Source organism: Peromyscus californicus, unplaced genomic scaffold, assembly GCF_007827085.1.
Source record: "Peromyscus californicus insignis strain IS unplaced genomic scaffold, ASM782708v3 Scaffold_21__1_contigs__length_65335640, whole genome shotgun sequence".
Lineage (NCBI taxonomy): Eukaryota > Metazoa > Chordata > Mammalia > Rodentia > Cricetidae > Peromyscus > Peromyscus californicus.
In genome coordinates this window covers 62,922,550-62,994,045 of record NW_026294514.1, presented here as the reverse complement: position 1 = coordinate 62,994,045, position 71,496 = coordinate 62,922,550, and the positions used below count along the sequence as shown (strand labels likewise).

The 71,496-nt window shown below is 48.8% G+C and overlaps 2 protein-coding genes across 3 annotated transcripts; one reads left to right on the top strand and one right to left on the bottom strand.

The window, feature by feature from the left end:
* Positions 1-25,011: 25,011 nt before the first annotated feature.
* Nmur1 (neuromedin U receptor 1) lies at positions 25,012-66,553 on the bottom strand. 2 transcript variants are annotated; one of them, XM_052750528.1, is made up of 3 exons: positions 66,441-66,553; positions 27,294-28,188; positions 25,012-26,922 (listed from the first exon to the last, which is right to left on the bottom strand). In XM_052750528.1, the coding sequence occupies exons 2-3, from the start codon at positions 28,120-28,122 to the stop codon at positions 26,537-26,539; spliced, it is 1,215 nt and encodes a 404-aa protein (XP_052606488.1). In that variant the 5' UTR covers positions 28,123-28,188; positions 66,441-66,553; the 3' UTR covers positions 25,012-26,536. The 2 variants fall into 2 exon arrangements, with proteins under 2 accessions (XP_052606488.1, XP_052606487.1); XM_052750527.1 differs by lacking the exon at positions 66,441-66,553 and adding an exon at positions 29,402-29,557.
* On the top strand, positions 65,904-68,143 carry Tex44 (testis expressed 44). The gene is made up of 3 exons (XM_052750526.1): positions 65,904-66,831; positions 66,874-66,934; positions 67,115-68,143. The coding sequence occupies exons 1-3, from the start codon at positions 66,335-66,337 to the stop codon at positions 68,141-68,143; spliced, it is 1,587 nt and encodes a 528-aa protein (XP_052606486.1). The 5' UTR covers positions 65,904-66,334.
* Positions 68,144-71,496: the final 3,353 nt, after the last annotated feature.

Below are 71,496 nucleotides of genomic sequence, written 5' to 3'. Positions count from 1 at the left end.
CGTTGGACTTCGCTACGGCCTAAAGTGGTCGCCACGCGTTCCCGCCGAGGAGCTGGAGAGCGCCGGAAGTTGAGGGCCCCGAGCCCACTTGGGCCGCTCCCGGCCCTCGCCCTGCCCTCTGTGCAGCGGAGAACCTTCCCTTGGCTATAGTGGTGTGTCTAGGGCCACCGTTCTCCTGAGAGCTCCTAATAAAGGCAGTTGCACGTGTGTGTGTGTGCGTGTGCGCGTGTGTGCAGTGCACAAACAGCTCACTTAATGTCTCACCTCGCGCGGTAGGTGTAACTCCTAATTGGGACAGGCTCGGAGAGGTGGTTTCCCGGTGTGTGGTGGGGAGGGCTAAGTGCATTGCCCCGTGTGTGGGACTCGGGTTCCGAGCGTAGCATTCCGGAGCGCTCCTAGGGTATTTTCTGGACATCTAAAACCCTTCCACAGATTCAGGGTTCCGTCAACTGACAGTGTTGGTTGAAAACCACCTGTGGAGATTTTGCTGGGGTTGTTAAGACAGGGTCTCACTATTTGCCCCTTATGTCCTGGCGCTCACTATGTAGACCAGGCTAGCCTCGACCTGCCTCACGTGTGTGTTGGGATTAAAGGCATGGGCCACCACGCCTGGGCCAACCTCGGGAGATTTCAATGCAAGCGGGGTGTGTTGGGTCCCAAGTTTTCTATCTGAACACGGGCCTTTGGAGATCAGTAGAAAATTACTACGTGATGCTTACTTACTAAGGCCTTCCCAACACTCAGGGCTCCACACAAGTGCTCAGTGGTCAGGGCATGAGGTGGGGACCAGTGCTGTAGTGTGGGGGTTTTGTCTTTATAGAGAGACCGGTGACAAGGGTCACTGTAAGCATTGCAGCTCGGATGGAAAGGAATCCTGGCAGTCAGGAGCCAAGGAATACCTCAAAGTCACTTTAAGCATAGCAGTTCACAGTTCCACTGCATGTAAAGGTTTCCCCAATGTAACAACTATGCTCTGGCAGGGGAGGCTTTCCCCAGCAAACGTGTTACAGTTCTGCTCTGATACCCCCTGCTCTGACTTCCGAAAAAAGATCTCACCCAAACCTCATTCAAGAGATTTATTAGGAAGTGAGAACCCAGGAGGCTGGCTGCCTGTTCCACGCTGGAAAAAGGCAGCTCCGAACTGGACAAGTGACAGCGCTTATGTAGGGCTTCTTAGGGATGGAGTTTTTTCAGGGTGGGAATTGGTCAGATTTCAAGCTCAGGGATTGGTTGGTTTTTCAGGCTGAGGGGTTCCAGGGCAGAGTGTTTCTTTTACTGGCCTTTTTAGCCTTTTGGCTCTGGTTTCAGGGTCAGGGTGTGTTTCTTTGGCTGGCCCTTTTACCCCACAGTCCCACCTTGAGCTATATGGTATGAAGCTAAGAGAGACTCCTGGGTAGAGGGACAGGAAGAATGGAGTGAGCCAAGACCCTGCGTTTCCAAGCAGAGCAGGCTAAAGGCACTTGGGAGGAGACAGATGAGCTCTGGGTGTGCAATGACGTGAAGGAATCCCAGCAACATTGGCGTGACTTCTCGTTTTCAAGCCCATCTATCTGTGTGGGCCTTCCTCAGCCTTCTGGTGTAAAGTGCCACTAGGAGACTCACTCTTGCACCCTAAGTTACACTCTTAGGTGTTATCGCTTGCCTAGTATTTTTCTTGGCCATTTATTGTGAACTTGTCCCTTCCCCAGACAGGATAACACAAACTGTTGTCTGCTGTATTCCTGGTGCCTCAAGCATTGCCTGGTACATAACAGTGTTGAAAATTACTTGTTAACTGCAGTTAGGGACATAGCACTGGTACACACACCACCACAAAAGGAAATGTGAACTTAACACAAGTTTTTAAGTGAAGTGGCAGCCGCAGGGACACTGATGTCAAACGGTGTTCCTGTGTCACCAACACCTAATACATGTGATGCTTTCCAGGTAGCAGACTCTATTCCAGCTCTTTAGAAATTTTAAATTCATAAATTTATCCAAAATAGGCTGAAAGCACCTCTGTTCACAGACAGGAGGACAAAGAGTTAATTTGTCCAGTCACAGAACTAGTAAGGAGACAGGACTGGAGGGGGCAGATATGCCTGAGTGCTATCACTTACTACCTGATTTTTTTTTGTGCTAGGGTCACAGATGTGTGCTGTCAGCCCGTGCTGTTTTACAGAGATATTGGGGATCTGAACTTGAGTTCAGTTTTTTGTAGCAAGCACTTTATTGTAATCAAAAGTTTTCTCCAGTCCCGCCCAGCCCTGCGGTCCTGCAGCTGCTTATAAAATAATCACTCAGGGGCTTAATATAAAAAACGAACTGTATGGCCTATGGCGGGCCTCTTGTTAGCCAGCTCTTATATCTTAAATTAACCCATTTCTATTAATCTATGTTTTGCCAGTGTTCTGCTTTACCAGTCTGCTGGCATGTTGCTCCTTGGGCGACAGGCTGGCATCTCTCTCTCCTCTTCCCATATCTCTGGTTGGATTTCCCACCTGACTCTAAGCTGCCTTGCCATAGGCCAAAGTAGCTTTATTTATCAACCAACCTAACATCAGCTTCACAAACGGGGAATACATACCATATGACACTATAGCTTCTTTGAATGTCCTCAAATCTAACATTTGCGCAGAAGTCCAGTCAGCTCATACACAGCCTTGAGCACTTGGCAGTTCCTGTAAGGTTACTGGATAGATTAAAGTTGGCAGTTTGAAAGTCTTAGGCTGTTTCTTTGTAACCTTATAATGCAATGCTGAGATTGGTTCACCTTTAAATTCTTCTGTCTGGGTCTGAATATCTCTATACTCTTTTTTTGTTTGTTTGTTTGTTTGGTGTTTTTGGGTTCTTTTTGTTTTGTTTTGCGAGACAGGGTTTCTCTGTGTAGTTTGGGTGCCTGTCCTGGATCTCACTCTGTAGACTAGGCTGGCCTCGAACTCACAGAGATCCACCTGGCTCTGCCTCTTGAGTGTTGGGATTAAAGGCGTGTGCCACTGCTGCCCAGCTATAGTGTTTTAACAAGTTTTCCCAAAAATTTTATCTTGGCACTCATATTAACCAACTTTTTTGATGATAAAACAAATGATCAAACAAATAATATTTATAATTGACATTACATACATCTACATTAATTATCCTTTCATTTAATTGTTCCATTTTTAGAATGTCAATCGTATTAACAAACAGAAACCAAACACTCTCCATTGTAAAAATGTTTCCCATTTTTTAATGTGGGAAAAAACTTCCTTTTAAATAAGTCTTCTGCTGTGGGATGTTCTGTATGGCAAATGTGTTGCTGATTGGTCAATAAATAAAACACTTATTGGTCATTGGCTAGGCAGGAAGTATAGGCGGGACAAGGAGGAGAATAAAGCTGGGAAGTGGAAGGCTGAGTCAGAGAGACACTGCCAGCTGCCACGATGACAAACAGCATGTGAAGATGCCGGTAAGCCACGAGCCATGTGGCAAGGTATAGACTTATAGAAATGGATTAATTTAAGATATAAGAACAGTTAGCAAGAAGCCTGCCACGGCCATACAGTTTATCAGCAATATAAGTCTCTGTGTTTACTTGGTCGGGTCTGAGCGGCTGTAGAACTGGCAGGTGAGAGAGATTTGTCCTGACTGTGGGCCAGGCAGGAAAACTCTAGCTACATTCCTCCCTTTAAGAAATCTTAATTGACTGACCAAATCTGCTGATAATGATGATTCAGATGACAGTGTGGCAGCAGCCTGAGGAGGGGGCCCAAGGAAAACCAGAATCCCCCAGGAGAGGAAAGAAGCCAAAAACCAGCTTTCTGCACCAGGGAACGTGTGAAAGCAGCTAATTCTGGGGTGTTTGGAGCTTGACCCTGGAGAATTTGCTGCAGAGAGGCTGCAACAGAAACTTTGCCAGTAGGGTAAAGACTCCTGGCCCAGGTTGGGTGAAGATTCCAGCAGCGTGTATCTCCGGCCTGAGCCTCAGGCAAGCGACTTTTTCATGAATTCATGCCCCCCAAGTTGAATGCCAGGTGTTGTTTGAATCTTAGATGGTCTTATAATAAAAATCCAAAGCCAGATATTGGGGTAAAGCTGAAAGATCAGAGAAGCAGAGCAAACCACAGCCAACCTCACCTTGCCAACTCCTCAATCGATCCTGTTTCCTCAGACTGAAAGCCTCTGAGTCCTTACCTGAAAGGATCTCAGCCTTAGTTCCTGTTTCCTCATGCTTTATATACCTTTCTCCACCCAGCCTTGTCTTGGGATTAAAGGTGTGTGCCACCACTGTCTGGCCTCTATGTCTAATCTAGTGGCTGGCTCTGTCTTCTGATCCCCCAGCAAGTTTATTAGGGTACACAATATAATCACCACACTGAGTCATCTTATTATCCCAAGGAGAGAGGACTTAAGACCAAAAGAATAAGGTCAGTTTCCCCACATTAAAGGTCCTGCCATTTTTTACTGTGCTTCTCTCTTTTAGTTCCAGCGTCTGACAGCACATATCAGCTTTTTTTCTTTTTGAGATGGCCTTTTAGGTAGCCCAGGTTGACCTCTGCCTTCTGACAATTGACATTACAGGTGTGTTCCTCCATACCTGGATCTCAGCAAATACTAACTGAAAAATTAGTTATATATATACCACATAAGGTACAAGAGAGCTAGGCACAGTAACTTATGCCTGTAATCACAGCATTTGAAAGGCTCAAGCAGGAGAATTGCCATGAATTTGAGGCCTGAATTTACAACCTGAGTAACTAAGTTCCAGGCCAGGCTGGGCTACAAAACAACCAAGTATGGTGGTGTACATCTGTAATTCCAGTGTTTGTGAAGGATTGCCAATACAGAGCCAACCTGGGCTAAACCACCACAAAAAACAAAAAACAAACAAAAAAACACAACCTACCCCATCCTTCCGGTTTCTTTGTCTAAATAGTGGGATAGTAGTACCACCACTGGTGTGCAGTGGGTATTACAGGAGACACCATATTCTTTTTTGTTTTGAGGACACGTGAGCCCTGGAGGAAATGACTATGAGAGCCTGTTGTAAAGGAGCCAGTAGATGGCCAGAGAAGAAGTGAGGGGCAAGTGTGTGTGAGAAAAGTTCTTTTGCTCTCAATGTCCCTTTCACACAGTGTCTTACTTTGTAGGCTAGGCTGGTCTAGAACTAACTGTGTAGCCCAGTGTGGCCTTGAACTTGGGCTGATCCTCCTGCCACAGCCTCCCTAGTGCAGTGATTACATGGATGAGCCACCAGGCCTGACTTAAATAAGGAAGAAATCTTGGATGGAGGACCACTTCCTGGGCAAGAGCAGCTAGGAAACAAAGATATGGATGGATTTCTTATAGCAGTGGAAATGGAGACCCACATGTAAGTGTAGAGGGCAACACTTTTGTTGGCTGGTTCATTGCCTGATTAGTGAGTGGAACACAACCTTAATCCCAGCATTTTTTTTTTTAAAGATTTATTTATTTATTATGTATATAGTGTTCTGTCTGCATATACACCTGCAGGCCAGAAGAGGGCACCAGATCTCATTACAGATGGTTGTGAGCCACCATGTGGTTCCTGGGAATTGAACTCAGGACCTCTAGGAAGAACAACCCAACCAGTGCTCTTAACCGCTGAGCCATCTCTCCAGCCCCTAATCCCAGCTTTTTATTAGACCAATCAAGTGCCCTTAGGCAGACAAGGCAAAACGGCAACACATCTTTACATAGTTAAATAAATGCAGCATAAACAAATGCAATACATCTTTACATAGTTAAACAATTATTCTATTCCACAACACAGAATTTATAGACAACTTTAGAGCTCTCAGCTCTGGCTCCTGGGAAGCCCAGTATCAAGGTATCCGCAAATGCAGCATCTGAGAATGCTGACTTCCAGAGATGTGAGGGGTTTGTTTTGTTTTTTAATGTATAGGAGTGCTCTATCTGCATGTATGAGTTTACGCCGGACGAGAGTATCAGATCCCACTAAAGATGGCTGTGAGCCACCATGTGGTTGCTGGGAATTGAACTCAGGCCCTCTAGAAGAGCAGCCAGTGCTCTTACCTGCTGAGCCATCTCCCCAGTCCCTGGCTTCCAGAGATGTGCTGTTTTACTGCACTGGGCTGTATTCTTATTAGTAGCTACAGGGTGGTCCTCACAGGGAGGGTCGCTTACTCAACCAATTGCTGTTAGACATTGAAGGGGGAGCTGTGTTTTCCTTTTGCAAATGAAAACCATGATTAAGAATTTTACATGTTAGCCAGGCAGTGGTGGCGCACACCTTTAATCCCAGCACTCCGGAGGCTGAGGCAGGCAGATCTCTGTGAGTTTGAGGCCAGCCTGGTCTACAGAGCTGGTTACAGGACAGCCAAGGCTATATAGTGAAACCTTGTCTTATGGGGGAAAAAAAGAATTTTACATGTGCTGGGATCTGAAGAGATGGCTCAGTGGTTAAGAGCACTTGTTTTTGCAGAGGACCCGGGTTCAGTTCCCAGTACCCACATGGCAGCTCATAACTTAAGTCTTTAGCTCCAGTTCCAGGGAATCTGATGCCTCTTCTGGCCTCCACAGGCTTTTGATTGTGTGTGGTACATACAGACACACACACACACACAGAGACACACACACACACACACACAGACACATGCACACACACTCACGTGGTGATATATTGTGTACCCCAATAAAGCTTACCTGAGGATCAAAAGACAGATCCAGCCAATATATTAGACATAGAGATCAGGCAGTGGTGGCACACACCTTTAATCCTATCACTCGGGAGACAGAGAGATCCATCTGGATCTCTGTGAGTTCAAGGCCACACTGGATTACATGAGAGAAACAGAATCAGGCAGTGGTGACACACACCTTTAATCCCAGGAGTAATACTGCAGGACACAGAAAGGTCTATAAGGCATGAGGAAACAGGAACTCGCTCTCTTTAGACTGAGGATTTCAGACAGGTAAGAACTTGTGGCTGGCTTGCTTTTCTTCTCTGATCTTTCAGCTTTCACCCCAATATCTGACTCCAGGTTTTCTATTAATAAGACTGTTTAGCAATTTATGTTACACACAAAAAATTAAATAAATTAATTTTTTAAATTTAATTTTATATAGATTGGTGCCTGCTTGTATGTCTGAGTGAGGATTTTGGGTCCCCTGGAACTGGAGTTACAGACAGTTGTGAGCCACCACGTGGGTGCTGGGAATTGAACCCAGGTCCTCTGATAGAGCAGCCAGTGCTCTTAACTACTGAGCTATCTCTCTAGCCCCTTAAAAAATGTTTTACATGTACAAATTGCCTCAACATCAACTGCTTAAATAGCATCTAAACACTCAATTGTTGTTAACAGTCTGGGGAACTTAAATATTGCTTCAGAGGTAACTTATTTGTATTTTCAAAATTTTATCACTATATATAAGCCTAAAATATATTGACTTGTTTTAAGATAGGGTTGCCCAGGTTATCCAAAAATTCAAATCCCCTTGCCTCCTGAGTAGCTAGAATTACAGGTGTGTGCCAGTGCACCAGGCTAGACCTAAAGATTTAGACAGAGGGATCACTGTGAGTTCAAGGCTAGTTCGGTCTCTTTAGGGAGTTCCAGGCCACCTAGGGCTGCATAGTTCTAGAGTCTCAGATGGAGAAATTAGGCAGGCATACTTTGGATATGCTGTTTCTGAGCCATTGTCCACGTCTTAGTGTACTTCAGTCATTTTGGTGCCGTAAAACACTGTACTTAATTATAATTTATTAGTAGTATATAATATGTGTGTATATGTGCGTGAGTGTGTGCACATGTGTATGCTTTTGTGTGGGGGGAGTGCATGAGTGCATTCCAAGTCATCAGATAACAAGACATCGACAGGAATCCACTCACCTCCTTCAAGACAGGGTCTCATTGGTCTCGAGCTCACCAATAGAGCTAGGCTGAGAGGCCAGCGAGCACCAGGCTCCCATCTTGGCTTCCCACTTTTTGTATTTATAAGCCTGTCCCGCCACGCTCAGCATTGTTAGGTGTGTTTGGGGACTGAATCAGATCCTTATGCTTATAAAACAAGACCTTTGCTGTCTGAGCCACTCCCTACCTGCAGAATCATAACTTTAGTCATTTGTTATTGTGTGTGTATGCATGATATACATGCATGATGTGCGTATACATGTGCATGTGTAACAGTGAGGAGGTGACAATCTTGTGGAGTTGCTTCTCTCCTTCCACTTTTACAGAGGTTCTGGGGCTTGAACTCGGGTCCCCAGGCTTGGTGGCAAGCACCTTTACCCACTAAGCCATCTCACCTGTTCCATTTTTTACTTCTTTGAAACAGGGTTTCACTATGAAGCCCTGGCTAGCCTGGAACTCACTATGTAGACCAGGCTGGCCTCAAAGTCACAGAGACCCTCCTACCTCGGGCCTCTCAAGTGCTGGGGTTAAAAGTGTGTACCACCACACCTGGTCATGTGACTATACTTTTTTTTTCTTTTCTCCATCTTTGTGACCATATTTTTGATATTCCCATTACTGACATTGATCACTAACGGTGGCTATGGCCTCAGTTTCTCCTCTGTCATGCTCTTCTTCTCTGTAAAATTTACTTCTCTGTGGGGCAGTTGAGACTATACTACTTGCTGTGATCCTCATCAAATTTTCAAATTTTTCATGAGTCATTTGGCAACTTAACCCATCGTCCACTCTTACCGCCAGCCCGTGCAGTAGCTCCAGAGGGCCAGCAGGTGTCAGCACCAAGGCGCATGCCCCGCGTCTTTGTTTCAGGATTCTCGGTGGCAGACCTCACCCTTTCAAGGTTTCCTGTCCCCGGCACTGCCAAGCCACGAGGCCATCTCTCCTTTGTGCTCCGGGTTCCATCTTCCCGGGGGCTCCTGGACCACACTGTCTCTAGCAGCTCTGTGGGGAAGGGACTCCCACACGAGAAGGACAAAACCCTACGTAATGTGGGGGAGCAGTCCACACAAGAAGGAGGAGGATTCCACACGGAAGGGAAGGGAGCACCATCTATGGGGAAGACAAGATCTGACTTAGCAGGAGGGGCTGAGACCTGGGTGGGAACGGCACTGGGCCGTGATGGGAAGACGGGCAGCTGGCTGAACTCCAGGCGGAAGTTCTCTGTGGAAAACGGGCAGATGTGGAGGCCAAGTGGTCAGGAACTGAGGGCTGGTTGCCCACACTGGGCCTCCTGTGCTTCCTCAAAGTGGTCATTTTCTAGGGCTGGGTGGGGACTATTTCCACTTTTCACAGAAAGACGGGCGTATAGAAGCTCCAGGGGCCACTGAGATGGCTCATTGTGTAAAGGGGCTTGCCACCTAGCATGACGACGTTGATCCCTGGCACCAACATGGGAGAGAACTGACTCCCACAAGTTGTCTCTGCTGTGGCAGACATGTGCTCACCAACCCCCAAATAAATGCCAGAGGAGGGGGAGAGTCTCCTGCCTCCAGGTTCCTGCTTTGGTTTCACACCTGGGCTTCCCTCATGATGGACTGTCGCGTGTAAGCCAAATAGACTCTTTCCTTCCCACGTTGCTTCTGGCCAGTGTTTTATCACAGTAATAAAAGCACACTATGACCGTTTCCCAGCTGTGTGATGGGTGGTTTGAATGAGAAATGTCCCCCATAGTCTCAGGCATTTGAACACTTGGTCCCCAGTTGGTGCCAGTTTGGGGAGGTCTAGGAGGTATGGCCTTACTGCAGGGGCAGGGTAGGCTTTACAAGTAAAAAGTCTTGGGGGCTGGAGAGATGGCTCAGAGGTTAAGAGCACTGGCTGCTCTTCCAGAAGGCCTGAGTTCAATTCCCAGCATCCACATGGCGGCTCAAAACCATCTATAATGATATCTAGAGCTGGGAGGCAGAGGCAGGTGGATTTCAGTGAATACGAGGCCAGTCTGGGTCTACAAAGTGAGTTCTAGGACAGCCATGGCTGTTAAACAGAGAAACCCTGTCTCCAAAAGCCAAAGAGATCTGGTGCCCTCTTCTGGCATGCAGGCAGAACACTGTATATATAATAAATAAATCTTAAAAAAAAAAAAAAAGTAAAAATTTTTGCCTACTTGTTTACTCTCTCTGCTCTGTGCTTAGGTTAAGATGTGAGCTTTCAGTCTTCTCTTGGTGCCATGCCTACCGCTGGCTGCCACGCCTTCCCACCATGGGGGACTCATTTCTATTAGCCCAAATGAAGTCTTGTATAAGTTGCCTGGTCGTGGTATTTTTATCACAGCAACAGAGAAGTAATTAATGGACCAAGAATGGAGCCATGTGAGGAGAATCCAGAGTGCTTGTAAGAAAACAAGACAAAAGTCTTGTGACCTCAGTTTCTTCAAATCTCGTAATTGTTCTTGGGACATGCGTTCATGCTCCTCCCAGGAATAGCAGATACGCCTGCGGTTCCTTCAGATCGTTCGTTACAACTGCCTATTGTCTCTACGGAAAAACATGGTTTTGCCAGTGTAGCTTGCCCACAACATGCAGCTTGTCCTTGTGATTGGACACTTTACTCCTGGGACTCTTCTTAACCCGCAGAGTGTAAACTGTCTGATGCTCTGAATAAGGATGGCTACTGCATGAGACGTTAGTCCACCTCATGATGGGCTCCATTCTCCCAGGTCCCACCACTTCTAGAGAGGTAAACAATAACTAGTACAGTGACCTTGGAAAGTTGCTAAACTTCTCTGAAACTCAACCTTCCTTTGTCTACAAAATGCAAAGAATAGGATCTACCTTGTAGAATTCCTGTAGAAATTAATGACATACAAAGCCACACACACAAAATATCTTCCAAATGCAATCCTTGGGAGGCTGAAGCAGGATGATTCCGGTGTTAATGAAGAGAGACCCTATCTCAATAAAACAGCAGGGCATGGCGCACGCCTTTAATCCCAGTACTCAGGAGGCAGAAGCAGGCAGATCCCTTGTGAGGTCCAGGCTAGCTTGGTCTACAAATTAAGTTACAGGCCAGCCAAAGCTACATAGAGACCTTGTTTCAAAAACAAACGGAAAATTAAATGTTAAGAAAAAAATTATTGGTTTCTTCCCAATATATCTCTTATCTGTTGTTTTTAATTATATCATTTGTGTGTGTATGTGTGTGTGTGTGTTTTCACACACATATACTCACATATGCTATGGCTTGCTGTAGAATATTATTTTAAGCTGTGTTACATTTGTTTATGCTGTGGAACATTTGTTTAATGATGCAAAGATGGGTTGCATTCTTTTATGTTGCATTTGTTTAACTCTGTGAAGCTGTGTTACTTTGCCTGTCTAAAACATCTGATTGGTCTAATAGAGAGCTGAACAGCCAATAGCAAGGCAGGAGAAAGGATAGGCAGGGCTGGCAGGCAGAGAGAATAAATAGAAGAATCTGGGAGAAAGGAGATAAAGAAGAAACAAAAGAAGAAAGAGGAGGACATCAGGGTCCAGCCACCCAGCTACAGAATCAACAATGAAAAGAGAGAGAGAGAAAGAGAGAGAGAGAGGTTGTACCACGAATTGCTAAACGATCTTATTAGTAAAAAACCCAGGGGGCTGGAGAGATGGCTCAGAGGTTAAGAGCACTGACTGCTCTTCCAGAGGTCCTGAGTTCAATTCCCAGCAACCACATGGTGGCTCGCAACCATCTGTAATAAGATCCGGTGCCCTCTTCTGGCCTGCAGTCATACATGCTGTATACATAATAAATAAATAAATCTTTAAAAAAAAAAAAAAAACCCAGAGCCAGATATTGGGGTGAGAGCTGAAAGATCAGATAAACAGAACAAGCCAGCCATGTTCTTACTTTTATAAAATCTTCAGCCTCATGAGCATGAGTTCCTGTTTCCTCTCGTTTTATATACCTTTCTCTGCCCTGACATCATTTCCTAGGATTAAAGGCCTGTGTGCTTCCCAAGCAAAGACATGAGATCTCAAGTGTTGGGATTAAAGGTGTGTGCCACCACTGCCTGGCTCTGTTTCCAGTGTGGCCTTGAACTCACAGAATCCAGAATTATCTGCCTCCCAGTGATAGGATTAAAGGTATGTGCCACCACTGTCTGGCCTCTATGTCTAATCTAGTGGCTGGCTCTGTCCTCTGATCCCCAGATAAGTTTATTAGGGTACACAATATATTGGGTTACACAATATATCGCCACAAGAGGTATATAAAATAAAGATAAAAGCCCAGAGGCAAAAAATAAATGGAGTAATTTAAGAAAAGCTCACTAGTAACAAGCCAAGCCTAGGCCAGCATTTATAAGTAATAATGAGCCTCCCTCTGTGATTTATTTGGGAGCTGTGTGGTGGGTTGTAGTGGTATTTGCTCCGATCATGACCTTGGGCTATAGGGCCAAAGGAGGTGATGCTTCCTGCCATTGCTCATGACCTCTTAAAAGGAGAGAGAGAAAAGGGTCAAATGCCTCTTTTCCCTGCTCTTGCCTGTGAGGTGGATTCACTCCCGGTCACATCAGAAGACGACTTCAGCTGTCTATTCCATTCTGTATTCATGAGTGTATTTTGTCAATTTTACCTTAATAAATTTCCCTAAACTTCTTAAACAGACTCCCATGGATTTATCTCTTTAGCGGGTCATAAAGAGCCAAAAGAGTAAAGAATAAAATCAACCAACAAGAATGGCTGTCATGTGGAGGTCAGATGACAACTTTTGGTCACTGTATTAGTTATTTTTCTGTTGCTGTGATAAAAACACTATGACCAACACAGAAGACTTTATTTGGGCTAACGGGAATAAGAGTCCCCCATGGCAGCGAGCGGCAGGCATGGCACCAGGAGAAGGCTGAAAGCTCACATCTTAACCCAAACACAAAGCGGGGAGAGTAAGCTGCAAACAGGCAAGTCAGTCCTCTCCTTCTACCATGTAAACACCAGACTGAACTCGAGTCACCGGGCTTGGTGGAAGGGCCTTTCCCTGCTGAGCTATCCCACTGGCTCCTTGTCCTCCAATTTCTGGAGTCTACAGGAAGCTGCTCATTGGTTCTCTTCTGTGTTTCTTTGTTTCATGTTGCTATGGAGCCCAGGTTGTCCTGGGATTCACATTCTGACTGCTGAGATTACAGGAGAGTGGGCATTTGCCACCATGCGGAACCTTACAACACGTTTTTATTACTTTAATAATTAAGCTGGTTTTGTAAAGATTTATGTTTATATGCGTGCGTGCGTGCGTGCGTGCGTGCGTGCGTGCGTGCGTGCATGTGTGAGTATATATACATGTGTGCACAGGTTTCCTCAGACCCCTGGGAGTGGAGTTCTGGGCAGGTGTGAGACACCCAGTGAGGGTGCTGGAAACTGCACTCATCCTCTGCAAGCGCCTAACTGCTAAGCCATCTCCCCAGCCCCACAGTTCTGTTTGGTGGTTTTACATTTGTTATTGTTTTGTGTGAGATGGTCTTACTCTGCAGCCCTCGATTGTCCCAGGACCAACAGTGATCCTCCTGCCTCAACCTCCTTGAAAAGTTTCTCTACCCTGATATTAAGCCCTCTGCTGACACAGTAATCCAAATCAGACTGAATCAAACCAAATTAAGAAAAAGTCCAGGTTTAATGAGTAAGATGCTTCCGGATGATTTTCCAGCCCCCACAGGAGATGGGGGAACAGAGACCAAAATATCACCTGTCCTTTCTCTGCGGGGCAGTTTAAATACCCTGTGGGAGTGGTCTTGAGCATCTCTGAGGAGGAGCTGCCTTTTGGCAGGCTTTCTGAGATGAGGCAGGTTTGGAGAGAGAAAGAGATGAGGGAGGAGGGCTGCGGTGGAGCTTCCACCAGAACACTCCTAAGTGCTGGAATTATAGGTGTCTTAGTCCCTGTTCTATTGCTGTGAAGAGACACCATGACCTTGGCAACTCTTATCGGGGGGAGGCTTGCTGTGGTGATTTGAACAGGCATGGCCCCCTGAAGACTGATGTTTTTGAATGCTTGATGAAGGAGGAATTCCCACAAGCTATAGCCAGTTTGACACTGGAGTGTTAAACCTGGCCTTGATCTGCCTTTTGTGATTTTTACCTCCTGTCTCGGTACCTTCTGTTTGAAGTCTTATCTGAGAGTTTTCCTAGGGGACCAAAGCCTATGCAAACTTGGTACAACAGGCCCTGGAGAGATGGCTCAGAGGTTAAGAGCACTGGCTGCTCTTCCAGGGGTCCTGAGTTCAATTCCCAGCAACCACATGGTGGTTCACAACCATCAGTAATGAGATCTGGTTCCCTCTTCTGGCATGCAGGTGTACATGTAGATAAAACTCTAAAAAATATTTATTAAAAAAAAAAAAAGTAGTACAACAACAACCTAGAAAACTGTGGTATTGTTACTGGCGTTACCCCTTTAGGGGGCTTAGAGCAAAGACTCCGGTATATGGAATTAACTTGCTAAAGGTGTGTGACTTTTTAAATTTATTTATTATGTGTACAGTGTTCTGCCTGCATGTATGCCTGCAGGCCAGAAGAGGGGCACCAGATCTCATTACAGATGGTTGTGAGCCACCATGTGGTTGCTGGGAATTGAACTCAGGACCTCTGGAAAGAGCAGCCAGTGCTCTTAACCTCTGAGCCATCTCTCCAGCCTCCTAAAGGTGTGATTTGTAAAACAATAAAAGGTTCCTTTGCTCATAGAGGGCTGTTCAGTCCATAGAGGCTAATCCACCCTGCAGCTGAAAAAGGCTAAAAGTTCATCCTCGAGGTGCCTCTGTACTTCTTTCCACGGATCCATGTGAACCTACACCCACATCTGGATTACAACAGCTTTGCCCATACGGAGTGGCACTATTAGGAGGTATGGCCATGTTGGAGGAAGTGAGTCACTGGGGGTAGGCTTTGAGGTCTCAGAAGCTCAAGACTAGCCAGTGAGTATAAGTCTTCCTTCTGCTGCTTGCAGAACAAGATGTAGAATTCTCAGCTCCTTCTCCAGCACCATGCCTGTCTGCATGTTGCCATGCTTCCCGCAGTGATGAAAATGGACTAAACCTCTGAACTGTAAGCCAGCCCCAGTTAATGCTTTCCTTTATAAGAGTTGCTGTGGTCATGGTGGTCTCTCTACAACAATAGAAACCCTAATGAAGATACTTGCTTACAGTTTCAGGGCCTAGTCCATCATCTCATGCTGGGGAGCAGGTGACAGGCATGGTGCTGGAGAAGGAGCTGAGAGCTACATCTGTAGGCATGGGTCCCGGCTGAGACTGACTGGGCCTAGCTTGTGCTTTTGAAAGCTCAAAGCCCACCCCCTACTCTGACAAGACCTCCTAATCCTTCCAAAAAGTTCCATTTCCTAATGACTAAGCATTCAAACACATGAGCCTTTGGGGGCCATTCTTATTCAAAACCACAATTAGGGGGGCCCTTTTGGGTTACAGATAGAGCTCTCCCAGACCATGCTGGCAGCTGTGGGCTATTTCCCTGGAAGGATTCTCATCTACTCTCACACACACTGATACTGATTCCCTGCTGTGTCTTCCCTAAGGCTGCCTGAGATGCCAAAGCTGTTCCCACTGTGGCTGGTCAGTAGGCCAGCCACACCCAGCTTTAAGCCAGCAACGTTTCAAAAGACATGTGTAAATCCAAAATGGAATCACCAAAATAGACACCCAGAGGGCAGTGACACTGTACAGTACCAACCCTGTCCAGAGAGGATTAATTACGCAGCTGTGACAGGTCTGTCAACTTTAGAGCCAAGGCCTTACTAGATGACTAAATACTCAATTCCTCCAGACTCCTCTGTTCATAGTCCAGGCTCAAAGTTCCTTTTGAGGCTCAAGAGAGTGGTTGTACAGTAACTACTCTTCCCAAGGATCTGGGTTCAAGTCTTGGCACTGACATGGCAGTTCACAACCATAAGTAACTTCAGTCCCAAGGCCTCTGAGGCTGCCAAGTACACCCACAGTACACAGGCATACATGCAGACTAAATATCCATATTCGTTTTTTAAAAAAAAAAAATTTTTTTTCAGGTGCCTTTTAGGAAAACATGACTTTTTTTAGGGCCAAGGTTTTAGTGTCTAAGTTTGAACAACTCAGGGCCAGAAATTACAAAGTAGTTGGAAGTATAAGCAAGACCTCACTATATATGATATGAGGTGTGAAAATCATATGAATAGTGGAAGAGATTGTATTCCTCATCCATGCTGAAAAAAATACAACCTGAAAACCAAATTAGCTGTTCAGGCCCATTTACTTTCCCTCAGATTTGAAATCTGAGATCTGACATCCCTTTTGTACACCTGCAGGGGTCAAGTAATGTCAGTATTTCCCCCGAATCCTTGAATCAGGAGCAATCTTTAGTCTTACTACAGTCCATGACGGATTGTTTGTGAAGCTCTGTATGGATTAGGCCGTATTATACCTGTTTTGCTCACAGCAAAAATATTAACAGATACTTGTTTTTTTCTGTAATAACTTTACTGGCTTTAAAATGTATTCTGGCTTATCTACATAAGACTATAAAACAGTACAATAGAAAAAAGCTATATTCACCTGTGTGGCTGCCTAATCTTCAACGTAATTGAAACAGCTTAAACAAAAGGGGGAAATGTAGTAGGAAATCGACTAGAGTCGATGTATCTAGGGTAAACTTCAGAATGAATAGTTGTTTTCTGGAATTACTTAGACCTTGAAGAAATCGTTGTGGAAAACCGTGATTATTTTCTGTGATTTATAGGGTTGTTTTTCTGCAGCCTTTGTATGACACTAGTCACAAGACAGTCCTGCCCACCAGGCTATCCTGCACTGGGTACTGCCCACCAGGCTATCCTGCACTGGGTACTGCCCACCAGGCTATCCTGCACTGGGTACTGCCCACCAGGCTATCCTGCACTGGGTACTGCCCACCAGGCTATCCTGCACTGGGTACTGCCGACTAGGCTATCCTACACTGGGTACTGCCCACCAGGCTATCCTACACTGGGTACTGCCCACCAGGCTATCCTGCACTGGGTACTGCCCACCAGGCTATCCTGCACTGGGTACTGCCCACCAGGCTATCCTGCACTGGGTACTGCCCACAGTGTACAAGGACTGAAGCTGCAGAGGTCTGACGCTTTCCTTCACAAAACGCAAAGGGTAGACCAGGGACTTTGGGGAACATGTTCTCCCCCAAAACAACTTCTGTGTAACAGTCAATAGATGTGCTTCTGCACGGCTGTTCGAGGTTCAGCCCGTTGAGGCTCCACCTCCATGCTTTGCCTGTAAGGCCTAATTTCATCCTGGAGTGACTCTCCTTTTTGACTGTCCCACATAACTCAAACCCTGACACAAAGTGACAGCGCACACACGTGAGTGCTTCCAAACGTGGGCAAGATGGTTTATATTGGGGGTGACCATTCCCAAACTGCCTGTGGACCCAAGAGACTCCAGGGCCAGCATTTTGGCTCTCTGTGCAGCGCTGCCCTGAAGGCCCACCGCTTACCATCGCAGCTCCCCGCCGACATGATTCATATTCACGGAGAAGGATGAACTGAACAATCACAGCTCATTTTCATAAAGCCTGAAATCAGAGACCCTTTCCTGGAATCCCGTCGTCAGCTCTTTCATTCTGGGAATGTAGTTCAAGCCACAGCTTTCATTTTCAGAAACTAATTTCAGCATGGAGAAATGGGCCAGACAGGGTCCTTGTCAAAGACAAGACAGAGACAGTTTTGCCAGGAATGAGCGAAGTGAATCATGCATTTGTATAACTATAATATATAATATATAATAATGCACTTGTATAACTATAATGGCCGTCCTTGCTAAGAACTATCAGCATATTTAAATGGCTTGTGATATCAGTCAAGAAGGCCAAGTCTTTGGCCTTGTCTCTGCTTCCAAGCTCAGGCATGGAATTCCCTGCAGAACAAGTCAGCTCCTCCCAATGGTTCAAAGTCTGCTTCAGTACTCTATCGCAACTCTGCTGCCATATTGCCCAGCTAACTCCCTGAACAAAGCTCTGAACTCCTATGGTACCAGGCAAGGGGAGGGGTGTCCAGGTTATGGTGTGGGGCTGGCTAGGGCTATTGGCTGTGTAGTTAGGGATGACCTTGAACTCCTGACGCTCCAACCTCCACCTTGTTGACATGATCCAGGTAGGTTTCCAGCACAATGATTCCTGGCCAGTAACCCCGTGCACAGACTTAAGCTGTTGACAAAGCCCCACTTCAGATTCTAGGATTGGAATAAACTGCTTAAGTTTCTTAGTCCTGGCTGTCCTGGAACTCACTCTGAAGACCAGGCTGGCCTCGAACTCATAGAGATCCACCTGCCTCTGCCTCCCGAGTGCTGGGATTAAAGGCGTGCACCGCTGCTGCTGCTGCCGCCGCCGCCGCCGCCGCCGCCGCCGCCGCCGCCGCCGCCGCCACCACCACCAGGCCACATTCAACTTTTTAAGACTTTCTCAACCTAAAAGAATAAAACCTCTCCTGATGTCTTGCTTGCCATGGGTACAATATCAAAAAGTTCTCCCGGAACATCAAAACTTTCATCAGCAAGGGGCCAGGGAGACTGCTCAGTGAGTAAAGACATTTGCCACCAAGCCCGATGACCTGAGTTTGATCCCCCCAAAACTCTTTTTTTTTTGTTTGTTTGTTTTTTTTTGAGATAGGGTTTCTCTGCTTTAGTGCCTGTCCTGGAACTCACTCTGCAGACCAGGCTGGCCTTGAACTCATAGAGATCCACCTGCCTCTGCCTCCCGGATGCTGGAATTAAAGGCGTGCGTTGCCGCCGCCGCCGCCGCCGCTGCCACCACCACCCGACTTCACCACCACCCGCCACCACCACCCGGCTTCACCACCACCCACCACCACCACCCGGCTTCACCACCACCCACCACCACCACCCGGCTTCACCACCACCCTTCTTTGAAGCCTCCCTCCCCTTCCTACCAGGCACCTGCTGGCTGACTTCCACTGCTGACACTGCCGGCTTTCTCGGTCTCTAACTTAAAAGGCACCACTTCTTTTCTTGTTGAATTACATTTGGATGCCGGAGAGATGGCTCGGCTGTTAGGAACGCACACTACCCACTGCAGGTGGCTCACAACCACCTGTGACTCCAGCTCTAGAAGGATCCAGTGCCTCTGGCTTCCATCGACACCCACACACAGATCCACACACATAACATGGATGTGCTTCCCTCAGCACACACGTGGAGATCAGAGGAAAACATTCAGGAGTGGGCTCTCACGTTGAGCCATGTGGGACCAGACTGTGGCACAAGCTTCTTACCTGCTGGCCAGTCTCTTCAGCCTGGACTTACGCGTTCCTCTCACCCTCTCCCGCTTCCCGGCAGCTGCTATGATTTACATCTTGCTGCCCTGTTGTTTTTCTTTTAAATTCCAATAAAATGGGCCTCGGTTTTAAAATGATTTTATTAACTAAGAACCAACAAAAAGGAACCCCGAATTCCAGGGTAACACCACCACACTGAGCCTACTTTTTATTTGGAATGCTTTGCTCACACTAGAAAATACTTAAAAACTGGCCTAAAAACAATACAATTTTGGTGCAGAGTGAGGTTCAGTATAGCACCTCCAGGTTTTTGCAACAACCTGGAAATGGAAATTCCTCAACCTAAAATGAACAAACAACTAGGAATGCTCATGTTTTAGAATAACGTTCCAAAATACCTAACATTACTAACAACTATTCAAATGGAATAAAGGCCTCACGCCGGCACAAAAACAGCACCCACAACTCAAATGCCTCAGCTCTCCAGCAGCAGTAACACCGGAGCAACATTCATTGCTACACACAGAGCAACTCAGAACACTGGCCACTCAATCCACAACCCCTGTGATCATAATAAGACACACACACACACACACACACACACACACACACACACACACACACACACACTCAAGCCACAACCCCTGCAATCATAACACTAACACACACACACTCTCAAGCCACAACCCCTGCAATCATAACACTAACACACACACACACACCACAACCCTTGCAATAATAAGACACACACACACACACACACACACACACACACTCCGGTGCCGCTAGGGTGCGCCAGCCCAGTGCTGCAGGCCAGCTCCTTCACACCTTCCCAGATGTCACTCAATACCCTCCTACGCGCAGGGTCCACGCTTCAGTTCCGGCTCGCGCCGGACACCTTGGCGCGGTCCAGGTGATTTTTGGCTCCGGCAAGATTCGGGGACCTGGGAGCTGATGGAGCCGGAGGAAAGTAAATGGCCATAAACGCCGCTGTTCTTTGAGGAGTGGGGAGCCAGGCTCGCTCCAAGCACCTAGATCTATCTGTAAGGCGTGAGTTCCAGCGAAGAGGAAGGATGATGATGGCTTCTCCGCAGGGTCCTACCAGCCCCGCGAGGTGGGAGGAGCCTAAGTCCCGGCCCCGCCCCTCTTTACAGACCTGTTGCTGAAGATGCTGGAAGCTGATTGTCCTGGTCGAGACCTATCTGTTGAAGCTGCACATTGTACTGGCTGGTTTTTCAACATTTTATCGTCTCTTTCTCAAAACAAGCTTAAGACTTAAATGTTAACAGGTTTGTTGTTTTTTGTTTGTTTGGTTTCGAGATAGGGTCTCACTGTGTAGCTCTGGCTGTCCTGGAACTTACTCTGTAGACCAGGTTGGCCTCAAACTCACAGAGATCCACCTGCCTCTGCCTCCCTAGTGCTGGGCTTAAAGGCGTGCCACCCGGCTACACCTGGCTTACTGGCTTAGAGGTTAACAGTTTTTTTGTTTTGTTTTGTTTTTGTTTTTTTCGAGACAGGGTTTCTCTGTGTAGCTTCAGTGCCTGTCCTGGACCTTGCTCTGAGGACCAGGCTGGGCCTCGAACTCACAGAGATCCGCTTGCCTCTGCCTCCCGAGTGCTGACATTATAAAGGCGTGCACCACCACCGCCTTACCCTTGGTAAGCTTTAACAACAACCCAGAAATGTGGGTGAAAATCCTAGGAATCAGCCAAGTGTGGTGGCCCTGAAGCGGTAGAGACAAGATCCAGAGTCTGCCATCATCCTTGGCTTTGCTGAGAGTTTGAGGCCAGCCTGATACAAGAGGTCTTATCTCAAAAGCAAAAACACACCTAGACATAGCCTCACATTTCAACTTCGGGAGTGTGTGTGTGTGTTAGGGGGGTGAGGAAAACTGTACCAAGGTAAGGAGCCCTTTTTCCGAGTGTTTGTAATGTACTTGTATGTATGCATCTGTTTACAAGTGTGGTGTATGTGTGTGCATATAGAGGCCCAAGCTGGAGCTTTCCTGGATCCATCTTCTATTGATTCTTCTTCCATTCTTCTTCTTTATTGAGGCAGGGTCTCAATCAAACCCAGAGCTCAAAGATAGGACTAATGTTGCCAGCCAGCCTGCTCTAGGGTACCCTGTCTGTACCTTCTGAGGCTGGAATTCCAGCCTGGCCACCACACACACCTGGCATTTCCGTGGATTTCCGTGGATCTCCGTGGATCTGAACTCCGAACAGAAGCACTTTGACTGCAGCACCACCTCCTCAGCCCTGTCTACATTTTAGATTTGGTACCTCACTAAACACTTTGCTAACATAAACAATTAACAGGGTGGCCACAGGCCAGAAGACCATGTGGAGGAGAGCACTCCGGAGCAGCAGAAGTACTTGGAGGCTTTGCCGTCATTTATGGTAATGCAGGAGTGGCGTGCAGGAGTTGGCATGCAAATTCTATGAGAAAGAGATGTGGTGACAGCATACCTACCAAATAAGCCACATGCTTTCGGAAAGGTTGGCTCCTAGCCAGAGTGGCCCTGGGGCCCGCAGAGCTCAAAGCCCCACCTTGACAGTGCACAGGAGCAGCAAAGCCTTCTGGAGGGAACGCGGAGCTGAGGCCTCTGACTGTCCCCTGTGAGGGCCCTAGGTAGGGACTGCTGCTTTCTTCTCCATCCTAGTCCTTTTTCTCAAGGACTGAGCTTTCCAGGGCCGCCGGCGGCCTGTGACATACAGAACCTGGCCACTGACAGCCTGTGGACACTCAATAGACATGGCAAGTTCGCGGCAGGGAGCCGTTATTCCTCATCTTTTTATATGCTCTGTGCTTCTCTTCGTGGAACAGCCCTTCACACACACAGGCTTGCGCGCGCGCGCACACACACACACACACACACACACACACACACACACACACACACTGACTCCCCTCATCAGGAACACTGAACAGAGACCTCTGGGAGTCCCGAGCTGGTCTCTGGGAACAGTTTTAACATCTACCCACAGGCTACCCTGTGCTGTGCAGAGATGGTCCTTTGGCACTCAGCTCTAAACAGCATCTTTTCCCAGGCTCCTTTGTTCACGGAATCCCCCTTGTCCCCTCCAGTCACTGACCTGGCTTACTCCCACCACTCTCCAAGTCTGCTTAGGAGCTCAGGTTGTGTGCATCCTGTCTCCACACATCCAGGATTCCCCTGAGGAAACTCCCTTCCTACAGCCAGCTTTTCCCTCAGTTCCCTGGTCCATTTGTAGTCTCCTTGAGGTTCCCTGCTTCTCCCACCACCTTCAGAGTACTTCCGCCCCAGCCTCTGCTGTCTGCCCCTGGCCCCTGAGCCCCCCATCCCACCCCCGTCTTTGGCTAGCCGGAATCTGGGCAATGGTGGCTCCTGGAGGGAGCGTGGCTTTTCTTTCCTGGGTTTGGTCTGCTCTTCCAAGCACAGAGTACAAGAGGGAGGGGGGCCTTCTTGGGCCAGTGTCTGGGGACTCCTCTACAGGGTAGCTTATGAGACTCGGGGCTTATTTAGGCTGGCCAAGGCCCGCCACAGTGGAGCCCATGGGTCAAATGAGTTGCAGCCTCGACTTTGTTTAGTCCTTCATCTTCTATGGAAAAAGCGGGACAGACTTGTTTATAGATGGTGAGAACAGCCAGATAAAACACTTTGAGAAGGAAATATGCCAAAATATATACAGTAGAGCAAAGTGATGGAAAAAATTGTGATAAAATATACACAATAAGTTTACCATCTTAACCATTTAAATGGTTTAAATGGTTCAGTATTGTGATGGTTCATTTTTATTGTCAATTTGACTGGATTTGGAATCACCTAGGAGACACACTTCTGGGCATCTCTGTCCAGGGGTGTTCTAGAGTTTAACTGGAGAGGGATGATCCACTCTGAATGTGGGCATCACCATCCTATGGACAGGGATCCTGGACTGAATGAAAAAAGAAAAGGGAGAAAGAAAGCCGCTGAGCCTAAGCGTTTCCGTGGCTGCGCACTCCACCACCACGAACTCTGCATCCCCACCGCAGTGGACTCGACCCCTTAAACCATCTCCTTACATCGCTTCTAACAGCTATTTGGTCACAGTGCTAGGGAAAAGTAACTAGTAACTACTACTAGTATTATTAAGGATAATAATTGCACAGCCAACCTCTAGAGCTTTTCATCTCAAAAAACAGAAATTCTTTACTCGTTAAGCAAGTTCCTATTCCTCCTTCCCTACAGCCCCTGGTGAAAGTGCTCTCAAATATGTATGCATGTGGGGTTGGGGATTTAGCTCAGTGGTAGAGCGCTTGCCTAGCAAGTGCAAGGCCCTGGGTTCGGTCCTCAGCTCTGAAAAAAAAAGAAAAAAAAAATGTATGCATGTGCTGGGTGTGGTGGCACACGGCTTTAATCCCAGCACTCGGGAGGCAGAGGCAGGCGGATGTCTGTGAGTTCAAGGCCAGCCTGGGCTACAGAGTGAGTTCCAGGACAGCGAGAGCTACACAGAGAAACCCTGTCTCGAAGAACAAAACAAACAAACAAACAAAAGATATGAGTGTGTGTGTGTGTGTGTGTGTGTGTGCACGTGGGTGAATGCATATGTGTGTATGTCTGTGTGTGGGATGGATACTTGCACGTGTGTGTGTGTGTGTGTGTGTGTGTGTGTGTGTGTGCAGGTGAATGCATATGTATGTATGTCTGTGTGTGGGATGGATACTTGCATGTGTGTGTGTGTGCAGGTGAATGCATATGTGTGTATGTCTGTGTGTGGGATGGATACTTGCGTGTGTGTGTGTGTGTGTGTGTGTGTGTGTGCGCGCGCGCGCGAGCGCGTGTATGCACATGTATGATCTCTGTACTTGTGCATGTGTGTTTTTAAAAGCTGGAGGACAGCCTCAAATGGCACCTATCACAGGTGACTGACACCAGGTATCGTCCTGTAGGCTCTGAGGGTTGAATCAGACCCTCATGCTCACAAGGCGAGAGCCTCACGGACTGAGCCATGCGTCTAGCCCTGCCCCCACTTCATTCCTCCACATTCGCTTGTTTGCATTTCCACATTTTCTACAGTGAGTGTTTATTATTTATAAACTACAAGTGCGATGGTCTGGATATTGCAGCCCCAGAAAGGCTCACATGTTGAGGGCTTGGCTCCCAGTGCAGCTATGTTTGGAAATGGAGTTTTGAGGAAGTGATTGGATCATACGTGCTATTGATGGATTTATAATTTCATGGTATTTACTGGAGGGTGATGGAAACTTCTAGAGGTTAAGCTAAGTTACAGGAAGTAGGTCACTGGGAGTATGCCCTGGGAGAAAAAAGGTAATGTATTTTTTTTTCTGCAGCATTTTACTGCTTTCTGGCTACATGAGGTAAGAAACTCAGCCTCATCATGCCATTCTCTCTCACTACAGGCAGAAATCATGGAGCCAGCTGATCATAGACTGAAACCCTGAGCCAAAAGAAATCGTATTTGTTTATTTGGTTTTTCAGTGGCGGGAGGGTCTCATCATGTAGCCCAGCTAGCTTCAAACTCATGATTTTCCTATCATCACTTTCAAGGCTCTGAGATTAAAGCCGTGTGTCACCATGTCCAGCTTCCTGTCAGGTATTGTCACAGCGATGTAAAACTGACTCACGGACAACCCTGTACCATCTCCTTCACTGGGCAGGCTGGGAACCTAGGACACCAGGTGGCAGCTTGTCTACAGGCCACTGTGCAGACCCTGGCTGTGGACACCAGGACTCTCAGGGCAAGACCCAGCAACTCGCAGCGGGACACGTTTCATCCACTAATGGGGTCCTGAGCACCAGGTTGTCTCTGGAATCAGAATGGCATGAAATTTCAAGTATTGTCCCTGGCCACCCAGGCCCCTTAGCAGAACTGTATGTCCTCATCTGAATTTTGATGCTGTGATAAAACACTGACCAAAGCCAGCTTGGGGAGGAAAGGGTTTATTTCAGCTTACTGTCCATCACCAAGGGAAACCAAGGCAGGAACAAGGTAGGAACCTGGAGGCAGGAACTGGAGCAGAAGCCATGGGGGAACTGGGCTCACTGGCTTGCTCCCCCAAAGCTCACTCAGCTTGTTTTTTTAGACAACCTAGGACCACCTGCCTAGGAGCGGCACCACCCACAGTGGACTGGGCCCTGCCACACCGATGATCATTAGTCATGGATATGTCCCACAGACATGTCCACAGACCAGTCTGATGGATATAAATCCTCAACGGATGTTCCCTCTCCCCAGGTGACTCTAGTTTGTGTCAAGTTGACAAGGACACACTGCCGCTGCATGGCCTCTTCCGGTCCTTGGTGAGCCCGCGTTTCTTCCTCCAGAGATCCCCTGGCTGACAGCATCCGGCACTTTGCTCATCTGGGGCTGCCAGGTCGGTCTGTCTGCAGGTGAGAAAGGCCACTCCTCACAGGTTGGCCCTGTCGGCCCCAAGACAAGCAAAGGCCCTGCCCTGGATGGCTTGGAGCAGCGGCATGTGAGGGTCAGAGGGAAAGCAGGGTCCGGGAGTGATATGGATAATGTGAAGCCGCTGGTGCTTGGTTTTTGTGCACACAGATGAGGCCACAGCTAGCACCGAAGGGCAACACTGGCGTCTCAGCACACTGCTCACTTTGCAAACAAGGAACCAAAGCCCAGCAAGGCGGGACGATTCGCTTGATGCCACAAAGCCACAAGTTGGTGACAAAGGTGGAGATCAGATCCAGGTCCCCGGGGTCCCCGGGAACCTCTGCCACCTGGCCGCTCCTATCAGGCTCAGATTTCAGTGCAGCATGAGAAGCCAGGAAGGGTCCTGGTGAGAAGACGGTCCCAAGTGTGTGTAGCACAAGAGCTGGAGGGAAGGGTAGGTGAGAGCCTGTGGCAGTTCAGAAGTCACCGGAACCACAGCTAGGCCCCAGTGGAGACATGTGTGAACTAGAGAGGAAGGAGGGATCCCCAGAGAGACAATTGCTGAGGTCTAGGTAACTGTGATTGTTCTGTGGGAGAGAATTTAGCTGGGGGTCTGGGGTCTGGATACACAGCAGGTGCCTGGCTCATTGTGTGTGTGTGTGTGTGTGTGTGTTTTTTTTTTTAATGTGTACTATGTACATGTGGGGCCTTCAGAAGCCAAAAGAGAGTGTCAGATGACCTAGAGCTGCAGTTACAGGTAGTTGTGAGCTGCCATGTGGGTACTGGGACCTGAATTCAGGTCCTCTGGAAACAGCAAGCATTAACTGCTGAGTCAGCTTGCCTGGGCCTCAATGGGAGTCTTTGACAATCAGGGTTCAATCCTCTTTTTCTTGCTGTTTCCCTCAACACTCAAATATGTGGGCAGGGTGGGAGTCACTGGGGTGCTGATCCGACTTTCCAAGCTCACCCCAATAGCTCCCAGACTGTCTGGGGCCCTCTGGCCTAGGGGGTTAGCTTCCTTTGGGATTTTACTCAGGAGAGATCTGTTTCTTGCTGAAATCCTGGATCCCCATTCTCAGTCAGGGGTCCAGCCCTGCTGTTCCGGGAACCCAAGTCATACAGGGTGCTGCCTGTGGTCAATCTGCTGAGGTTATGGGAGCCATGACAGCGTCGTTGGCGGCGACGGCATTGGGTTCCCAGGCCTAGGGCTTGCCGGAAGGTCTCCCGGAAGCGACTGGACATGAGGCTGTAGAGCACTGGGTTGGCTGCCGAGCCGAGGTAGAAGAAGACACCAGATACAACGTGCACAAATTGGAAGGCCAGGAGCAGGCCCTCGGTCCAGTGGGACACCAAGCTCCACATGAGGCGGTCTACATGGAATGGAGCCCAGCAGATGCCAAACACCACGACCAGTGCAACTGCAAGAACAGAGAAGAGAGGCCTGCCTTGATCTGCATCGTGCTTAGCAGTTGACCTCTCCAGCTCCCTGTCCTCCCATCCTTGAAAAATGGACAGGAGAGCCCGGCGGTGGTAGTGCACACGCCTTTAGCCCCCGCACTCAGGAGGCAGAGGCAGGTGAATCTCTGAACTCAAGGCCAGCCTGGTCACATAGCAAGTTCCAGGACGGCCAGGATTACACAGAGAAATCCTGTCTCGAAAAACCAGAAATAAAAAGAAGAGTTCTGGGAAGAAGCGCAGAGGACCCAAGACCAGCTTCCAAAAAGCCAGAAGCTCAACACCTTCCCCAGACCCACGGAGGCTCAGCTCCTTCCTCAACAATGACACTTACACAGCATCTTGGTCACCTGTCTCCGTCCCCTGTCTCGAAGTTGAGGCCTTCTGCTGCAGGTCTTCCGGGCCGTTGCCCTTTTCCTGCCTTTGACCTCCTCTTGGAGCAGCATCCTTTCCCGATGCAGGCGCAGCCCAATGAGCAGGTACAGCACACTGATGACAACCATGGGCAGGCAGAAGAAGAGCAGTGTGGTGGTCTGTATCACCAAGTTGTAGAAGACTCGGGGACGCACCAAAGTACACACAGCTGAGTCAGGCACCAGACCCCGACAGGGCACGTACAGCTGCTTGAGGCCGTGTAGGCTGGTGTTCGGCAGAGAGAAAAGCACAGCAAGGACCCAGATGGCCCCCAGCATGCGGCGCACGTGGGCCCGTGTCATCACAGACTTGGCTTGGAGTGGATGCACCACGGCCACGTAGCGCTCCACACTCAGGGCTGTGACATTGAGCACTGATGCTAGACAGACGGTCTCGAAGAGCAGTATTCGGAAGTAGCAGCCACTGGCCCCCAGCTGGAACGGGTAATTGTGCCGCATCTCGTACAGCTCCAGGGGCAGGCCCACCAGAAGCACCAGCAAATCAGACACAGCAAGGCTGAGGAGGTAGAAGTTGGTGGGTGTTTTCATGGCCTTGTGGTGTAGGATGACGGTGCAGGTCAGCCCGTTGCCCACAGTGCCCACCACGAAGATCAACAGGTACATGGCACAGATGGGCACAAACAACTCTAACTGCTGTGGGCCCAAGTACTTGAACCTCAGGGCCTCGTCAGTCAGGTTCAAGTCCTCAGGATCAAAGCTTCCATTGACCTCACTGCCACTGCAGAACATGGGGCTCCCTGAACCATTTGGGGACAGCTCTCCAGGAAAGAAGGAACAATTGAGGCAGGGAGGAGTCTGTGGAACAGAGGGGAAAGATGCCCAGAAGTCATTTAAGTAATCCCAGCTCTATCCTAAATCATCACACTGAAGGGCAGGCTGATAGTCACGTGACTCTGAGAAGGCAAAACACCTGCCACCTGCTGTAAAGTGTATTACAACCGCAGAGTACAAAAAGTTCGAACCTTAAAAATTATAAAATAGGGCCGGGCGGTGGTGGCGCACGCCTTTAGTCCCAGCACTCGGGAGGCAGAGGCAGGTGGATCTCTGTGAGTTCGAGGCCAGGCTGGTCTCCAGAGCAAGATCCAGGACAGGCACCAAAACTACACAGAGAAACCCTGTCTCGAAACCAAAACAAAAAATAATTAAGTAAATTAATAAAACGGGGGCCAGTGAGATGGCTTAGCAGATAAACCAGCTTGCCTCCAAGCCTGATGACCTGTGTCTATCCCTGGGAACTACATGGGAGAAAGAAAGACCAACTCCAACAAGCTATCCACTAACTCTGCGCGCGCGCACGCACACACACACACACACACACACACACACACACACACACACACACACACAAATAAATGCAATCATTTTTAAATGATGATTGGCCCTTTACTTGGAAAGCCATGATCTTCTGAAACCTTTGAATAAATGGCAGGTTCTTCCAAGAACAGGCCTGGCCATCTCTTTGGGTCGCTCCCTTTCAAGAAGGACTTCAGGAGAGCCACTCAAGGTGGACATCAGAAGAGTGGGCACAACTGCAATTCTGCTTGAAGAGCCAGGGCTCTGAAGCAGCTGCCAGGGCAGACCTGACATACAGAAAGCTGTGGTGACCTTGGTGTACCGAGAAAGCTACCGCAGGGGTCAAGTGAAGGAATAAAAAGGCTAAAACTGAACTTCGACCCAACATGGGCTCTGTTTTCTGTCGTCTGAGTCGTTCCCAGTGTAAACACCTGACTTCTTGGCACCTACTATACCTGGGGTTCTCAATACCGAGAGAGGATCTGGGAACGGGGCAGGTGACAGGCCAGGTTCAAGAAAGATGCCTCGTGACTAGAGAGAGGGTCACCGGTGGCGGCAGCCAACAGTGCTGACAGGAATCAGAAAAATGACGGAAATAACCCGTTGGCTGAGTGGTCCCCCACAACTCCCAAGTGCCCCACAGAGTGTTCCCACCCTGGGAGCCGCGCCTGTCAGACCACAGCACCCGGAACAGGGCCCGCATCCCCTCACCTACCATGCCTTCTGCCCCAGAGGTCCTGGCTGCGCCCTGGCTCCCACCGACAGACAGACAGATGGACAGACAGCCGCTGAGCTGCAGGCGACTTGACAGCGGCCGCCCTCCTTGCAAACCCGGTGGCTCTGCCTGTTGTTTGCAAGATCGCCACTAGGGGGCAATGCTGACCCCGCAGCTCCGAGTAACGCGGACCCTACCTGCATCCAAACTATAACAGCTGTTCCACTCCACCCGAAGCCAAGAACGTCTTCTTTTCCGGGAGCCTTCACGACAATCCCATTTCACAGGTGAGAAACATAAGCCTGAGAAAGGAAGTCCTTGGGACCTGGGTCTGACATGCTGTCCCCACCAACTTGCAGTGTGCTAGCTTTAACACAACTCTGTTTAGTGACCCCCAATTCTCCCCCCCCCATTTTCAGACACACCTCCATACACACTTCTTCAGCCCCTGAAAGTAATCCAAATAATCTCGTACCTGTGGCACTCGTACACTCACTGGATATCAATCTCCGAAATTCACAGTCTCATTAGGGGCCTCCAGTCCCGGTGCCCAGGCACTGGTCTCCTCCAAGGAAATCTCCCTCTCTTCTCTCAACACCTCCTCCTACACCAGTCCTTTTCCTGAGCCTCGCCGGAACCCACTTCTTCACCCAAAAGAACACAGAAGACCCTAGTCTGGTCAGACCCCTCACTCACCATCTGCATTTCTGTCTCCAACGCTCCCTTTACCCCGCCCCTCAATGCCTGGCTTCTTAAGAACTCCATTTGTAAACAGTCCTGGCATAGAGAGATTGTGGGAAACTCTGGGGCACTTGTTCCTCAGAGTCCTAGGAGAAAGGATTTTGAAAGCTGTCTCCTCAGCTGCAGATGGACCAGTCGGGACTAAGGACTTCAAGAGAAAGGCCTGCAACTGTGACAGATGAGTGACACCGCTCAGCAACAGGTTGCCCTGGCCCACAGGGTGTGGGGGGCACTTCTGACTCTGCTCCTCTCTCTAGAACACAAACACACATAGAGCACACACACCCCACACAGCACATTGCACACACACTCGCCCCCTGCAGACCTTTTGAAAATGTCCAGAACCCAGAAAGGACGGGGAACGCCATGGTCCCTGCCTTGCAGAACACAGAGGCTCGTGGCAATCAACTGCTGACTGTGTCATGCACTCACACCCGCAGCCATCCTGCTACAGGGCAGCCCTGGAACGGAGGGCCGTTAGTGTCCCTGTTAACGTGATTGGAGCCCCACTCATGCTCTGTCCAGAGAGCCTTGGTCTGGGTCTGAACTTGAGAACATATAGCAAGGTGGTCCATCAGAACCAGTGGCACCTGCTCCTTCCTGCTCTGTCCAGAGACAGCCTCCCCGGATTTTGTGGCTGTGTATATCCATTTCCTGAGCTTGGTGGTTGATGGACATCGGGCTAGACCAGGCCCAGGACAGCACTCATACCAAGTCCTGATGCATGGGCAGGGCTCCTGGAGCTAAAGTGAGTGCATAGGTCATACCCCTCCACTCCCCCCTGAGACCCACAGGGCCGGCTTCCTCAGCTCAGGTCCAAGTAGAACCTACCTCCTCAGCTTCAGGCTGACCAGCAAGCTGATACTCCTGCCCTGCCACTAACTGCTTATGCTTATGAGGATAAAGGAAGGAAAGTGAGCTTGGGGAAACTGAGGCACAGAACGGGAGGGAATATCTGCTCAGAAGCTTCAACTGTCTGGTGTCGAAGAGCAAACGCAGGACTGGGGGCTGCAGGGACAGGGCAGCAGCCATGACACCTCCCTAGTCGTCTCTCTCGGTCTGGCTCCACCCAGCTAGGCCTGCACCAGTCCAGAGCCGAGAGAGACCAGGAGGGGCTGAGCCAAGTCAGGATTGGGGACCCCTCAGGGAGATGCATGCCTAGCCCATAGGTAGCCATAGTTCTTGAGCCCCCAGGTCTGGCTGCACTCACAGAAACCCACCCATTCCCTGGAAGAGGGCGGCAAAGGAGGGCTGCACATGGTGATGCAGACTTGGAAGTGCGGGGACCCAGAGGAAGCCCTCGTCCCACACCACCCTGGCTGTGTGGTCTCAGGTAAATCCCTTCCCACTCCAGGCCCAACTTTCCAGTTGATCAAACAGCAAAACCCGCATGTCTCTTAGGAACACGGTGAGACCTGAGCAGGACCACAGGTTAGAGCACTTGTGGGGACGCTGGAGAGATGGCTCAGTGGTTAGAGCACTTGTTGCTCTTGCAGAGGACCTGAGTTCAGTTCCCAGCGCCCACATGGTGGCTCACAACCACCTGTAATTCCAGTTCTAAGGTATCAGATGCCCTCTTCTGTGCTCCTCAAGCACCAGGCACACACGTGGTGCACACACATACATGAAGGCAAAACACTCATAGACATAAAACATATGTCTGGGTGAGGATGTTGGGTCCCCTGGAACAGGAGTTACAGACAGCTGTGAGCCATGGGTGCCGGGAATTGAACCCGGGTCCTCTGGTGGAGCAGTCAGTGCTCTTAACTGCTGAGCCATCTCTCCAGCCCCTAAATCTTAAAGTTTTTTAGAATTAAGGTTGAATACTTGAGAAACAGTGAACTTCACAGAATTCCCAGAAGGTTCTAGAAGACTTCAGGGATTCAGGGCTTCTTGGGAGCTGCATGGAGTAGGATCTAGAAGGGCAAAGTCCCCAGATGGGGGCAGAAAGGAAAACCCCAAAGTGAAGACTCTGTAGCTACATGGTAGGTCCCTCCAGCTGAGGACACTTCCGGGAGACCTCTGCCTGTCCTGGAAATGGAGACATTGGGACTACTTAGCCCTGGCCACACGAGGACCATGAGGCTTATATCTAAACTGTACCTGTGCCCCCCACCGCCCCTTTAATCCCAGCACTCAGGAGGCAGAGGCAGGTAGGTCTCTGAGTTCCAGGCCATCATGGTCTACAAACAGAGTTCCAGAACAGCCATGGTTACATAGAGAAACTCTGTCTCAGAAAAACTCAATAAATAAATAAATAAAACTGCCACAAAAACAAACACTGTACCCCTCCAGAGCTGGAGGGATGGGGAGCAAGCCCCTTTCCTCTCTTGAGGCTCAGTATGTACACTAGGCCCAACCCCACTGAAGTGGGAGGATATTTGAGATCTCACACTGGGGCAAGCAGAAAATGCCAGGATTTCTGTAGTCCGGGGATTGTATGGGCATAGGCCAGCTCTGACTGGGTCCCCACAGGCTCTCCTGGCACCTACTCATCCAGGGCAATATGGGCCACCCTCAAGTCCACCAAGACTTTCCAGGCAGCAGACCTCATGCATGTGCATCCTGGAAGCCCCTTTTGGGATCTTCGCATAATGAGTTCTCAAAGTTACGATCCAGGTGAGATTTGGGGACAAAAAAAAATCCCATCCCCTGACCAGGCCTCAGGATCTTGTTTGCCCACAGGGATTTGCTGTGTCTGCTTAGGGTTTTTTTTTTTTTTTCTCTTTTAACTTTTTATATTACACCAAGATAAAAATCACATCCTGCCTCTGTACTCGTCAGGTGTGGTACATGGTGTGGGGCTTCTGGCCTTCTGGAGTGCAGGAAAGCAGTTTGTCCTACCTGATGGGATCCTACCTCCAGTCAAGAAAAACTACAGCTGTCCTTGCTGCCTGGGGACTCAAGGTGTCCTCAAAGACCCGGAAGTCAGAGAGTGGTGGATCGCTACAATGGCGGCATCCTGGACAGAATGAAGGAGAAGTGTGGAGAGAGAGACAGATGGGGGGAGGGTTGGGGGGGGGAGAGGAGAGGAGAATTCTGTGTGCATCTTTGCCCCTTTTTCCCAGAACTGCCCTGTCTGAATGCTGTTTCTAGCTCCTCTTCCATGGGCTAGCCTGGTACTTTCTTGCTTGGCTCAGAGGCAGCTCCTGTGTGGGGACAAGCCAGACCCACTCAGTACCTTTCTATGGAGCTGAGGTAGGTGGTTAATTTTCTCAGGAACATTCACTAATTTTTTTTTAAGCAGGGACTTGCTATATGATCCAGGCTGACCTTGAACACCTGGTCCTCCTGCCTAAGCTCATAGTGTGGGGATGACAGGTGTCCACCACCACAGCCCATAAGCTTAGAACTTTTTTTCTCATGTGTGTGGGTGTTTAGCCTGCATGTGTGTACGATGTGTGTGAAGTGCCCAAGGAGGCCAGGAGAGGGCATCAGATCCTCTGGAACTGGAGCTAGAGCAGCTGCACGCCTCCATGTGGATGCTGGGACCTGAACCCAGGTCCTGAGTTCCCTGGTTGGAGCTTGGCCTCTTCCAATGGGCCTCATCATGCAGTCTTGGCTCTAAGAGGCTATGAGATAAGTTTTCGCTTCTTTCATTTTCCCAGGCTGCTTAGACTTCCTGTGCCTCGGTTTTCTCAAATGAAAAGTTGGGTGACAACAGGCCCTACGTCTAGGTTTGTCAGGAGGAGGGACTGAACACAGACCCATCACTTCCTATCTGGTTTTCAGATGAATGTGAGCACATGTCTCAAAATCTTTGTACGTTTCCTGAACACAAAGGAAGTGTTTACTGGGGCGGTTTTTGTTTGTTGTTTTTCTGTTTTGTTTTATTTAGGCAGGGTCTCACTGTGTAGCCTTGGCTGGCCTGGAACTTGCTATGTAGACCAGGTTGGCTTGAAATCACAGAGATCTGCCTGCCTCCCTCGTGCTGAGATTGAAGGCACCTGCCATCATGCCTGGCAGGAAGGGAGTTTTAGTATTTTTCTTCCAAGGCAAGAAGAGAACCCAGAGGTTTCCCTTCTCATTCCCAGGGAAGAGTGATGTGGAAAGAGACTATGAAGAACACAGAGACAGAGGACATCACCATCTACACGTAGGCCGAAAGCTGCTCTTGACTTTCTCAGTCTTCATAGGAAATTCTCAAGTGTGTTTGTTTGGAGGCGCCATAAACAAAGAAGGGACCCATGGGCCACTTTAACGGGCCTTTGTTAGGTCAGAAGGATTCTCAGTCAGACCCATACTCCTCCCTCCCAGCCTAGCAATGAGAAAGAATCCCCACTTCTCAGGGCCCAAGACCCCAGGAGCACTCCAGCTTCTCCCTTCTACCCTGTTCCAGATGCCACCCATCGCCTGAGCAGAGGGAGGGTCTTCTCCAGTGAGGCTGTGCACCGAAAGAGCAGATCCGCAAGGACTGGCATGTGGACAGACCATGTGGTGTCCTCCCCTCCTAGATCAAGTCCCCGAGGCAGGGTGGTGGAGGAGCAGGGGTCGGCGTGGCCTGTCGCTGTGCATTCCACAGGCCAGACCTGGCTCAGCTGTGGAACCTGTCGCTTCTCTCAAGGAGTCATGATCTGAAGAGAACAGGGCTCTTCTCTGCTAGGAGACTAGGCTGGTTTTAGTGTGTGTTTTTGTGTGTTTGTTTGTTCTCATCAGGGGCCGGGGAGACGGCTTGGCTGGTAAAAGGCTTGCAGTACAAACCTCCCAACCTGAGTTGGGTCGTTGGAAGGTGGAAGGAGAGAACTCCCAAAAGTTGTTCTCTGACTTGTTAGAACGAGCTAGGCCGGATCCCACAGTCTGAATCGGCCATGTCTAGTGCCCACCTCCCCAGCTCTCTCCGGGGCAGGGAGTTTAGAGGCTGCCTGTGCCGGAGCCGAACAGCAGTGCCTTCAGCCCCAGATCCTGTGGCACCTGGCTCCTCCGTGTCCTTTGACACACAGGCTGTGCTGAACTAAAGCACATGCTGTGAAACTTCCCACCATCGCCAAAAGGTGGGAAAATGTCAGCTCTCTCCTTTGTTTGGGGGTTTGGTCAGGACACCCCTCAGGGAGGATTTTGGTGAGGCTTCTCCGGCTTCCCTACAACCAATGATCCCTCTCACGATAGCTGTTGTCCTCCCACACACATACAAGCACATTCTTAGTGTCTGTCTCTCTCATGCGTCAGACATATATATAGGTTCTAAGCATCTCAACGTAGGTCTTCTTGCGTAGGACATAACTTTAACCCACCGAGTTATCTTCTCAGCCCTTTATTCCCACTTGATTTTTTTGTTTTGTTTCATTTTTAAGTTTATTTCTATTTTATGTGTATAGGTGTTTTGCCTGCATGTATGTCTGTACACCACGTGAGTGTGGTGCCCAAGGAGTCCAGAGAGGGAGTCAGATCCCCTGGAATTGGAGTTACAGACAATTGTGAGCGGTCATGTGGGTTTTGGGAATTGAACTCTGGTCCTCTGGAAGAGCAGCCAGTGCTCTTAACCGCTGAGCCAACTTTCCCACTATTGGTTTGTTTAAAGGGGTACCTGTCCAGGCTGTTTTGTTTTGAGACAGGGTCTCACTATATCGCCTTAGCTGGCCTGGAACTCACTATATAAACCAGGCTGGCCTCATCAAGACCCTCCTGCCTCTGCTTCCTGAATGCTGAGATTAAAGGCGTGCACCACCATGCCCAACCCTCTCTCCGGGCTTTAAAGCAAAGCCCATCTTTCTCTTCAAGGCCCTACCATGCTTAGATGCTCCAAATAGTGTATTGTTTGTCGAATGCTCTTCCTCCCACTTCTAGGCCCAACCACGGCCGTGGAGCCCAGTCATTCTAACCAACCTAACTTCTGAAGGACAGTATGAATTGTGTGTCAGCTTTCTTCCATCAACCACTGCCGATCTTGTTACCATCATAACAAGCTCTATACATGTGCCATGGCACGTGCACTCCCACATTACACACACACACACACACACACACACACACACACGTGCACGCATGCGCACGGAATATCAAGAGTCAATATTTGTTCCTCCTGTAATGCATATGTGGATATGGTTATGTGTTTTGGGACCAGCCTCACTGTGTAGCGCACTGTCCTGGAGCTCACGATCCTCCATCTCAGCCCCCCAGCACTGAGGGGATTACTGGCTTCCACTACAGAAATGAAAGTCCCTGGGGGAGGTGGGGACCACTCCACCTTATCCTGGGCCTTCTGCCCTGCGGAGTGACTGATGAGAACATCAGTGCTCAGAGGATGGAATGTGGCAACTCTGGAGCCTCATCATTTCAGACTGCCTCTTAATAGCCACTTAGTGCCTTCCCCTGTCTGTGACCTAACGCTTTTGTGACCATTAGGTGAATCCTTTGGAATGTACAGACAGTCCAACCAAAAGGCCTAGAGTGCCATCAGACAGCCTGAGGGGCTGTGGCTGAGATTCCCTGGCCTTTCAGTGACTCAGCCACTTGATGTTTCAAACACTGTATGTGGAAAATGTCTTGATTTATGATTCTTGGTTCTATTATATAAAAACTTCGTGAAGTTGTTACCACATTGGAGCATAGATTGAGGTGACCTGGATTTGTGTTTCTGGGCCATGGCCACTCATATTTGACTCCAGAATAAACTATTCCTTATTCCCTTTGAGGTGAGAATCATGAGGTTTTGTTTGTTTGTTTTGAAGGTTTATTTTATGTTTAATTATGTGTCTGTGTCTACGTGAGTCTCTGCCAAGTATGTGCTGGTGCCCATTAGGGCCTGAAAGGGGTTCTGGATTGTTTTAAAATATGCCTTCCCAGTAAGAAATCACTCCAAGTACTCAGAGATTAATAAAGGGAAAGTTCTTTAATAATAGCACATGGCTGCCGGGCGGTGGTGGCGCACACCTTTAATCCCAGCACTCGGGAGGCAGAGCCAGGCGGATCTCTGTGAGTTCGAGGCCAGCCTGGGCTACCAAGTGAGTTCCAGGAAAGGAGCAAAGCTACACAGAGAAACCCTGTCTCGAAAAAAACCAAAAAAAAAAAAAAAATAATAGCACATGGCCAGTTCTGGGTGATGCACAAAAGGGAACCAGCCTTGAACAGAAATCCCCCATTGTATACAGCTTCACTGTCCCCTTACACTTGGTGCAATTAAACATGTTTTATAGGGACAGAAAGTCCAAAGTTTGGTTGTTTTGGACAAATGGGGAGATTTACAACATAAAACACTGTCACAGTCATCCCAAGACAGACTGGGGGTCTTTTCTGGAGCAGCTGTTACCAGGGTCATCTTGCCTGCCTGGCAGAACTATGCTCTTCCTGGTAAGAGGCGCATGGCTTAATCAATGGCTGTCAGTCATGCTCATCTTGTCTAAACTGCCTGCCTGGCAGAGGCACACTCCTTTAGCTCAGTTTTATTTATTTTATTTGTTTTTTTCAAGACAGGGTTTCTCTATGTAGCTTTGGAGCCTGTCCTTGAACTCACTCTGTAGACCAGGCTGGCCTCGAACTCACAGAGACCTGCCCGCCTCTGCCTCCCGAGTAAGCACTCTCAAGACTGAGCCACCTCTCCAGCCAGGGAACTGTGCTTCTGTGTGGACATCCGCCACACCAGGCTTACTGCTTCTCGCCTGTCTCAGGCCAAGGCCTTTCTGGATCTCACCACTAGACAAGTTCAAGCCTGATAAACTAAGGCACACAGATCACCTGCCTCACCACAACCTTCTCAAGGTCACACTTGAGGTCCCTAGGCCCAGGGTGAGGAGCGAGGGGCCCCACAACAGTCCACATCCTCACTGCTCTCCTCCTCTCTGCCTGGCGTCCCTGCTCCACGGTGACCACCTCAAGGCTGGCGTTCGTCTGAAGGACGGGAAGCATTAGTCCAGGTTGAGAACTGACTCCTATTTAGTCCTGGCCAAGTCCTAACTGAGTGACCCGGAAGGACAGAAAACAGAACACATCTGACATCAAAACACCCTGAGTCCCCTCTCTGCCCCACTGGCCTATGAGAACCACAAGGTTCCTCCCAGGCCTCATTCCTCTCACTCACACAGCGGGGACGGCCATCCTTGTTCAGCGGCAAGGACGACCCTGGGCACACATGGGCCTTTTAACTAGAAACGCATCACAGAAACACTAAGTACACATACAAACAGCCTTTTGTCCCAAGCCATCCGAGGGTGAGCGGCTAGCCTGAAGCCCAGGCTACCTGACTACTTGAGTGTACGTTGTCTGTAAACAGGGTACTTCCTCCATGGAGCTGACACAGCAGCCATCAGTATCAGGGCTGTTCTGAGGAACCACCTAACCACAGACCCCCTCAAGTTCCGCCGTTTGAGCCAATCTGAAGCGAGCCTTTGATCTGCCCTCATCTCTTGTCACTGAAATGTTCTGTTAAAAATATTTCTTTAGAAGTGTGTGTGTGTGTGTGTGTGTGTGTGTGTGTGTGTGTGTGTGTGTAGGAGGGTGTGTGCACATGTGTGCAGGTGCCTGAGGAGACCTGAAGATGCCACTGGATCCCTTGGATCTAGAGTTGCAGGCAATGTGACCTGCCTGAAACAGTGCTGGGACTGACCCTGGGTCCTCTGCTCCTAACCACTGAGCCATCCCTCCAGCCCCCACCCTCTTCCCTTCTTCCCTTCCCTGTATTGTTCCACCCCAGTTGCTGTGGTTGTGGGGGAGGTTCAAGATGCAAGATACCATCATGTCAGCACCACATCGTAACCTCCATTTATAATTTTGTTTTGTACAGGGTTTCACCATGTAGCCCAGGCTAGCCTTTAACTCATAACTCTCCTGCCTCAGCCTCCCAGGGGCTGTGATTCCAGGCATGCTGTTATCTTGGTGAATCAACTATGGATATGATGTTGGTAAATGGTGCTTCCAAACCCACTGTTCCCTCACTTGTTAACTGACACTGACAATTGTGAGGATGAAATGCTATAATCCAGCCTCTGCTTAGGCCCTCACACATACTGACAGGCACCCAGTGAGACATTATTGGAGTTCCAGCAAGCCTGGCTGCTGCGTCTTGCCTTGAACTTCCCTACCTATAAGAATAGATTTCCAGCCAGGCAGTGGTGGCGCACACCTTTAATCCCAGCACTCGGGAGGCAGAGCCAGGTGGATCTCTGTGGGTTCGAGGCCAGCCTGGTCTACAGATCAAGATCCAGGACAGGCACCAAAACTACACAGAGAAACCCTGTCTTGAAAAAAAAAAAAAAGAATAGATTTCCACTATTACCAAGTGGGTTCTACGTTCTGCTTCTCTTCAGAGACCCCCATCATGCCGTCTGTCTCTGGTGGGGGCGCTCCTGGGAACCCCTGCCTATGCCATTGTCTCTCTGTCTGCCCACCCTCGGTGTTAGTAAGTCTTCCAATAAACTTCTTATTCCCCACAGCCCATCTCAGTGTCCTCTTGAACCACTTGCCCACCCGAAACCTAACAACTATAAGGAAAACCTTTCTCTTATCACTGTTTATAGTTATGTGGACTAGGATCGCAAACTCCATTAACACACACTAATTGTTGTAGCTGAGCTCAGTGACTCACACAATCCCAGAATGTGAGAGGCTGAAGATAGAGGATTAACAAAAGCTTGAGGCCAGTACGGTCTACACAGTGAGGTCCAGACCACCCAGGTCTACACAGTGAGGTCCAGGCCACCCTGATCTACACAGTGAGGTCCAGGCCACCCTGATCTACAGTGAGGTCCAGGCCAGCCAGGCCTACACAGTGAGGTCCAGGCCAGCCAGGTTTACACAGTGAGGTCCAGGCCAGCCAGGTCTACATAGTGAGGTCCAGGCCAGTCAAGTCTATACTGTGAGATGATGTTTCAAAACAAGAAAGCTGGGCATGCAGCACATGCCTTTAATTCCAGTCCTCCAGAGGCAGAGGCAGGCAGATCTCTGAGTTCAAGGACAGCCTGATCTACAGAGGAGTTCCATGACAGCCAGGGCTACACAGAGAAACCCTGTCTCATATGAAACAAAAACAAAAAACAAGAAACCAAGGCCTGGTGGGCATTTCCTCCTGCCATTCACGCCCCCTAACAGCTAACCAGTTTAGGCATGTCAGACTTGGCTCTGTTCACCCAAAGTTGTGAATCTAATAGCTCCCCTCTCTTGGTCTAAACTGACCATTATAATTAGAGGAAGGAGGACACATTCCAGACTGTCCAAGACCCTTAAAGCCCCGAGCCCTCAAGGAGAAATCCAATTTTGACCTTCCGATTTCCCCTACCCTGCTCTGCAGAGGCGATCTCTCTCCCTCTTCTCTCTCTCTCTCTCTCTCTCTCTCTCTCTCTCTCTCTCTCTCTCTCTCTCTCCCCTCTCTCTCTCTCTCCTCTCTCTCTCTGCATGCACTAGTACTTCACTTTTTCATCTTTAATAGCATTTTTCACCTGTTGATTCTGCTGCTGTGCATGGGATTTTCTCTGCTGCTACCTGCTGTGTTTGAGATTTTTCCTGCCTTGTCATTCTTTACTTGGCAAAGATAGACAGCAAATGTTGGGGCTGGAGAGATGGCTCAGAGGTTAAGAGCATGTAATTAGTGCTGTTGCAAAGGACCTGAGTTCAGATTCCAGCACCCATGTCAGGTAGCTTGAAATGGCCTGTAACGCAGCTTCAGGGGATCCGACATCCTCTTCTGTCTTCCATAGGCACCTGTACACACACACACACACACACACACACACACACACACACACACACACACAGTTAAAAATAAAGTTTTTTTTAAAGATGTAATTATTATATATACAATGTTCTGCCTGCATGTATGCCTGCAGGCCAGAAGAGGGCACAAGATCTCATTATAGATGGTTGTGAGCCACCATGTGGTTGCTGGGAATTGAACTCAGGACCTCTGGAAGAGCAGCCAGCGCTCTTAACCTCTGAGCCATCTCTCCAGTCCCAAGTTTTAAAAAAAGTTTTAAAGGAAAGAAAAACCATTATGATTTGGATATGAAGTGTCCCATCAGGGGTGGAAGTGGTCGGGAGCTGAAGGCCCCAAGTGACAGATCCAATCATTAGCTATGAATGAGGTTTTTTATTTAAGCAAGGATTAACCCATTGGGTATTCATAACTTGCAACCAGCTTCTCTGGGAGGAATGAAGATGTTCTTAAGACACTTATGTCTCTCTCTCTTTGGCTACTGAATACCAAGACAGTGTACAGAAGAAATTAGAATTCCCCCATGAATTTTCCTTTGTGAGAACAGACTTAGAGCCCTGGGGAAAGCAGAGGAGGGGCTTGTGTCCAGGGGAAATTTACTACTTGCCTGATGACCTTACCCGAGACTGTGTGCTTGGGATGACACCTCAGCTCGGACTGCTTAGCTATGCATTCATGCACATCTCCCACCTTCTATTTAAACCCTACCTTCAGGTTCAGACCCAGAAGATGGGCCGGGGAGGAGGGGACCCTGGGTCTGTTTGCCCTTTTTCCTATTATGGCCTCAAATAAAACTCTTTCTGCATAAATTTTCTGCTTTTTATTATTAATTTGACTCTTTGTTGTGTTACTGGGGATGGGTGGTCAAATCTGACTTGTTGGAACACAGGCTATAACTCCCACAACAAAATGTAATGGTCTTGCTGGAAGGTTGTGTGTGGAGATTAGCTAGAGGAAGCGGGACCCTGGAAGCTTGTTCTCGGAGATTTTCTCTTGTCCCAGATGGCTCTCTTTGTCTCTCTCTGCTTCCTGGTTTCCCTGAGGTGAGCACTCTGCCCAACTATACTGTTCTCATCCATGATGCTCTGGTTTCCCTAAGGCCCACAGCAAAGAGGCCAAGTGGCCGTGGATGGAAACCGTGAGTGTAAATAAACGTTTTCTGGGGCTGGAGAGATGGCTCAGAGGTTAAGAGCACTGACTGCTCTTCCAGAGGTCCTGAGTTCAATTCCCAGCAACCACATGGTGGCTCCCAACCATCTGTAATGAGATCTGGTGCCCTCTTCTGGCCTGCAAAGACACATGCAGGCATAACACTGTATACATAATAAATAAAATAAATTAAAAAAAAAAAATTTAAACGTTTTCTGTTTTCTTCCTTTCAAATTATTACAGGGGGCATGTTAGAAAGTGAGAAACAAAGAGGAACAACCTTGGTGTCACAAAAACTAACAGACAAAAGAAAAAGAACAAGTCAAAAGTCGCTCAGTAAGACAATTCCTTTTGTTGCTGGTTTTTTATGCGTTTTTTTTTTTTTCTCTTTCTTCTGTTTTTTTCTTTCTATTGGTTTTTGTTGTTTGTTTTTTGTTTTGAGATAAGGGCTCACTATGTAGTCCTGACTGGACTTGAACTCACAGAGATCCACCTGCCTCTGCCTCCCGAGTGCTGGGATTATGTCCAGCTGGCAGTTCTTTTTGTAAAGAGAGTATGCCAAGAACCAAACAGGTCTGGCAAGCACACTCAGCCAAGACGGCTTCCATCTTTTATCTGGTCATAGATGGTTGTTATTGCTCATCCCGTTGGTGGGAGCTCAACTCCACAATCTGATGTGATTGGCTAATCGTGGAAAGGGGGCATGGGAAGATATCAGGAACTGTGAGTACTTGCTGGGCTAACTACCTTTGATAGAAACAACAACAACACACACACAGAGTTTTTCACAGGTATATTGTCCCAGATTTGCCCAATGGAAGCTCTTTCCAACTGGCTCCTGCACTCCTCTGGTCTGTCCTTATCACAAATCTTTCTGGCCAGGTGTGATGGGGTGGGCCTGTAATCTTAGCACTCGGGAGATGGAGGCAGGAAGATCAGGTGTTTAAGGCTAGCCCCAGCTGTACAGCAAGTATAAGGCAGGACGAGGCTACATGAGACTGTCTTAAAAACAAAACGAAAATAAAACAACAAAACCCCTATATTTCAGGCTGGAGAGATGGCTCAGAGGTTAAGAGCACTGGCTGTTCTTCCAGAGGTCCTGAGTTCAATTCCCAGCAACCACATGGTGGCTCACAACCATCTGTAATGAGATCTGGCTCCCTCTTCTGTCCTGAAGGGATATACACAAGCAGAACACTATATATAATAAATAAATTTTTTTAAAAAACCTATATTTCGTGGAACAACAAAGGAGAAAAGATATTGGTGATTGTACAGAGCTGAGGGAAGAAAAGCTAGGTGACCAACCCTCCTGGGACATCTTCTGTGAATCCTGAGCAAGCCCCTGCTGGCGCCATGTGCCAAGACATCTCACCTGGGGGATGAATTGACAGCCAAAAGGTGCCGCCACATCCTGTTCCCCACCCACGTCCTGCCCCTTGCCTGGGAATCAGAGAACCTGGCTTCACGCTCTTGCTGTGAACACCCCCATACGTAGAGACAGCACAGGCTTTTTGGGAGATAGAAAAAGATGTGTGTGTGTGTGGGGGGGGTCTCTAGCATAAGAACCAATCCCACCTCCACCCTTCTTCCCCCACCCCCAGCTTCCAGTTACAGTCTGGAGTAGGGCAAAGGGGGAGAAAAGGGAAGGAAGCTAGAAAAGTCCTTTACTACCACAGTTTGTCAGTTGCTGAGGGCAACTGAGAGATAGGGTATATGGTAGGTTAAAGAATGTCAGGTGACTGATGACGTGAGGGTTTATAGGGACAACAAGAATCTAGGATTAGTTCTGGGAGCCAGGTTACTTTGGTTTGGGAATTGTCACTGTCCAGCCAAAATGGAGACTCTTTATGAAATGGTGTTGTCACAACAAACAATTGCATATATATACATATTTTTTTTGGGGGGGGTTGGTTTTTTTCAAGACAGAATTTCTATGTGTAGTTTTGGAGCCTGTCCTGGAACTCACTCTGTAGACCAGGCTGGCCTTGAACTCACAGAGATCTGCCTGCCTCTGCCTCCCGAGTGCTGGAATTAAAGGCGTGCGCTGCCGCTGCCACCGCCGCCGCGGCCACCGCCGCCGCCACCTCCTCCTGGCTGCACATATTTTTGAATATGCTAAAAGCCACTGAACAGGCCTGGAGAGATGGCTCAGCAGTATGAGCACTTGCCACTCTTGCAGAGGACCAGGGTTCAGTTCCTAGCACTTCACAAGTGGTAGTAACTCCAGTTTCAGGCCTCAGCAGACACTACATGCATGTGATACACATATGCAGTCGAAACACTCACACATAAAAACAAGTAAATCTTTTTAAACAGAAGAGGAGACACTGGGGACGTGGCACAGTATGGGGAACTGGCCCGGCACACTTTTCATCTCCAGTGCTGCTAGAAAAATCAACAACAATGAAGGGGAAAGGGTAGGTGATTAGGACCTGTAATTGCAGTATTTAGGTGGCAGAGATAGGAGGAACATGGGTTCAAGACCAGCCTAGGATACATAGTTTAAACCAACCTGAGCTACAGAGAGAGCCTTGTCTTAAAAAACAAAAAAATAACCAAACAACAAGAATTCTTCTCTGTATACTCCAGATGTGAACTGTATGTCAATAAAACTGCTCTTAAAATAGAAAGCTTCCCAACCACAGCTTCCTCACGCTTGCTGGGCCAACTCTGAGTCATGTTTTGCACAGCACAGTGAGCACAGTGCGGTATCTCATCTTCTTCCTGCCTGGTCTTACTTCCCCTACCCGTCCCCGTCGGAGCTTTCTGGATTTACATAACAAGCGACTTCTCCCTAGTCTCTAGGTCCGCACTCTCCTTGGGCTGGAAGTCAAAGCCTTTGGGGGTGGGCTTGTACGTGTGCACTGTCCACACACATTACTGCTCAAGTGGACGCCAGAGCTCCACGTCAGCTGTCTTCCATCGCGCCTCACTTTTCTTTTGAGACAGGTTCTCGTCACTCAACTCCGGTGCTTATCACTTGGCTAGACCACCTGGCCAGTGAGCTCCCCAAACAGCTTACCCAAGCCCTCCCGGCACAAGGGTTGCAGATCCCTCAGATGCATGCCCCCACGCAACTTTTTCATGGATGCTGGGAATCTGAATGAACGCCTTCGAGGCAGATGCTTTACCTGCTGAGCCATTTCCCAGCCCAGAGGACTGTCCCCATCAGCTGCCTGCCCAAGGAGAGAGCCTCTACCAAAGCCAAAGACAGCCACTCCCATGTGGCTGGCATCAGGCCAATGTGATTTGCCTTTGTCGGGCCTGGGAACATTGGCAGGGACTGTTAAATAACCAAGCCCTGTCAGTGACCTTTACCCCAGAGCTCATTACCCCTTGGGCTCATTTTGGCTGTCCCTGCGGCAGAGACTTCCTGTGAGCACACAAACCAAGACGGATGAGGCTACACACAGTATGGGGCAGAGTTCAGCAGTCTGTGGGAAGATTGAGCCTCCTCTGCTTCATCTTTTCAAAAATATTGTCCCATGTAGCCCAAGCTGACCTTGAACTTGCTATGTAGCGGGGACTGGTCTTGAACTCCTAAGTGCTAGGATTACAGGCAAGCACCACCACGTCCAGCTTCATTTTGAATATGGGTAAGAGAAAGAATGCCCAGCAAAAGCTTGAAATTAGGGAACCAGGAGCACCAAGAAATGGTGTATCTGCTATAACAACTGGCCACAGACAGGATGGCTAACAAAACAAATATTCTCAGTTTGGAAGACTGTAAGTTCAAGATCAAGGTGTGGACAGGTCTCATCTCTCCTGAGGCTCCTCTCCTTGGCTTGCAGAAGAACACCTCTGGCAGGGCCTTCCCTCCATGAACGTGAGTCTCTTCTCTGAGGACACACTCCTACTTGGTGGGTGCAGCCGGAGGGAGGAGGCATGACTGAAGTGATGACTCGTGCGCTAAGAGTACTGAGGGTCTTGCCAAGGACTCCCAGTACTCAGCTCCCAGTACTCATAGGGTGGTTCACAAACACCTGTAACTCCAGTTCCAGGGGACCCCATGCCCACTTCTGACCTCCTCAGGCACCAAGCATTCATGTAGTGTGCGTACATACATGCAAGCAAAAACACTCACATATAAAGTGAATAAATTTACTTTTTAAAATTAAAAAGAAAAAGACTGTCTTGAACTAGCAAGATGGCTCAGCGGGTAGAGGCACTTTCTGGGAAGCTGGCAAGTTCCATTACTGTGACCCACATGCTAGAAGGAGAGAACTGACTCCCACGGGCTGTCCTCCGACCTGCACACTTGCATGCCCCTCCACACACACAATAAATAAATAAATGTCACAAAAGGAAAAAACGTTAATATAATTAAGAAAGAAAGAAAAGAAGGAACACTGATGTCACTTTTCATGTGCTTTACTGACATGGTTGGTCTAAGTAACTACAAGGCCAGGCTTTAGAGCCTATTATAATACAAATGCTGCTGAGCATGATGGCACAGCCTTTAGTCCCAGCACTCGGGAGGCAGAGGCAGGGGGATCTCTGTGAGTCTGAGGCCAGCCTGATCTACAAAGTGAGTTCCAGAACAGCTAGGACTGTTACACATTGAACCTTGTCTCAAAAAACATAACAATAATAATTCAAATGCTAATCCAAGTAGATGCTGCCATGATGGTATGTAGGAGACGTGATGGACATCTGCAATGAACTGACTTTAAGTGAAAGAGATTGCCTTTGATGGTGTGGGTGGACCTTACCCAATCAGTTGAAGGCCTTGAGAACAAAACCAAGGCCTCCTAGAGGTGAAGGAATTCTTCAGTGGCCTCTCCTGCCTGGATCTCCAGCCTGCAGTCTACCCTGCACACTTTATACCCGCCAGCCCCCCAAACCCCAGGGACAAGAGTTAATCCCATGGCCCAGCTTACGTGATGTGCATCCATTTATAGACCTGTGTGAGTGATGGAGAATCCCCTATGGGCTCCGCCTCTCTGCTGTGCCCTGCTCAGCACATCTACCCCTGTAAGTCAGGGGTGTGCAACAGGCTGGCCGGGGAGTATCAGGAACAGACTCGGGGAGTGAGGGGGCCAATCTTTCTGTCCTGAGGTCATAGGGCAGTGGAGTGGGAATTTTCTGTCATCTGTCCTAGAGCTACAGTCAGAAAATGTATCCTGTCACTGGCTTTCTCAAACTGCAAGAGAACCAAAAATAGCCCCCACAAATCTCTTCCAAAATAATGTTAAAAGTGGAAAATTGCAATCACTCACAGGACCCTGAAGTCCAAATAGTAAAATGAGCTCTCCATAAATCAGTCTTGGAGGCTATCACTGCTGATGGGAATTCTCCAGGAACCCTTCACACAAGCCCAACTCTACCCAGCCTGCAGCCCGGGCCTGCTCCTCAGCTTTCTTCCTGGCTATGCTCCTGCCTCAGGGAAAATAGGTCCATTCATTCTCTTATGTCTCAATCCCAGGGCCTTAGGAGGGAACAGATAATATATATTCATACATTCATACATGCATGCACACACATACATACATACAGGTAAGTAAATACATAAATAAATGACTTCTCATCCTTAAAGCTTATCAATACTCATCAGGCCCTGGGCCAAGCTATGGTGGCCCTTTGTGGGACACAGAGCCTTATCTGGCCTAAGTACCCAGCTGTCCCAGCATCCAGGCTGGAAGGGTGGCATGGGCATCTTGTATGAATCTCAACAGACAAGGTGAACTTGAACTGGGCCATTGTAGACTGCTGTCTCACTAAGCTATGAAAACGGAAGAATGTTCCAGAACACCAGGGCAGCAGAGGAAACTTCTGCCAGAGCTCACAGGAAGTCAAAAAACTATCACTAAGCACTGTGGAGAGGGGCAGCCCTAGCTGAAGTGACAGAAAACTGGTTCTGAGAAGCTGGCCCAGGCCGAAAAGAAAGAGGTGATTTCTGTTGGGGGGGATGGGAAGTGGGAACCGTTCAGTTTTACTGTGGTATCAGCTACACCGCTAATTTACCTTTTTAATCTCTTTTTCTTTTAGATTTACTTATTTTAGTATTTTATGAGTGTCATGTACACACCTGGTGCCCAGGGAGGTCAGGAGACCGTGCTGGATCTCCTGGGGCTGGAGGTACAGAAGTTGCCCTGTGGGTGTTGGGACTCAAACAGGCAGTCTCTGCAAGAGCGTCAAGTGCCCTTAACCACTGAGCCAGTTCCCCAGCCCTGTTTTTATGTTCTGTTTTGTTTTAGTTATGTACACATGTTGCCTTAAAACTATAAAAAGAGCCGGTGGTGGCGGCGGCGGCGGCGGCGGCGGCGGCGGCGGCGGCGGCGCACGCCTTTCATCCCAGCACTCTGGAGGCAAAGGCAGGCAGATCTCTGTGAGTTCAAGGCCAGGCTGATCTACAGAGCAAGTTCCAGGACAGACAGGACTGTTATATAGAGAAACCGTGTCTCGGAAAACAAACAAACAAAAACTATAAAAGAAAGCAAGCCAACGCCAGTGTCTAGACTGGGATGCGTGGACGCTGAGAGGTGCCTCTCCCTCTACACTGGCAGGTCCTAGTTGGTCTGTTTGTTTCCAGGTGAATCACTACATTTCCCAACCAGAAGAAGCCATGAGAAAACAAGTAGAACTTCTGAGGTAACTGAGAGACAGACAGACAGACAGGGGACGGGAGTTATCTTTATCCTTAACCTTGCTCCGCTACTACCTTCCTGAAGAGGGTTGTGATGGGTGGGGATGCAGCTCCGGGGTGGAATGTGAGCCTAGAAGGCATGAGCCCCTTGGTTCAATCGTCAGCACTGTGATAAATGGTGTGTATGTGTGTTTGTGTGTGTGTGTGCATGTACATGCATGTTTGTGCGCGCACATGCACATGTATGTGGATGTATGTGACTCTAAGAAAGGTATGAAAGAAAGACAAAGGGCCAGTGAGTCTCCAGTGACTCTTAGCTTCTAGACCAGCCCAGGCACAACACAAAGTTCCTTCCTCAGGGTCTCTGCGTGAGAATGGGAACGCTATTGCTTTTGTTTATTTTATTTATGATTGTTTTTGTATGTATATGTGTCTGATGTGTGTGTGTTTGGGCATGCATGTACTTCAGCACACATGTGGAGGTTTTGATTTTCTCCATCCACCTTTATGTTGGTTGGTTCCTGGGACTGTGCCGCAAGTGCCTTTACCTGCTGAGTCATCACGACGGCCCCAGGAACATCGATGTCACTTATGGACTGGTGATCTTGCTAGAGTTCAGGAGGGTATGGCATTGGCAGCTGAGTCTGCAGCCTGGAAACTGCACTAGTTGCTTCTACTATAGGTCAGAATGAGTCACATGGTCCTACTGGTCTTCTGAAGGGTGAGAAATACAGCACAACTAGAGGCAGAAGCAGCTACTCTTCCCCGTGCACAAGAAGATATATATATCTTTATGCTTCATTAAATAATATAAAGGTAAAAACTTAGAACCTGGGCCTACAGAGATGTCTCCAAGGTCAAGAGAGCTTACCTTGTAGAGGACATGAGTTCTATTCCCTGCACCCACATGGAAGCTCACAACCATCTATACCTCCAGTCCTAGGGGATCCAAAATCCTCTTCAGGCACCAGGCACACACATGCTGCATAGACATACACACAGGCAAAGAACCCTCACTCATTAGCCCTGGCTGTCCTGGAACTCGATCTGTAGACCAGGCTAGCCTCAAACTCAGAGATCCACCTGCCTCTGCCTCCAGAGTGCTGGGAGTAAAGGTGTGCACCACCACTGCCTGGCAAAAAAATCTTAAAGTCTTCATATATAAAAAAACCTAAGCTGGGCAGTGGCAGTGACTGCCTTAAGTCCTAGCACTCATGAGGCAGATGTCTGTGTTCAAGGCCAGCCAGGTTTACAACGAGAGTTCCAGGACAGCCAGAGCTACACAGAGAAACCCTGTCTGGAAAAACCAAAATAATAAAATCTTTAAAAAAAAAAAAAAAAAAGAATTTAGAACATGCCAATGGGGCTGGAGAGATGGCTCAGCTGTTAAAGGTTAGGCTCACAACCAAAAATAGAGCATGCCAATGCCAACCACATCTTTTGTGGCAGTGTTCTCTGGAAAATGTAAAGTGCTTAAAGCAGGACCCAGTGTGGAGCAGGTAACCAACATAATGTTTGCTGCTGCCAGTGGATACATTTTAACTTTGAAGATTTATTTATTTTATATTATATACATGGGTGTTTTAATCTGAGCCCTTTCTTAGACTTCTCTATGAATTCTACCCCTTAGGAGGCTCTGCTCTTTCTATTCCCCTCTATTGATTTTCCTCGATTTGACCCTTTGTGGGCTCAATTTCAGTGAAGGTACTCTGCTGGGAATTTTCTCTCTGGGTGTGACATTGAAACCTGTGGCCTTGAAGACCAAACGTTTGGCTGCAAACTCCCGTGAGCTGTTTTCTCATCTCCTCACGAGAAACGCTCATCACCTAATCTCTGCATTCCCGCCATCCAGCCGTTTCCTGCCAGTAGCTAGACTTGAAGTCTTCAAAAATTATTTTACTCCTCAGCATAGATATAATCTTATTTTCTGGCCTATTACGCACAATTTATCGATTTGTTGGACACCATCTCTTCCGTTATGTGGGTGTGTACAATTTTGTCTCCCTGGCCGTACATAGATATCTCTTCCCTGCTGTGAGTTAAATTACTGAGTCCCCAAAAACATAAGCTAAAGACCTAAAGCTTAGGTACCCACTGTTTGGGGCTAGGATCTTTGAACAGATAGCTAAGGCAAACCGAGGTCATCAGTGTGAGTTGAAATCCAGTACCGTGGCGTCGTTTAACACTAGCTTAGCACAAACACTCCAGGAAGATTCAGGGAGAAGGCAGCAGGCTATCGGTCAAGCTGAGGACGTGAAGGAAAGCAATCCTGCTCACCGCTTCATCTTGGACTCGTTTCAGAACCGTGAGAAAATTCTGTTGTGACAGCCTGAGTTCTCTCATGCACCCTGTCTTTCTCGGTCACCATCCCTGCCCACTGAGGTCCAGCAGGTGGCTCCCCTTTGCATGTTGTACTTGCTGGCCATCTGCAAGGACTGTGAATCCCCATCCCCGCCCATCAGCCTGTGGATCCCAGGACCCTAGGGAAAGCAGTCTCCACCTACCCAGAACCCCAAACTTCCATCCACATCCTAAAAGAAGTCCCACAAAGGCTCCCCACTCATATCCAGGTCATCCTTACTCTGGGTCCTGGGCCTCTCGGGCCCCACCCTTCCAATGGTCTCCAAGGGCCAGTCCTCCATCAGCTTCCACACAAAGAACAGTGCTTTTATATCCCCAGCTACTAGCTCTGGGCTGACATCAGACAACTCCGGGCCAGGTTAGGATTTAGGGAGGTCTTCTGGGACAACAGGCATGCACATATCCCCTCCCTCAGTGGGGCAGAGAAGAACAGCCTCCTTGACCAGGATCCATTGCTGTCAGAGGTTTGCCTGAAGGTGGAGTAGGGATGCGGGCACCAACTGAGAAGACCCTGGAAGGTCACAGGGGTAGCAGCAGTGCTTTGAACTGACTCACAAAAAGGACAAAATTAAATGGGTCACCAAATTAAGGGACTTAATCTACACTGATATCAACCATCAGACCACGTTCTTCTCTCTTCCGGTACCCTCAAGGAACCTATCTGCAAACTGAGTCCTGTGTGGCCTCACCACATCCTGGTCTCCAACGTGATGGTTCCTACATGACTCACCAGGAAAGTCCCAGGAATCAAGACCCCACAATGGCCCAACAGACAACAGAGTCCAGAGGCAGTGTCCCAGAAGCAGAAAGGGCTGCCCATCCTTGAGCCGGAAGGAGGGAAGTCACCTCAATGCTCCATTGAGGGGCTTGGGGGCAGTTTGCCTAGAATAATCCTTGATAGGAAGGTCCTAAAGACTTCCGTCTGTAGCACCTCCCCCGCCTGGGGCTTCTTCCCTAAACTCTCTGCTGTGCTACCCCATTCTCTCTTCCAGGAGACCCTGACTTAAGTTAGACCTTCCCTCTGACTCCCATCCCTCCTCTTTCTTCACCATAGACTCAGCTGTGCTCCCAGGGTGACCTCAGCCCAGGGACTCCACTTGCCGTGATGGAGGGCGGACAACCCACAGACGACACCTGTACCTAGCTGTGTTGTAGACCGGTGGGGTGACTGTGGGGGTTGGGAGGGACAAAGGTAACATCCCCATTATATTCTTGACTATAGTCAGCAGGAAGAGAGGCCACCCCAACCCCCAGCAGTCACGTCAGTGTTAGGGGACATGGGCCTCAAGTACCTTCCCGCCTCTAAGGCAGAGAGTGCCAGGTGTCAATCTTGAGTTTCATCAGTGCCGCTCAATGATTGGTGGCCACACGGATCCACTTGAGGTCAGTGAGGCTGGGGTTGGGATCTGGGAATCTGCATTTCCAACAACTTCCCAGATCACACTGAGAACAACTGGCATAGACCTTTCTAGAGGATAACTTGTCTCCCAAGCCCAAGTCTGCCCCCTGCTGGCAAGTGGTCTTTTAGGCCCCAAACTGGTTTCCAGTCTAAATTTTATCGTTAAGTGGAGAATGAACATCTCTTGAGGCTTTCTTAAAGATTAAGACAGATTATTTGAGGGGAAAAAAAAATCCTTGAGACAAAGTCTCACTATGTAGCCCTGTCTTGCCTGAAATCAGTGTGTAAACAGGCTGACCTAAAATTCAGAGATCTTTCTGCCTCTGTCTCTCAAGTGCTGGGATTAATGGTGTGCACCACCATGCCCATGAGATAATTAGGAAATTATTTATCTCAGTTGCCAGCACATAGTAAGACTGGAAAGCGGTTCTTTGGTAATTAGTAGAGGTGAGTGGGTAGAAAAAAAGCTTCTGTTTCTTTTTTTGTTTGTTTGTTTTGTTTTGTTTTTAAGATTTACTTTATTTTTTTAATTAGATATTTATTTATTTATTTATATTTTTTCCTTTTCGAGACAGGGTTTCTCTGTGTAGCTTTGTGCCTTTCCTGGAACTCACTCTGCAGTCCAGGCCGGCCTCGAACTCACAGAGATCCGCCTGCCTCTGCCTCCCGAGTGCTGGGATTAAAGGTGAGCGCCACCACCACCCGGCGATTTATTTATTTTTAAATGTGCTTTGCCTGTATGTATGTGCAACATGTGTGCTTGATGCCTGTAGAGATCAGAAAAGGGCACTGAATTGCCTGGAACTAGAGTGAACCGCTATGTGGTGCTAGGAATTGAACCCAGGTTATTTGCAAGTGTGCTTAACTGCTGAGCCATCTCTCTAGCTCCCTATCTCCCTCCCACCTCCCTCACCCCTGAGACAGGGTTTCTCTGTGTAGCTCTGACTGTCCTGAAACTCACTCTGTAGACCAGGCTGACCTCGGATCAGAGATCTGGCTGCCTCTGCTTCCCAAGTGCTGGGATTAAAAGTGTGCACCACTACTGCCTGGCATGTTTCTGTATTTTTTTTAAAAGACAGAGTCTCATATAGCCCAGGCTGGCCTAGAACTCACTATGTAGCCAAGGCTAGCTTTGAACTCCTAATTTTCCTGCCTTCACCCGCCAAATGCTGGGTGAGATAACAGATGTGCACCACCATGTCCAGCGGACCTTCAGTATTTCTTTTTTTATTTTTACCTTTTTTTTTTTTTTTTTTTTTTTTGGTTTTTCGAGACAGGGTTTCTCTGTGTAGCTTTGCGCCTTTCCTGGGACTCACTTGGTAGCCCAGGCTGGCCTCTTACCTTTTTTTTAATTTAAGATTTTTTTCATTTTACATACCAACCACAGTTCCCCCTCCCTCCCCTTCTCCCGCTTCCCCCTCACACACACCCCCACCATTCATCATAGGGGGTAACTGGCCTCCCTTGGGTAGTCAACACAGGCTGGCATATGAAGTTGGGGCAGGACCAAGCCCCTCCCCCCTGCATCAAGACTGAGCAAGGCATCCCACCATAGGGAATGGGTTCTAAAAAGCCAGTTCATGTACCTGAGATGAGTCCTGGTCCCACTGCCAGTGGCCCCACAAACAGATCAAGCCACACAGCTGTCACCCACATTCAGAGGGCCTAGTTTGGTCCCATGCAGGCTCCCCAGCTGTCAGTCCAGAGTCCATGAGCTCCCACTAGCTCAGGTCAGCTGTCTCTGTGGTTTTCCCCATCATGATCTTGACCCCCCTTGCTCCTATAATCCCTGAACTTCAGTATTTCTAATATGATGTTGATGGGACCCCAAAATAAAATTTTCCCAGAAGCCACAGGGGTTACTAATGACTTATGTTCTCTTGCCACTGGACCTGATGCAGTAACTGTTAATAAATAGCGTTTGGGGTTTAGGGTGAATGAGATACACAGCACAAACCTCATGCTTATCCTATGCTGGGGACCTGAGGCTCAGACAGTCCTGAGCTCTCCTGAAATGCCACGGAACCAGCACTGGGCGGCAGCAGAGAGCTGCAGCAGCTGGGCTCAGGCTCCTGGGTGCCACCCTAATCCATTCCTGCTACCAGCGCAGTCTCAACTGCATTCAGAAGATGGTGCCGTTTGTCCAATGCAATTAAAAAAAAAAAAATGGGTGGAGAGTTTCTAGACCAGGTTTCTCTGTGTAGCCCTGGCTGTCCTGGATCTCACTCTGTAGACCAGGCTGGCTTCGAACTCAGAGATCCACCTGCCTCTGCTTCCCGAGTCCTGGGATTAAAGGCATGTGCCACCACACCTGGCTTTGTTTGTTTTGTTTTGTTTCATATTTAAAATTTTTTCAAGAGTGAAAGGTTAACATAACCCTGATAGGAGCTGCCACATTGTCACTTGAGATCCAGACACACCTGGGTTCTGGATTTTTTTTTTTTTAATTATTTTCATACACACAACGTATCTTGAGGTAGGACCCAAGCCTAAAAATGAAATTCATTTATGGTTCGTGTCTACTCTCTACGTACCATATTTTCAGAAAGCCTGCTTTCCGGCTGACTCATCGCGAGAGGTCAGGCCTGGGATTTCTTTCTCACAGCACCATGTCAGGCCTCAAACAATTTTGGATTTTTAGACTTGAGAACTGTTCTAGCTTCATTTCCTGCTGAGATAAAACACTGACCAAAAGCAGTTCATCTTACAGGTTACAGTCTGTCACTGAGGGAGGCCAAGATGGGAACAAACCAGGAACTTGAAGTGGAAACCACAGAGGAGCTGGACATGGTGACGCACATCTTTAATCCTGGCACGCCAGAGGCAGAGGCAGGTAGATAGATGTCCGTGAGTTTGAGGCCAGCCTGGTCTATACACCAAATTCCAGACCAGCTAAGGCTGCATAGTGAGACCTTGTCTCAAAAATCCAAATGCAGGAAAAGAAAGAAGTCATGGAGGAGCTCAGTCGCTGGCTTACTTGAAGACCTATGCTTAGCTCCTTCATACATCTCAGGACCCGCCCAGAGAGCCGTGCCACTCAGTGTTGGGCCCTCCTCTATCAATTAACAATGGACGGTCCTACAGATACGCCCGCCCGCAGACCAATCTGATCTGGGCACTATCTCAACCAAGTCTCTTCTCAGGTGACTCTGGGCTGTGTCAGGTGGACAGTTAGAGCTAACTAGGACAGGGATATTCCACTTGTGATATGTTCTCACTGCTGTTTAGAGCTGTGTGGAGAAAAAAGGGGGAGCTGGAGAGATGGTTCAGCAGTTAAGAGCACAGGCTTCTCTTCCAGAGGACCCAGGTTCAATTCCCAACCTCACAACTGTCTGTAACTCCAGTTCCAAGGGATCTGACACACTCACACGTCTTACATGCAGGCAAAACACCAATGCACAGGAAATAAAAATAAATAAAGATTAAAACTGTGAGCCAGGCAGTGGTGGTGCACACCTTTAATCCCAGCACTCGGGAGGCAGAGCCAGGCAGATCTCTGTGAGTTCAAGGCCAGCCTGGTCTATAAAGTGAGTTCCAGGAAAGGTGCAAAGCTACACAGAGAAACCCTGTCTCAAAAAGAAAAAAAAACAAAACAAACAAACAAACTGTGTTGGGGACTGGAGAGATGGCTCAGTGGTTAAGAGCACTGACTGCTCTTCCAGAGGTCATGAGTTCAATTCCCAGCACCCACATGGCAGCTAACATCTGTCTGTAACTACAAGATCTGACACCCTTATACAGACATGCATACAGGCAGAACACCAATGCACATAAAATAAAAATAAATAAATTAAAAAAAAAAAAACTGTGTTAAGGAGCCAGGAGCTTAGGCATTCTAGGCAATCCAATCGCTCTGCCACAAAGCCACACGCCAGTCCCATCACTGAGCTTGTTCTTGGGTTGGGCTTGGCCAGAACCTCCCACCGGCCTCAGTTGCTTCCATACAAGGCTGCAGTGAGCTGGGCGGTCCAAGGCCCAGTACCCACACCTATCTACTGTGGCCTGGGCGATGGGACAAACTGGGCCACATTCCTCTCATCAACAAGCAGCTCAGACTCCTTTTGGTATCTGGGCTCAAAAAGGAGAGAGAACCACCTGGACCGGAGCACAAAGGCTTCCTTCCGTGCCATTGCTCTGCTGTTTCCTGCTGTCCTCTTGACTATGTACTCATTAGGAAATGGAGAAAGCAGTCTCCTTAACACAAGGAGCTTCAAAGAAATCTCTACCACAGTCTCTCCTCCTCTGCCTTGGCCAAGGACATCTGTATACACACGGGGTCAATGACAGACACCTGCCAACGGAGAGTTCACTGGCCTTTATGCCCTGGGAAGTTCAAGAAAATTAAATGTATTTTTCCAAGATGCATCTGGGAGGAAGCACCAGTTCCCATGAAGTGAGGTGCTATGCATAGAACTGGGCCCCCAAAGTGCTATACTATAACTTGTGTTGGGTCTGAGTCCCCAGCCATCACTGTAATTAGAGGCAGGGCCTTTAAGGAGGTGACTAAGGTAAATCTAACAGGGCTGTGTCATCAGAAGAGACATCTGAAGCTGGGTGTGCCGGCACACTCATATAATCCCAGCACCCAGGAGGCAGAGACGAGAGGATCTCTGTGAGTTCGAGGCCAGCCTGGTCTACACAGTGAGTTCCAGCAGGCCAGGGTCAATGGTGGGAGCAGGAAGAGAAGAAGACTAGAGGAGACCCAGGTGGTGGCCCTCAGCATGCCCAGATGGAGGAGGGGCCGTTCTTAGCAGATCGGGAGGACCAGGTTCGGCTGACGCTCCCAGGTCTGTTGGTTCTGTGTGGATTACTAACAGAACTTCGGAACTGGGAAAGAGCCCCAACCAGTCCCATCTGTAGGATTCGGACATCCTGATCCTGGGGCGCTGGGCACTACATTTACAAATATGCACTTTGTGTAGCTAGAGTTTTCCTGCCTGGCCCACGGTCAGGGCAAATCTCTCTCACCCTCCAGTCCCACAGCCACTCAGACCCAACCAAGTAAACACAGAGACTTATATTGGTTACAAACTGTATGGCCGTGGCAGGCTTCTTGCTAACTGTTCTTACAGCTTAAATTAATCCATTTCCACAAATCTATACCTTGCCACATGGCTCGTGGCTTACCGGCATCTTCACATGCGGCTTGTCATGGTGGCGGCTGGCAGTGTCTCTCTCACCCAGCTTCCTGTTCTCTCAATTTTCCTCTCTGTTAGTCCCGCCTATACTTCCTGCCTAGCCACTGGCCAATCAGTGATTTATTTATTGACCAATCAGCAACACATTTGACATACAGACCATCCCACAGCACACTTGGCTCTTTGAGCTAGTTGTGACAAGATAATGAATGGCTCATTTTTTACAAGCCTATACTTATTTGGGCACATGCATGCAGGTAGGGGTGTGTGTGTGGTGTGTGTTGTGGTGTGTGTGTGTGTGTGTGTGTGTGTGTGTGGTGTGTGGTGTGTGTTGTGGTGTATATGTGTGTGTGTGTGTGTGTGTGTGGTGTGTGGTGTGTGTTGTGGTGTATATGTGTGTGTGTGTGTGTGTGTGGTGTGTGTGGTGTGTGTTGTGGTGTATGTGTGTGTATGTGTGTGTGGTGTGTGTGTGTGTGTGTGTGTGTGTGTGTGGTGTGGTGTGGTGTATGTGTGTGGTGTGTGTTGTGGTGTGTGTGTGTGTGTGTGTGTGGTGTGGTATATGTGTGTGTGTGTGTGTGGTGTGATGTGTGTGTGTTGTGCGTGTGTGTATGTGTGTGACTGGAGATTAAAGCCAGGGCACACAGTATATGGTAGGAAGGTGTTCTACTGCTGAGCTACATCCCCAGCCCCTCTTTGAATTTTTTTTTTAAAGTCTATTTTTTTTTGGTTTTTCGAGACAGGGTTTCTCTGCGTAGCTTTGCGCCTCTCCTGGAACTCACTTGGTAGCCCAGGCTGGCCTCGAACTCACAGAGATCCGCCTGGCTCTGCCTCCCGAGTGCTGGGATTAAAGGCGTGTGCCACCACTGCCCGGCCTTTTTTTTTTTTTTTTTAAGATTTATTTATTGTGTATACAATGTTCTGCCTGCATGTATCCCTGCAGGCCAGAAGAGGGCACAGATCTCATTACAGATGGTTGTGAGCCTGCATGTGGTTGCTGGGAATTGAACTCAGAACCTCTAGAAGAGCAGTCAGTGCTCTTAACCTCTGAGTCATCTCTCCAGCCCCCCTCTTTGAATTTTTTTTTTTTTTTTTGGTTTTTCGAGACAGGGTTTCTCTGTGTAGCTTTGTGCCTTTCCTGGAACTCACTTGGTAGTCCAGGCTGGCCTCGAACTCACAGAGATCCGCCTGGCTCTGCCTCCCGAGTGCTGGGATTAAAGGCGTGCGCCACCACCGCCCGGCCTCTTTGAATTTTTTTAAAGATGTATTTAATCTTACGTGTCTGAGTGTTTTGACTGAATGGATGTCTGTACATGTCTGGTGCCTGCAAATTCAGAAAAACATCAGCTTCCTGGAACTAGAGTTACAGATGCTTGTGAGCCCCCATGTGAGTTCTGGAGACCAAAACCAGGTCCTCTACAGAAAGAGACAAGTGCTCTTAAGCACTGAGTTCAGTCCCCTCCCCTCTTTAAGAAAACTACACTTAGCAGTTTATTTTGTGTGGAAAGGACGTGTATGCGTAGGTCAGAGAACAACTTTCGGGGATCCGTTCTCTCCCTCCACATTGAGGGTCCCAGGGATTCCAGGATTGAACTCACCAGGCTGGGCAGCGAGTGTCTTGTCCCGCTGAGCCTCACCTTTGGGATTCTCTCCAGTAGCCCTGGCTGGCACTTCAGGACCTCAGGGAGTGCCGGAGACGGTAGCAGGAGGACACTGGAGAGTCATCACAACTTCCACTGTAGCCTCCCGAGGCTGGTCTGCACCCTAAGCTGGCACATGGCCAGGCCATGTGAGGGGCTTAGAACAACCCACCTCCCTGGACCCTCAGAAAATTTCACATGGTGACTCACAGCTGTTATCCGGCTACCCTGGGGAGTGACCCTTCCATGGCCCTGGAGATGGGGATCAACAAAGCTGACCTCAGGGCTGGGTAATCAGGGTGGGACTAGCTGACGCATCCCTTTGTTTTAGAGACTGGGTGGGGGTATGCTTGCTCAGTTCTGTCCCTCTCTGTGGGCACTTGGGTAGTGCTCTGAACTCTATTTGCATCAAGGACCTGAGTTTCTGGGATATTTAAGAAGGAATTTTATTTTGACTTGCAAATATGTTCTAGTAATTTAAATAATATTTACGCCTGTTGAAAGGGCAAATGGATTATGGAAGTTTCAGAACAAAAGCTCCAAAGATAAGTCTTTTACCGTGATGGAATAAGCCTGAACACTGGCTTCTCACTGGCTGTTTGATGGAGTCTCTAATCCCAGCACGTGGGAGGCGTTTTGCATGAGACAGGGTTTGACTAGGTAGCCCGGGTTGGACTTGAACTTCCTGCATGTGGAGTTTGGGATAATGACCTTCAAGGCCTGACCCTCCTGCTGTGTTGTGTCAGCCTGTTAAATGCTGGAATGATGGGCCTGACCCACACCTGGCTACCAGTGGGACTTATAGAGTTCAGTAGAAAGGCCCATATGGCAGAAACATCAAATGTCATTTCTCACAGTTTGTGATTTATCTTAAAATGTTTAGATTGCAGCAGTTCTACACCTGTAGGGGTCCGCATATCAGATATTTATATTACAATCCATAACAGTAGCAAAATGACAGTTATGAAATAGCAATGAAATAATGTTATGGTTGGGGGTCATCCCAACATGAAGAACTGTGTTAAAGGGTCTCAGCGTTAGGAAGGTTGAGAACCACTGGTTTAGAGCTTTGTTTGCTTATGCCTACTTCCCCACTTTGGAATTTCTTTGCCAGCTTTTACACTGGACCTTATTCCTCTTCCTTACGTCTGGACTTGGTCTGTCAGTCCCTGTTATCTCCCACTTGAGTCCATCTGGAGAAAGTATGAGGCTAGCCCAGGGTTTCCCAGATCCTAAGCAGTCCCCACACTGCTGCGTGCAGCCCTCACTGTCTCTCTCGGTGGCCCCAGGGGCAAACTCTGCACTCTCCAGGAAGCCTGTGCTCTCCCGACTGTCACCCAAAGGTCTTGGCAAACCTGGCATGGGCCACGCCCACTGGAGACCTAGACACAAACGACTCTCCCTTAGAAGGATTTCTGTTCTCCCAAACCTGGCAGGGCTTCACTCCCAGAGCCTGGCATTTCCAGCTTCTTCTCTGTGGGTAGCAGTCTGGGCCTCCTTCATTTCCTGCGAGTGCAGAGCCCCGACTCTGGTGGGCACCTACACAGCAAGAGGGTTCTTTCCGCCCCTGCTCTAACCCAGCCCTGCCCTCCTGGCTCACTACCCTTCTTAGAGAATAGCTTAGTAACTCAAGAATGCCTTTGGGGTCTCAGCCCCCACCCACGGGGCTCATTAAACTGTTTCTTCCAAACAAAAGCTGAGTGTCTTCTAAGTGGAATTCCCACACCATCTGTTCTTGTGGCCCTGTTTTCTCCATTGCCTTGGTTTCTCAAACGTTCAAAGAGGAGGTCTTCAGGGAAGACTTGGAGCCAAGTGTTTGCTTTTCAGAGAGGCTGCCCCCAGGGACAACCTGACTCACTTTACCAGGTGTCCCCAAAGTGGCCTTGGTAGCCAGGTGGGAGCTTGTGCACTGGCCTCCCCCAGCTGAGTAAGACATGAGGAACACGCTGGCAGAGACCACAGAGCCTGGGGAAGCTCCAGATCCACACACCTGGAAGAAGTGGAAACCTGGAAGGGGCCCGACTCCTAGGACCACATCAATAGACAGCAGCCAAAGGAGGGACATAAAGAGTGGGTGAGCAGAGCAGGACACCATGGGTATAAGTGCACCCTAACCACGCTCACACAGGTAGGTGGGTGTGGTGCTCTGACCTGCTCTAATAGAGCTACAGATCTGTGATACATTTACAAAAATGGATCTTGCAAAGGTTAAGGTACAGGCTTAAAGTCTGCTACCCTGTTTTATGCTATTTTCTGTTCTTTCCATTTGCTTATTGGAGACAATAAGCTGGATAGCCCAGGCTAGCCTCCAATTTGCCGAAAACCTCAGCTGGTGGGGGGGGGGGGTGATCTGGAACTCCTCTGCCTTCACCTCCATGTACTGGGGTTACAGGTATGTGCCACATGCCTGGCTTCTTCACACAGATTTTTTTCTTAATTCGTTTGTGTGCACATGGGTCATGCATGTGCAGGTGTTCTTGAAGGCAGAAGGTGCCAGATCCCCTGCCCTGGAGATTTGGTTACAGGCAGCTGTGATCTGCCCCATGTAGGTGCTAGGAATCAAACTCCAGTGGCCTAAAAGAATGGCAAGTGCTCTTAACTGCTAAACCATCCTCCAGCCCCTTCCTCCCTCCTCCCTCCCTCCCTCCCTCCCTCCCTCCCTCCCTTCCTTTCTTCCTTCCTTCCTTCCTTTTTCTTTCTTCCTCCTCCTTCCTTCCTTTTCTTTCTTTCAAACACTTACACTCACCTCCCCAGCCCTCTGACACATGTTTTTATAGCACTTAAAATCTAATGAGTCTAGGGATGTAATTTAGTTGCTAGTAGCCCTAGGTTTGACTGTCATAAAAACGCACAGCGTAAAACCAGGCCTGAGGCTGAGGAGGTGGTTCAGCGGCTAACAGGGCTTGCTGCACAAGCATGGGGACCTAAGTTCGAATCCCCAGCACCCATGTAAAAAGCAGGGCATGGACATCTGTTGCCCCAGCACTGGAGGAAGAGGCGGGTGAATCACTGGAGCTCGCGGTTATAGCTCCAGGTTCAGTGAGAGACGCTGTCTCAAAGCAATAAAGGGGAGTGTGACAGAGCAGGACAACTGATGTCCTCCTATAGCCTGTGTGTGTCCATGGAGGCATGCACACCTCCAAGTGCAAAACATCACACCACACACACACCACACACACACACACACCACACACACACACACCACACACACACACACACACACACGCCACACACACACACACACATACTACACACACACGCCACACACACACACACACACACACCACACACACACACACCACACACACATACTACACACACACACCACACACACACACACATACTACACACACACCACACACACACACACATACTACACACACACACGCCACACACACACATACTACACACACACACCACACACACACACACACACACACCACACACACATACTACACACACACACCCCACACACACACACACACACTACACACACACACCACACACACACACACATACTACACACACACACGCCACACACACACGTACTACACACACACACCACACACACACACACACACACCACACACACATACTACACACACACACCACACACACACACACCACACACACATACTACACACACACACCACACACACACACACATACTACACACACACACCACACACACACACACATACTACACACACACATACCACACACACACACATACTACACACACACACACACACCACACACACACACACACACCACACACACATACTACACACACACACCACACACACACACCACACACACACACATACTACACACATACCACACACACACACATACTACACAAACATGCACACACACACACACACACCACACACACACATACTACACACACACACCACACACACACACATACCCCACACCACACACACACCACACACACACACACACCACACACACACACACACACCACACACACACCACACACACACACACACCACACACACACCACACCACACACACACACACACACACACACACCCCATACCACACACACACACACACACCCCATACCACACACACACACACATACTACACACACGCACACACACACACATACACACCACACCACACACACATACTACACACACATACTACACACACACACTACACACACACACCACACACACACACACCCCACACACACACCACACCACACACACACACACACACGCACACGCACACACACCCCACACCACACACACACGCCACATACACACACACATACTACACACACACGCACACACACATGCACACACACACACCACACACACACCACACCACACACACACCACACACACACATACTTACACACACACACACATACTACACACATACACACACCCCACACCACACACACACACACACACACACACCACACACACATACTACACACACACGCCACACACACACACACACACACACACACCACCACACACACACACACACACACACACATACTACACACCCCACACCACACACACACACACACATCTAGCTCTTGGAAAGGTTCTTGATGAAGTTCCACCCAATTCCCATGAAGTAGAGCCCAGTTCAGAGGGTTAGGTGGAGCGTGGCTGAGGGGAGCAGTGAGTCAAAAGTATAGGAAGGGTGCCCTGGAGGAGAAGCGGGTGGGCACGCTGATTTTTCGTTTGGCAAAAGTGCTCGACAGAAACAACTTGAGAAGTAGCTTATTCTCACTGGTGTTTCAGAGGCATATCAGTGCATGGTGGCAGAAACATGAGTTGGTTTGTTCACATCACAGTAGACAGGAAGCAGAGAGCATGATGGGAACCCAGGGTGAGCATGACATCCTAAGACCCCCATGCCAGAGGTCTTATTTCCACCAGCCGGGCCCCACACCCTCCAGGCCCAACAGACTTCAAATAATTCTACAAGCTAGGGACTGAGTACTCAAAACATAAGCCTGTGAAGGACATTGCATATTCAATCCATACCATCAGAGAAGGAGCCAGGGACCAGGAGAGGCAGCATGGGCGAGGTGTGAGAAGGATGGAGGAGAAGTGTGTGTACTGTGATGGGGCTCCTTGTGGTGTGACCCAGAGCGGGCACTAGCTGACATCTGTGGGCATGGTAAAGCCAGTTACCACGCTAAGCCTCTGTTACACTGGCCGGCATCTCTCATTTTGTTTTGTTTTATTGTTTTTTTAAGAAAAGATGTAGCTGGGCAGTTGTCGCTCGAGTTTTCCTGCCTGGCCCACAGTCAGGACAAATCTCTCTCACGTGCCAGTCCCACAGCCGCTCAGACCCGACCAAGTAAACACAGAGACTTATATTGCTTACAATCTGTATGGCCGTGGCAGGCTTCTTGCTAACTGTTCTTACAGCTTAAATTAATCCATTTCCATTAATCTATACCTTGCCACATGGCTCGTGGTTTACTGGCATCTTCACATGCTGTTTCTCATGGTGGCGGCTGGCAGTGTCTCTCTGACTCAGCCTTCCACTTCCCAGCTTTATTCTCCTCCTTGTCCCGCCTACACTTCCTGCCTAGCCATTGGCCAATCAGTGTTTTATTTATTGACTAATTAGCAACACACTTGACAAACAGAACATCCCACAGCAGGCAGTGGTGGTGAACACGTTTATTCCCAGCACTCAGGAGGCAGAGGCAGGTGGATCTTTGTGAGTTTGAGGCCAGCCTGGTCTACAGAGCAAGTTCCAGGATAACCACAGCTACATGGAGAAACCCGGTCAAAAAAACAATAGAAAAGGAAGGAAGGAAGGAAGGAAGGAAGGAAGGAAAGAAAAAAATCTCACTATGTAGCCTTGGCTGTCTTGAAGCTAAATAGTATTTTTATTATTACATTTCTTGTCTGTCTCTGCCTGTGTGTCTGTGTGTCTGTGTGTCTGCGTGTCTGTCTGTCTCTCTCTGTGTGTATGTGTGTGTGTGTGTGTGTGTGTGTGTTGCCACGGCAGCACATGTGTGGAGGGCAGTCAGTTCTCTTCTATCATATGGGTCCTGGGCATTAGATCATCACAGACTTGGAGGCAAAGTGCCCTTCCCCACCCAGCTGTCTTGATGGCCTCAACTTTAAAGCGCCCCCTGGGAACAAAATCTGAAGAGCTTGAAGACTGAAGACGGGTGGGATGCAAATCCTAGAGCCAGTGATTGTGCTGTGATCTTGAAGAAGCTGCTCTCCACCCCCACCCCCCTGGCCACCTGCTGTTGCTGCCCGGAGAGAAGATGTAAAAGTAGATCTAGGCCTCTGGAGAGATGCTGGGGCCCCTGGTGGGATCCGATGCTCAGTGCTCCTCTCACCTGAGGGAGCAGGGACTGTGCATGGTCTGACAACCAAGGTGAGCACAGACAGGTACACAAATGGAACCTTCCACTCCAACCTCTACTCTGAAGATGAAACCGAATGCATGCTAAGCAAGTGCTCTACCACTCAGCCACACCTAACCTCCAGCTACCTTCTTAACACACAGGTTTCTAGGGTCCAAGCTCTTTTTGGGATTACCCCGGAGTTTGCGGCCTTTTGCAGCCCCTGTCCTCCCAGCCCAGCTGAGCCGACAGATTGTCCTGTCAAAAGGTTAAACTCTAGCACTAAGGACAGTCAGCCTAGATGACAGACAGGCCCTCTTCTCCACTATTCCTCCCCATTGCTAGAGAAACAGCTCCCAAAGACTGGCTAAATTGGTGTCCTGAGGCGCCAACGAGGACAGAGAGGGCGTGGGAGGGGTGATAGGAATCCTGCCTCTAACCTAGTATAGCACATGTCTGTAATCCCAGCTCCTGAGAGTACGCTAAGGCGGGAGGATCCGAGTGGGAAGCCAGTCTGAACTACATACATAGCAAGACACTGCTTCCCACCCCCAAATGAAAAAACTCACTGATTCTAACTAAATATCACCCTCCCTTATCATTCCCCAAAGTATTGTCATCACAACTTCTCACAGCTCTGTGGCTGCACCTGCACCTACCCACACACCTCCATCGTAAAGCTCTATCGTTATCTTTCATTTCCTGCCTACCTGCAATGCTGGCTGCGAATCATCCCCTATATTCAGCCCCCCAGGACAGTCACTTGGTAAGCTCAGGACATTCAGGACCCTTGCTCTACAAATACCTGTGACATCACCAGCTGCCCACAACCTCCTGTGACCTCACCACCTGGACAACTGAGCCTAGCACAGCCAAGCCACTCCTTCCCACCCACCCCAAGTAGCAGGGGGCATAGATGACCACTGGGCCCTTGGAAGAGGCTGAAGCCACCAGCAGGCCAGTGTATGATCTTCCCAAGGCCTCCGTGGGCAGCGAAGCTGACGACAACTCTGAAAACTTACCTGGAAAGTCTCACAGTCCAGACTTCCTGCCTGACGATGAGCCACCAGCGGATGTCACTGTGGCACTCGCTGAAGAACAGGATGTAGACCCGGCCTCTGTGGCAACAACTTTCGCCGCAGAGCAAGATGAAGATCCAATCTCCATTGACGCCGACACCTTCATGGGGCAGGATGAAGACCAGGCCTCCTTGCAGACTGCCACCTCCACGGAGCAATATGTAGACCAGGTGTCCACGCAGATTACCGCTCTTATCGGGCAGGATGAAGACCAGGCCTCTGTGAAGACTGCCACCTCCACGGAGCAATATGTAGACCAGGTGTTCACACAGATTACCACTGTCATTGGGCAGGATGAGGACCAGGCCTCTGTGAAGACTGCCACCTCCACGGAGCAATACGTAGACCAGGTGTCCACGCAGATTACCGCTATCAGGCAGGATGAAGACCAGGCCTCTGTGAAGACTGCCACCTCCATGGAGCAATATGTAGACCAGGTGTCCACGCAGATTACTGCTCTTATCGGGCAGGATGAAGACCAGGTGCCACTGCCAACTGCCACTTCCAGGGAACAAAATGAACACCAGGTGTCCACGCAGATTACCGCTGTCAATGGGCAGGATGAACACCAGGTGTCCATGCCAACCACCACTTCCATGGGACAGGATGGAATTCAGGCCTCCATGCAGATGGCCACCTCCATAGGGCAAGATGTGGAGACAGCCATCTCCATGGATATATCAACTTCTGGGGACAAAGAGAGCCCAGATGCTCCAAGCCATAGCCAGGAGAATCCTGAAGAAATCACATCTCTGCTGCCCCAAGAGCAGGGTATCCTGCAAATGTTTGTGGGCTTCCAGAACCCAGTGTGGGACAGACTGGCTGAAAATAACCGTGCAAGTCGGAGCCGCACAGTTTCACCAAGTGACTCCCAGCATCAGGAAAAGACACCAGGAAAGCCGAGTGTTCCCGAAGGGCTGCCAGAAATAGCTCCGAACGCTGACGTCCCATCTGCCCTGCTTGAAGATGTCCAGCCTTCTGTGGGAGCTACTGACCCATCCACTTTGGATACCAGCAGTCCTGACTTAGAGCCCACGGATACCGAGTCTGCTGAACAGGAAGCTGAAGGTTTCAGGGCCTTGAACCCTGAAAGCAAAGTTAGAGCCCCAGGGGCGACCAGGGAGGATTTAGCTGATGACTCAACAATCCTTCCCTCACCTTCCCTCAGCTCCCCAGCAGGCAGTCCACCTCCCTCTCCAGATCCCTGCCACGTGGCCCTGGGCAGGAACCTTCTAGACCTCAGCCTGTACAGGTCTGATGTGGAGAATGACTACATGCGCTCCATGACTAGCCTGCTAGGTGGCGGTGAGGGTTCCATCAGCTCCCTGGCAGACATCCTGGTGTGGTCAGACACAGCCACGGGCATGGGTCTGGCTGTGGGCTTTCTGGCCTCAGGCCACAGCTCTCCAGCTGACAGGCTGCGGGACGAGGGTCCCAGCCTGCGCACTGTCTCCAGCATCTTGGGCAGTGCTAGGTCAGCTTTCTCCTCTGGGTTGGTGGCCGGGACTGGCTCAGCCCTGCGCTCAGTCACTCACCTGCTGGAGTCTGTGGAGAGACGAACTGCAGAAGGCATCCGTTCAGCTATGCGCTACCTGGTCAGCCACTTCACCCCACGCTGGGCCCGCACCGCCCCCAATAGTGACTAGACCAACAAGCCCCCTGCTCCCTCCCCACCCCTGCACTAGATAGATGACTCCCTGAGCCCTTCAGTAAATAACCACAAGCGTTTATTTTCTAAGCTCTGCCCTTATCCATGCAGTGGGACAATGGGGTAAAGGGCAGAAGGGGTCCAAAATGTTCTGGAAATGAGAGTGCTTCTGGGTTGTTCCGTTTGGTCTGGGAGCAAACTGCAGAAACAGAAGAGCTGGGCTCTGACAGGGCTGAGGAGTAGAGTGGAGAGGAGTTTCAGATGGGCGAAGCCACTGTATTCCCACAGGTAACCTGCCTGTTCCTCAGCCCCATGCCCATGCACCTGCTGAGGTTCTGGGAGGCAGTAGAGGGCATTGGGATAGACAGAACTATATCAGACCTTAGAGGAGGGGCACACATGCCTGGGTCCCATGCAATCCTTTTAAGGCTTAGAATCAGACTTCTGGTGTCCCCTGCCCCGGGCCCCATTTCCTGCCCTCCCTCTCCTCATCTTGGAATAGAGAGAGAAACTCCACCACCAAACACAAACACGCCAATACCAGAAGACATAGGGACACAATGGAATTTACATAGTACTCCATGGGACAGGGCTCAGGGAGGGTGAGCAAACCATCCACTGGACTAGGGGGGTGGGAGGTTACTGGGGTGAATGTAAGGCCATTAGATTTCAAACTTGCCAACCAGGATGGCTGCCCGCCTTTGGCCCAGATTATTTCCATGATGTTTGCTCTGGCCTCTGCCATACAAGAGCACACCCAGGGCCACGTGTGTTAGAAGCCACAGTCACCTTCTGACAAGACGCAGCCCAACCCCGCCCCAGGCCCCGCCCCAGGCCCCGCCCCCCAGACCCAGGCCCCAGGCCCAGCCTTACACCCAGCCAGGAACCATCCACCCATCTATTCGAACTTTCCTGTGTGTCTCCAGATGGGGCCCTGGGGATGAACCTAGGCCATTGACTTGTTTGGCTTTTAGAGTTTTCTGATGCTCATTTTTTTTTAAAACATTTTTTCCTTTTAAATAGATTTATTTTATGTATATGAGTATTTTACCTGCATGTATGCATATGCACTACGTTCATGGAGTGTCCATGGAGGCAGAAGAAGGTATTAATTAGATTCCCCACTGAATCCTCCCAAACTGAAATTACAAAGGATTTTGAGTCACCATATGGGTGCTGGGAATCAAATCTGGGTCCTCTTCAAGAGCAGATCTCGAATATTATTAAGGACTTAATAATATTCTTCCCAGAAGAGAAGCTACAAATAGCGAGAATTATTTTCGGGAAAAAAATCTAAGTACACCAAGCTTTTTTGTCTGTCTACTTTATTCCTCTGGGATAAAATTCTGTCCACACAGTTTCTGTTCTGTTCTCATGCCTAGCTCCTTTCTTGCCTGATTTGTCTCTACCTTTATCTGTTGTCCCCTCTAAGTTCTATCTTAATTCTCTCATCTTAATTCTGCCTCATCTAGGTCCTTCTCACCTCATTCTTACCCATCTAGAACTTTCCCCTCTGGCTCTTCCTCATCTTCCATCTCATTCTTCTAGTTCTCCAGTCCAAATCCTCTCCATTCAAAAATTCTCAAAATCCTCTCAGTCTCTAAGGTTTACAGTTATATACCCATGTAATAGCAATACTCTAGCCAAAGCCAGGTCACCAGGCTTGAGTTCTTACAGGGTCATAAAGGCAGACAAGAGTTTTCCTCAGGCAGTGACTGTCAGGCTTTCTTTTACAACCCAAAAGGGGAGTGGTAAAGGAGGAGGTCAACTAAGAGCTAAAATTGGTTAATATATCAGAAAAGGGGAATTTTTATGCTCAAACTACATTCCTAGAGGTGGTTAGGGAAATGTTAGGAGTCTATAATGTTAGTACAAATACCACTAAGGTTGTATAAGAAAGGAGGGTCTGAGCTTAATGTATCTTAATTCAGGAGATTGTTTGGCCTTGGATGCTTGATAGGTATTTCAGATAAAATACACTGTTAGGAGTTCTTGGAAGCATACATAGCATACAAGGAAATCATTGCAGGAATCAGCTAATATATATACAAAAGCTAAAATATCACCAAGACTTCCAAGCCATGGCTTGACCTTCGGAAAAGTCCTTGACTTTTCCAAGTAGTAGCTTTTGTGATAGTAGCTGAATTCCATTATGCTTTCCTGCGGCTTGCAGCAAGCAGATAGTGCTCTTAACCAATGAGCCAGCTCTCTGGTCCCAATTGCTCACATTTTTAAAAATTGACATAGTGTCTTAGGGTTTCTATTGCTGTGAAGAGACATCATGACCACAGCACTCTTATAAAGGAAAATATTTAATTGAGGTGGCAGCTTGCAGTTTCAGAGATTTAATCTATTATCATCATGGCGGAGAGCATGGCAGCTGAGAGTATGGAGGTGTGCAGGCAGACATGGTGGAGTATGGTGGTGTACAGGCAGACATGGTGGAGTATGGTGGTGAACAGACAGACATGGTGGAGTATGGAGGTGTGCAGACAGACATGGTGGAGTATGGTGGTGTGCAGGCAGACATGGTGCTGGAGAATTCTACATCTCGATCGAAAGGTAACAGGAAGTGAACTGTCTCACAGGGCATGGCTTGAACATTTGAAACCTCAAAGCCCCCTCCACAATGACACACTTCCCCCAACAAGGCCATACTTCCTAAAAGTGCCTCTCCTTTTGGGGGCCATTTTCTTTCAAACCACCACACATAAAAAACAGGGTTTTTGCTTCCCTGAAATAAAAAAAGTCTAGGTCTGGAGAGATAGCTCAGAGGTTAAGAGCACTGTCAGAGGTCCTGAGTTCAATTCCCAGCAACCACATGGTGGCTCACTGTTAGTTTTATGCGGTGCAATATTATTCATTAAGCGGTACTGTTTACCATGTGAGAAAAGCCACGAGACACATCAAAGCCCACTATAAGAGGTTATGGTGGCTCACGCCTTTAATCCCAGAACTCGGGAGGCAGAGCCAGGCGAATCTCTGTGAGTTCGAGGCCAGCCTGGGCTACCAAATGAGTTCCAGGAAAGGCACAAAGCTACACAGAGAAACCCTGTATCAATAAAAAAAAAAAAAAAAAAAAAGAGTTTATTAAGGAAAAATGTACTTAGACTTGGAGATTGTGCAGGGCGAGAGAGGAAGAAGAGGAAGAAGGGGAGAAGAGTCTGTGACCTGCTTTTATGGGTTCCCCCGCACATGCGCGTATGGGCTTACACAGCTACACCACACATGCACAAATTACGTGACACCCCCCCTCGCAGCACACGGATTACATCTGTCATACTTTATGTATGTTCTACTTCTGTTTAGGATATTCGGTATATTGATATATATTTAAGATTATTGTCATAT

Bases quoted from the DNA above. Each gene is read 5' to 3' on its own strand.
- Nmur1 (XM_052750527.1), bottom strand. The intron at 26,923-27,293 runs GTAAGTGTCATT...CTGTTCTTGCAG, and splicing joins ACAGGTGACCAAGATGCTGT to TTGCACTGGTCGTGGTGTTT.
- Tex44 (XM_052750526.1), top strand. From the start codon at position 66,335: ATGACCACTGGGCCCTTGGAAGAGGCTGAAGCCACCAGCAGGCCAGTG. The intron at 66,832-66,873 runs GCAATACGTAGA...TACCGCTATCAG, and splicing joins AAGACTGCCACCTCCACGGA to GCAGGATGAAGACCAGGCCT. The intron at 66,935-67,114 runs GTGTCCACGCAG...GATGGAATTCAG, and splicing joins TGGAGCAATATGTAGACCAG to GCCTCCATGCAGATGGCCAC.